This window comes from Ruditapes philippinarum, unplaced genomic scaffold, assembly GCF_026571515.1.
Source record: "Ruditapes philippinarum isolate M1 unplaced genomic scaffold, ASM2657151v2 ctg789_1_1_1_1, whole genome shotgun sequence".
NCBI lineage: Eukaryota > Metazoa > Mollusca > Bivalvia > Venerida > Veneridae > Ruditapes > Ruditapes philippinarum.
In genome coordinates, this window is record NW_026859418.1 from 14,470 (window position 1) to 75,417 (window position 60,948).

At 32.4% G+C, this 60,948-nt stretch overlaps 2 protein-coding genes across 2 annotated transcripts in view; both read left to right on the forward strand.

Moving 5' to 3' along the window:
• LOC132756424 (eukaryotic translation initiation factor 3 subunit J-B-like) overlaps positions 1 to 1,462 on the forward strand; it is a 15,784-nt gene extending 14,322 nt beyond the window's left edge. Inside the window, exon 9 of the mRNA XM_060747497.1 lies at positions 423 to 1,462. Coding sequence (XP_060603480.1) covers positions 423 to 554 — 132 coding nt within the window. The 3' untranslated portion in view covers positions 555 to 1,462. The remainder of the gene's footprint in view (positions 1 to 422) is intronic.
• A 36,112-nt stretch (positions 1,463 to 37,574) lies between these two features.
• Positions 37,575 to 60,463, forward strand: LOC132756426 (homeobox protein orthopedia-like). The gene is made up of 4 exons (XM_060747498.1): positions 37,575 to 38,314; positions 40,102 to 40,334; positions 52,401 to 52,620; positions 56,612 to 60,463. Exons 1-4 carry the CDS (start codon positions 38,245 to 38,247, stop codon positions 56,896 to 56,898), a joined length of 810 nt encoding a protein of 269 aa, XP_060603481.1. The 5' UTR covers positions 37,575 to 38,244; the 3' UTR covers positions 56,899 to 60,463.
• Positions 60,464 to 60,948: the final 485 nt, after the last annotated feature.

Sequence of the window (60,948 nt, forward strand, 5' to 3'; positions counted from 1 at the left end):
CTCAGAAGAAGTTTTATAAACTACAGACCTAGTCCCATAACTTTAGTTACCTTTTTACTTACTTGTCAAGCACTGATAATAGTCAAGGGCGTTGTCGTATGGACAGTACTTGTTGGCCTTGTACCATCTAAGCCTTTGTTCAGGATTTCCCGAGTCTTAACTAGCACTGTTTTATCTTAAGCTAGTTGAGATTGGCTTAATCAGTGTTTTTGGATAAAGTTTGCAATGTGTTGAAATTCTTCAGAGCTTCATTGGAAGTAACATCTCTAAACAGTCTTTCAACTGTAGTTTTTACAGTAATGACCGAGTTGAATTGATGGAAATGGTTACTTTTTTAGGGGGAAAAAAACAACAATATCCTAGGTAGTATACTGATACTAGTTTATTGTAAAATATATTTTCAATATTATGATTTATTTTAGGAACAAGAGAAAAAGAAAAAAAAGAAATCAAAAGGAATTGTTACGATGGAGCGTGATTCAGATTTCAATGATATAGCTGCTGCGGGTCGTGGAGATTTCGATGATTCTTATTACGATGAAGACTTTATATAGCAACCTTGTATATATAAACTGTTCCATAGTCAAGCTAACATTAATTTCATGTCCAACATCTTGAGCTTTTTTTACGCACCTATTTATGTTATACTACCGGGCATTGATTTGCATGCTATCAGGATTATGTCTGTAAGGATGTTGTTCACAAGAGATGTTGAATACGTGAAAAATATTGTCAGGGGAGAAGGAATTGAATTCAAATGAAATGAGAAGATAGTAAAAATCAATATGAGTTTACATGCTTGAATACATGTATACATTATTATTACCATATGCAAGGTATTTTTAAAAGTATTTTGAGTAATGATGATAAAAATTGCGGCTTTCTGTTCAACATTTGATAGGCTTTGTTTATATAATTTATTTGTCTATGAATTTGTTCCTGTATGTATGTAACACAACATTACTAAATTGAAATAATGATTTGTTTGGAAAATGTTTTTTTTTCTGTATGCAAAGATTTTTTTGGGAAGGTGGGGGTGTAAGGGGGAGGGGAATGTGCAGGGTGGTGTCCGGTCTCTCTTCATAAGCAACATCCATTCAGTTGAACATTTTAAATTTGAACACATTGACATTATAAATATATTTTTAAGTATAACATATACATATATTTACTTACCTTTTTGTTGATTTCACTTGTAGATCTTGATGTAAGTTGGGGATAATACTGATAAGTATAAGAGTTTATAAGTATTTAATTTCATTCTCTAACTTGGAAAGGATATTGTTGTAATAACTATGCCAGTTTCTAACATTTTTATCTATATAGGCTGATTGAAAAAGTTTTTTTTGATGAAAGTTTGTAATTCATATAGTAAGGAGATGCAATATCAATGTATATAATTAATAAACTTGTGAATATTTGACTTTCATGAGTAACCATTAAATAAAATCAATTACATGACTGTATTGCCAGTTGTTTTTCATTGGTTTATTTTGTTACCGGATTGATATATACGTCATATACTCGGATATGATGTATATGACCGTTAGCTAAATAGGTAGTCAGACTGTGAATCAGGTGAGCCGAGTTCAATTCCAGCAGGCTGCAGGTTAATTTTGTTATGATTTATTTACGGTTATTTGCACTGTACCTCTGCTCTGGCATGTACAGAAGTTATCTGTTCCTTGCCAAACTGAAGGCAATTAGTTCTGTAAAACTTACTGACAGCTTGCCCAGGAACGATGCGGTGGCTGTGTATTATGGTGATTCAATGTGGCTTACTGTCATGACCTGCAGTGAAAACTACCAACACCACACCATATGATGTACATGAACACATTTTAGCTTAGAAATGCACTGGTTCATGGTAGAATTTCGTGATTGCCTAATGTTTATCCTCTGTAACAGGTTAACCATTTTTTTTGTTGCAAATAGTTCAAAGCATTTTTAGTACATTTGATTTGATTCAAACTTGTGAATAACTTGACAGTTGTTTAATGGACAAATTTAAAGGGACTCCACTGAGGTTTTTGACATGACGGATCTAAGATTAAGTAATTTTTCAAGATTAATGTTCAATTTGATGTAGGTCTAGACCAATTTATTGAATAACATGTATGCACAATTTCAAATCATCTGCTCACTTGGTTTTTCCAGAATAATTATTCTAAATGTGAAAAATAACCCAAAATTGAAAAGTGTTGCAATGCTTTTTAATCGCATTGGTTGAAGAATAGCAAAAAATTTACGATTTTCAATTTATTTGTGTGAATTTCTTCTCTTTCTGTTAAAAGTGCTTTAGCTGATCTATGAAAGAAATTCCTATTTTATATTTTAGACATTTGAACGTCAGTGGAGTTTCTTTAAAGCTACAGAATTGTTATTTAAGATATTTTATTTCTGCTCGATTGTGAAGAAAGCGTTAAGCTTAGGTCCACAGCTATGACTGTCACCACAGTAAGGCTCAAACTCATGATCATTGGGTTGAGAGGGCAGACATCTTAACCTCTAACCCATCGCTTCTTTCTATACTAGTATATGTTTGCTCCTAGTGGATAGACAAATTCTTCACCGGTCTGATGTTTGATTAATACAGCGATGCTAACAAAAATTGTATTAAATCGTATCTGTAACAAACATTTAGTTACCTACATGTATAGGGACAAGGAAGGAAACGCGATATGGGCCAGTGAACCTGGCAATAGCTTCAGGACTCGTACAACAAAACACATAACGTATTAATATGCTTATAAAATCATGAAGTATCTTACAATATCACTCAATTCTTTCGGACAGAAGCCCTTGACCTCCCGAGTTTATGTGATGAATTTGCCCAGTTAATCAAAGCTAAAAGTGGTTTGGTCCACAATGGGCTCATTTTCCAAAAGTACTTCAAATATTGCTAAAACAACCGCAATGTATCATTTGGATATTTTCATAACAGTATTTCTAGAAAAAATGTTGATATTGTTTTGAAGTGTTCATATGAACATTTATATAATGCTTTCGTGGTTTGTTTTCACATATGATACTAAATACTATCAACATATTTTTTTCTGGTATAGCATTTTAGACTAATTCACTTTAAAGCTTTAATGTAGTATATACAAAAGCTGAGATATCAAGAGCACAGAGTCTGGTCAAATTATATGAATTTCAGGTTCTATACGGACAGGAAATGTGGATCACTTCCGGTTTTAGCATTGAAACAATGGTTATATATAAAATATTTTCTGAGGTATATAGTGAATTGTTTCAACATACATAATGATGGGGCTTCATTAGTGTCTAAAAGGTCCAAGAAGTTTGAACAGACAAAAAAAATTGACTCGTCCCGGTCAGCTCAACATTGAGAGAAATAAAGAATCCCTAAAGAAAGCCCAACAAGACAAAATTAAATTATTGCAGGCTCGGTTTGATTAAGCCTGTTCATGGACGGTAATGGAAAGTGCAAATTACCGTACACGCCCCCTATCACTGGCAGCTAGTACAATGTACATGTACAACACCCCCGACGTATGCATATACTATATCAACTGTTACATTATAAAACGGAAGAAATATGAAAAAAGCTAATAAATAAATATACTAAGAATGAAATAATGCGAATTTTAGATCGATTACAGTTAAAGACGTTTAATCGTTTTTTTTTTCATTTATAGGTCATTTTGCAAAATAAAAAGAGAGCTAGCGAATGATCTGAAAATTTGCATACACGCTTCTTGCATAGACCTACATTAAAAGGTACAAAAATCATTTCTACTTTTAAATCTGCTAATTACAATAGATAAATTATATACGATGATACGTGTCATGTTTAGCTAGTTAACCAGGTTTTCCGAAGGAAAAAACTGGTTATTAGATTGAGGTATGTCGGCGGGCGGGCGGACGGGCGGGCGGGCGTAAACAATTTCTTCTGTGCGCAACTCCTCCTACATTTCTCAACGGATTTTGACCAAACTTTCACAGAAGCTTTGTCATCAAGTGCCCTGGCGCATATTGTCGGGGTTTTGCGATTAGATAATATTTGACCTAATTATGGCCCTTTGTTTTTTTTCCTTATATAAAATATATAGTGAACAATTTCTTCTGTGCGCAACTCCTCCTACATTTCTCAACGGATTTTGACCAAACTTTCTCAGAAGCTTTGTCATCAAGTGCCCTGACACATATTGCCAGGGTTTTGGGCGGGCGGACGGGCGGGCGGGCGTAAACAATTTCTTCTGTGCGCAACTCCTCCTACATTTCTCAACGGATTTTGACCAAACTTTCACAGAAGCTTTGTCATCAAGTGCCCTGGCGCATATTGTCGGGGTTTTGCGATTAGATAATATTTGACCTAATTATGGCCCTTTGTTTTTTTTCCTTATATAAAATATATAGTGAACAATTTCTTCTGTGCGCAACTCCTCCTACATTTCTCAACGGATTTTGACCAAACTTTCTCAGAAGCTTTGTCATCAAGTGCCCTGACACATATTGCCAGGGTTTTGCAATTGGTATATATTTGACCTAATTATGGCCCTTTGTTTTTTTCCTTATATAGAATATATAGTGAACAATTTCTTCTGTGCGCAACTCCTACATTTCTCAACGGATTTTGACCAAACTTTCTTAGAAGCTTTGTTATCAAGTGCCTGGCACATATTGTCGGGGTTTTGTGATTGGATAATATTTGACCGCATTATGGCCCTTTGTATATTTTTTCCTTATATAGAATATATAGAGAACAATTTCTTCTGTGCTCAACTCCTCCTACATTTCTCAACGGATTTTGACCAAACTTTCTTAGAAGCTTTGTTATCAAGTGCCTGGCACATATTGTCGGGGTTTTGTGATTGGATAATATTTGACCGAATTATGGCCCTTTGTATATTTTTTCCTTATACAGAATATATAGTGAACAATTTCCACAGTGCGCAACTTCTCCTACATTTCTCAATGGATTTTGACCAAACTTTCACAGAAGCTTTGTCATCAAGTGCCCTGGCGCTCACTAAATTCCCATGTTTCTTCCAAGACATCATTCAAGTATTTTTTAAAATTGTGAACATACTTTTCTTGATATCGCACAAAACACCACACGCCAATATTGTTGACAAAAGAAAATGACAAGAGACGCAAAAATGCAAAAATTAAGCAAAAAATAAAGTACTGTTTACCTTTCTAAAACATTTGGGAAAAAAAGGCGAATAGACAACATAAAATTTCTCAATCATTTTTGTTTGAGGAATATTAAAAAAGCCATAATTCCTCCTAAAAGTTCAATTAAAAACAAATGCCCCTTCATGACAAAGCTTCTGTGAAATATTTTGCTGAAAACCTGGTTGCATCGCATTGCGATGTTCCTTGTTTTAATTTTGTTTTGATTGGGTTTTTACGTCGCACCAACACAGTATATTTCAGGCACAAACTGGCACCGCGAGTAGAACCATCGACGTTTCGTAATCTAGCTGAATAGCTTTCTCACATGAAATAATCTGAAGACACTTGCGAAGCTCGGACCTACAGCGGTGAGAGGTAAGTGGTTTGAAGTCAACGACCTTAACCACTCCAAGCACTTGCCTCTCACCGCTGTAGGTCCGAGCTTCGCAAGTGTCTTCAGATTAGTTCATGTGAGAAAGCTATTAAAACGTGAACTGTATACTCCCACAAAAGACTATGCACGGGTATCTAGAATGACATTATGATTTCCATAATTGAAATTAGATATTGTTGACATCATAGCTTAAAGTTACGACCAGATATATCCAAATTAGGCTCAATAAATAGGATTGAGGTCATGCAAGACAAGACGTAGCTATTTTGGGGATACCAAGCTGAAAGTTATTCAGCAGACAGTGCAGAACCTGGTTAGACTGCCCAGATGAACACGGCTGATCTTGCTCTAAACTGGTGCCAAAGGTTAAAACCTTGAACATGCTACAAGTTTTTCGTCACCGGAAAATATAGGTTTCCTCGATGGCTTTTATTTTGTTTATATTTTATACAAAGGGGAAACAAACAAATTAAAAAATTCAAATGTTTGGAAAGCTTGGCACTAGATTCTATAAAAATTAAAAGCCTGTCGCTTTGTTAAAAATAATTAATCAAGGTAGGTGAAAAAGATGTGTTGAGTTACTATCTGACTTTATTTACTGATAAAAAAAGTGACAAGTAAATAGATACTCTCATAAAAGCAGATGATGACTTTGGCTTTTCATGTCCCGGTGACCGATGAGATGTTGCTGTAGTTGATGATAACTGATGATGATAGTGATGATGACGAGTCCCGTCCATCAAAAATGAGAGACTAATTTGTCTTGTACGTCTATGAAGAACTATTAATCTTTAAACAACCCGGTTACGGAAAACATCAATTAAGCGTATTTGGAATCGTCTTCTTTTCCTTTTTCTTCAGTTATAAATCAGTGTTTTATTTGATAAATTAGCCCAGCTTATCTTCTCAAATTACTCTATCAATATCATGGGGAGTTTACACGCTGACCCTTATTGCTGGTTTACGCAACGTTTTTATTATTCTTGGCACAAATCATCTGCCAAATGCTCTCAAGGGAGGCAATCCGATGTTACACGCCATTTAAGTTTTCAAGCGTTTTCCGATACGGCGTTGCTGTCATTTCTATGATAGATGGAGAAGCGGGGAAGGACGATAAAAAATCACCAGTCTCTTAAAGATATGACAAATGCCTCCATCAGTTTGCTACTTGAACGTAGGAAAGAGGAACTCTGCACGCCATGGGACAAGCTATGCTTTGACTGGTAGCGTCATTTTGGAATATTTATGAAATAATTTCAGAGAGCCGCAGTCAATTTGGTGCCGCTAATGGCTTTCGTTTTGTCTCGGGACGAAAACACCGCTGTCGTTGGATCATTTTTGGAGAAAAACTGGAGACTAGTAATTAAACACCAGTTCCGTAAATATTGTAACTATCATGCTGCATGTATTTTCCTTTTTCATCGTCTTGTTTTTTATGTTTTATTAATGGACTGCATCCAGTACATCAAAATAAAGCAGGTTGCATCAATCACGTCAACTGCATCATACCCAAAACAGTTTATTGTTCAGAAGTTGATATAAACATAACAAGCGATATATTCTTTTCTTCTTTTTAAAAACATTTACAACGTAGTAGAATGTTAAAATCAAAACTTATTTTTACGGCTGGAAGAAAATGATATAATTATGTCTCGTTCCAAACAGTTTTTTTTGCTATTATTAAATTTTTACTTATTATTCTAAATAATAAATGATAACTTTACATTTGTAAAGTCTTTTTCCATGAATTGTATAGTCTTATAGTTTTACAATTTTGTTAAAACCCTTAAAGAAAATTTGAATTCCTACATAGATCTGATGGGGTGCTTAAAATAGAAAGATTAAGAAATATACCCAGATTTAATTGAAGCTATTCTGAACCTGATTTGAATGAAAAGCGTTGCAACGCTTTTCAATTTTGGGTCATTTTGCACAATAAGAATTATTTCCTGTAAAAACGGGGTGGGCGCGCACGATCTGAAATTTTCACACAAGTTATTGGTCTAGATCTGCATCAAATGGAGCATTAATCTGGAAAAATTATTTCCTGTCCTGTCATGTCACAAAACCTCAGTGTAGTCCCTTTCAACAGTTTACAATTCTTTAAATCGTGTATAAACGTTTCTTCGCTATGAAAAATACAACCGTTTATATTTCATAAGCAATGAGCATCTGAATCTCGTATACTATCAAACAAATTTATAAGATTGCAAATTGTTATTCTATTTATTTACTTTAAAAAAATGGAATTAAATGAATTAAACGAAGAGTAAATATTTACCACTTCTATTTAGATTCCCAAAGGGGTACCTCATTCAGACCAACATCTCAATAACTAATACAGTTAAACTTGTCAACAAAGGCCACCAAGTGTAGAAGTGGCTTTTGTTCACAGTGGCCTTTGTTGGGGGGGGGGGGGGACGGGGGTTTTAACATTCGACAATAGTTTTTATTTTTGGTTTTATTAATGGCGGAGGATATAGTTATTTGCTTTTGTTTTTGTTTTTTTTTAGTAAGGGAAAAAAAGATTTAAGGATTGTATCAAAGTTTGTTGCACGATGTCACTTTTAAAAGTTTCAACAGTTATACCCAATGGTAATTATAACAATTATATTATTGTTTATTGTAGGCCGCTTACATGTCCATTATATTTTGTTATTTTGTTGTTCCATTGATTTTTGCTCATATTAGAACAAACAGGCTTTATATCACGTTCTGATTGATGCACGTGTATGTAATAATTACGTGCAGCAATGCATGTTCTCCTCTGGTCATATTAAGGCCAGTTTTGCTTCAGAAATGCTTTATTTTTATTTCTCTAAAGCTTTTAACTTTGGGGGTACTTTTCTTGTTTCCAAAAAATTGTTTATTGGCCAATTTCCTGAACCATCATTTACTTCTGTGTGTGTTTGTTTGTTTTGTTTTTTGGAGGTGGGGGGGGGACTCAATTAGTGCAGTTATAGTGTTTTAGTATTTTGTAAAGTAATCATGAATACTTCTTTGTTAACATTTTTCTACTTTTATGACAGATCATTTCACATTTACCGCTACTTTCTTCGGGTAATAAACATCTAACATGCTCTTAAAGCATTATATAAACGATATAAAGTTCATGTTTGCCTTTTTTAAATAAATAAAACATATTTGTTTCTGAAGCATGAAGTGCCAAACAGTTAAGATGTTCACTTTCGCGCTCGTAATGCATGGTGGTTATCCTAAATGATCTTTTGCGTACATGTCTGCACAATCCCCCGGTAAAGGTGGCCGCGGGATCAATACATGGGAAGAGCTCTTGCGAGCGTCTTGAAACCCTTTCCTTCTGCGTATCCACATATCTGGTCCGTGGAAAATGCACCCAATCCAAGTGTTTCAAAAAATTATTGTTTAAAAAAAACCAAGCGGTCGGAATTCACTATTTCCTTTTTATACTTCTAAAACCTACCAATGGTTTAGAAAAATGTCCATCAAAATGTTTCCTGAATCGAGGGATTGTCTTGCTTTGTATCGTACACGTACAGTGACAATGGCCATTACGGTCGCTGACTGTGTATCTCTTCCAATCACTGCAGGGGTGGAAGTCAGAAGGTCTGTGATTTAACTCAGAGGTAATGTACGGAGGGGCATTGGTGTTCTTCCTCCTCCAGTAAACACCAAACTGTTCCGAATTTATTTTGTACATGAATAGCTAGTTGTATTTACAGAGGCTTTAATGTCTTCAAATAAACTTCATTTTTGCAGTTTGTGTAATTCACAAATGTAATTTGAAATACTAAATTTTGAAATATAATATATTGGGGTACATGTACTTTTTAAAATGCATGATAACCGCACATTATTCTGTCTCGGTACTAATAATGTATCCAATTAATGTAAATGAAAATGACGTCATCTTGTTGAACTCTTATATTTTTTTTCTTCAGTCAAAACGGTTTACTCGTGTGAATTATTCACGTGGACAACGGAAATATTGTAACAGAGTACTGTTCGGCCTTTCCCGCCAGACTTCGGTTAAGGATGCTTGTGTATAGTACTACAGCTTCGATTCGAATAAGTTTTTCGTAAATATATTTTATAATTCTTGATCAGAGTACATAAACCGCTCCAAAGAAAACAGTTTCATCGGCTGTTTCCGACTCTGTGTAAAGTTCCTCCTTTCAGATTACCGGAAATAAAGCTATTTTTAGATTCTTACGCCGTACACGCTTTGAATAAATATGGGCATTTGATATGTTTTCGTTTATCATGACTTTACTTCAACAATTAAATTTCCTAGGATTTTTATAATATATGTGCGACTTCAATAAACACTTTTTTCTTGGAAAAGACTTCACTTGACATTATTGCTTTCAGTCTCATCTTTTTTTTGTATTGATTGTATATGTTATGTAAATTTTGTTCTTTTATATAACACAAACAGTTTATTCAAACCAAATCTTTCATAATGCAAGTTTCGACATGTATGCACTGTTATATGCTCACGTGGCGTACGTTACACGTGCTTCACCTCCAGTATCAACTCCAAAACAACATTTCCATGTATTAGCAGACATTGACATTCTCGAAAAATGTGCGAAAATTACGTCAATACACTCCCATTATTAAATAAGATATTATAAGTTAAACAGTTAGTTACTTTATCCAAAGAAATGGTCAGGTTTTTTTTTTAACTTTGAGAACTTGTCTTTCTAGCTTATGCCACGACAGCGTTTCTTACCCCCACCCCCTTCGTTGTTTGAAACTAACAAGTTGGGCAGACTATGTGCCAGTCATTTGTAACTGCGGTGCCCAGTCCCTGGAAATAGCGTGGACTTTAACTCCGGTCCCCAAACCCTGGACCTAGCATGGACTTGACTCATATGATTTATTTTTTCCGGGCTGGCTTCGTGCATGCATTGTCGTTTGTTTAGTGCAAGTAACAAGAGTGTTCTTTGTATAAAGCTATGCTTCGTATTATGAGAATGCGTTATAATATGTCTCATCGCGAACAATTACAGACAGAACAGTCAATTTGTAGGGAGATTTGCAGAGATTAGATTTATTATACTCAATTACACACGTTCGTTTCCAATCAAATACTGTTTACGCGCAAGCGACTTACGACGACTTTAGAACAAAGTTGACATATCTGCTAGTCGCGAGATTTATTTCTTTATTCTGTCAGAGTTTCGCCTATTTGTCACCAGCATAGCTTTCCTGCAAAATCTTTTTTAATAAGACGGAAGCCTTTATTTTGACAAACTACGGAACTTTTTTATAGCGCATTTTTTTCTATAACCGATACTTTTCTCGCGGAAAACGATTTTTCATTGGTGGTATTCGGACATTTATCACAATATTCTGTCACAGCGCATTGGTTTTGGTCGCTTTATTAAGATCCTTTATGATTACGTATTTATTCATTTGATTTCATTCTTATTAAGAAACAGTTTGCTATTTAAACGAAACATATTCATTTTGCACCTTGGTACTATTTTTCATTTCCATACGGTGAGATCATGTAAAGAAAACCTGACAAACGAGTACAGTTTTTACTATCTTAACACAATAGTGCCTAATATTTTGTTTATAGCGACCACTTGTCAAAATAGACCTATCATGACTGCTCTGCATGGTTAATGGTTGGTTAATTGAGTGTAATAAAATATGAAAAAAATAAACAGAATATCTTGAAATTTTAAATATTTCCTCAGAAGAGAGGAATATTTCAATACCTCATAAAAACAATGCTTGTTTTTTTTTCAATGTTCATCACTTAGCTAAGCGGATAATAATATACATTTTAAAATCTCAAAGCATGTTAAATGTTATTGACTTCGGCAGTTATTCTTTATTCTCAGTAACTTGTCTATATTTGTAGAACTTGACAGAACTGTTCTGATATGTTTTGTTATCTATCTAAATGTATTTTTTTAATCATTTACTTATTAAATGTTTAGCATTCGCATGTTTTACTCGAAGAACATTTTAGATTTCAAATTAATTTTGAGGTAGAAAAGTAACCTGCCGCAGGGTTATTGACACTTTAAATAAATTGTTGTTATTATTATCTTTGATGTTGTCGTCCTTCTAATTTATTATTTGTTTTTTTTCGGCTTGCTGAACTTTTTTTAAGTGAATTGAAGCCAGCGACCCTAACCATTCAATATCATTTTAGAATACATTATTTATGGTGGCTGACCGGTGCGCGTGGTATTTTGATGCAGTACAAAACACTCCGAAAAACTAACGCATATCTTCTTTTCTTGATATTCTAGTGGTATTTTCAATTCCATAATAAAATACCATTTTCATTTCTGTTCTGTTCTGTTTCATCCTTGTTCAAGATTCTCTGGAACTTCACTAACGGTATTTTATGTGCTATTTGCGTGCTGCATTTTGCCGAAAGCCTAACTATATTTAAGGAGAAGACAAATTGCAAATTTACTCTGTAACTGACCTTTCACGCGATCAACACCCAAGAAAATCATTCAAAATTTGGTTCAATTAGACACATTTCTAGCTGCTCATCATATCAGTGTTCTTGTTTGATATATCATTAACACTTACACCCGCTCATATTTATGTAATTGGTTAATTCTAGGCTCTCTTTCGAAGGATTGTCATCATTTTCGGGACTACCACCAACACCGGTAAAATTGGGAAAACTGCGCCTCAGTTGGGAATTTTAGAATAATATAATGAGAAGGAATATAGATTCAGAGATTAAATATCAAAACACGAACAGGCATGTTTCATGTAAGAATGCATGACTGACAGGGTTCCTTCAGTGACCCTTAGGTTTTTAAAAAGTAAATCTGAATAAAGTATAACAAGTGTGATTTTACAAAAATCATACACAGTCGAATTCATGAATAGATTTTATTTTATAAGTTTTGGTACTTATCGGCTTGTTTTTTTAACCATTTTCCTCTTATAACTTTTTCTTGTGTTTATAGTGAGGTAATAATGTTTATAAGTTTTTCCATGGAAATATTTTTCATAAAATTTCTGGGGAAATAAGAAAAAGTTTGAAATTTAAATAAATTTTTTATCCGATTACACGGACATGTGCTGGATTAAATATAAATAAGTAGTTGTCTAATTCAATGTTGACATATATTTATATTCGGATTACATATATGTCCACATCAAACGAATATCTAAATGAATTTATTTGGAAACAAATTCAGAAAGCAGATAAGCCACGATGAAATTCATTACAGAAAACTCCTATCATCTGATTAGTCCATTTGTAGTGAAATTCGAATGATGAATGTCAATTACTTAAGCCATTAGCGTCGATTTCAAAGTCACCTAAGCAGTAAATAGACTCTGTCGCTCTATAGCTAATGAGAAATAACCGGTGCTAATGTTACAATATTATTCTGTAAATTGCCCTAAATGCTATCAATAAAACCTGATGAAGACTACATTTAACAGCTAATGAAAAATCCTCTCTGTCATCCGTCAGAAGCTTCTACGCGCTTCCTACAAGGTGCATTAGACCGCATTATCCTAATCTTCTAACCGGAAAACAACGGTTCAATAAAAATTTATTAATTGTTTCTCGTTCGTGAGACGTCATAACGAAACGGAAAACGAAGTTCGCGGCGTCGAATCTGCGTGTTTAATACGGCCCCGCTTTCAATTAACTCCTATATCGAAAAGGAGTTATACAGCATCCATCGGTTTTAATAAAGAACGCACGTGCGGTAGCCACCATATTTGAATGATACCTTGTTGTTGAATTACTGAATTTCTTCGCGGTGTTTTGTTTTTCAACTCCTGGATGTCTGCCTAACCCCATCAAATTGCAGGAATTATAGTTCAATGAAAGGAAATAGCTGTTTGCTATAAACGGAGATATTGAGTTGTTAAAATACCCAGTTAATTAAATGAATTGTAGCCAAAGCACATATTCTGCTCAAAGCAGCGGATAAAATACCGTATTAAATACCGTTGAATCTCGGTACATTTTCATTGTATTTTGTCAAGGAGAAAACGGATTATTTTTTCTCTCTCTTGCCACTGACTTATTCGCTTCGAAATGGTTCCACTTTGTTATAAGGAAATGTACAAACTCGAGAAGAAATTCATGTACAGAATAACAGTTAATAACGAATTCTTAAAGTTTGAATCAGGATAAAGGCTTCATATATATTTTTTTTTATATATTTTTGATTTTATTTTTAATTTGGGCTAACAATAATTTCATGACGTAATCGTCAAAGCATTGAAACAGCCAACTCCATTTGATTTTCATACATTTATGTATTTTTTTTCTTGTAGAATACATAATGTGTCATGACAAATATGTAAACTTCTATTTAGATATATCAAGTATAAATAAGTGGTCAACAATCATATTAAGCGTAAATTAGTGGTCAACAATCTTATTTAGCATAAATCAGTGTTCAACTATAATATAAAGCATAAATTAGAGTTCAGCTATCATATAAAGCATAAATCAGTGTTCAACTATCATATAAAGCATAAATTAGAGTTAAACTATCATATAAAGCATAAACCAGTGTTCAACTATCATATAAGGCATAAATTAGAGTTCAACTTCATGTATCATAATTATAAAACATAGATAGTGTTCAACTGTCATATTAGGCATAAATCGATTTTCAACTATCATAATTTTATAAAACCTAAATTCGTGTTAAACTACCATGTTAAGCATAAATCAGTGTTCAACTATCATATCAAGCATAAATCAGTGTTCAACTACCATATTAGCATAATTTTGTGTTTGACTATCTTATAAAGCATACATCAGTGTTCATGCAACTATCATATTTAGCATAAGTTTGTGTTCAACTATGATAAAATCATACATTAGTGTTCAACTATTAGCATACTTTCAACTAGAAGAAACGTGTGAAAGAAAAGTCAGTAATCTGTAACACTATTTTCACTATTCTGTCTTTATTGTTTTGACGGATCACTCACTCTTATATACTGAATTAAGAAGATATGATATTTAAACAATAGTATTCAAACAACGAACTTCATTCTCAATCTTATTTATTTATTTTACATTATTAGGCTACATACAATGGTCTATTTCGGCAATGAAAACATAGATGCCTGACATATTTGCGATAGCTTGTTTCGATTAAATCTTTAATGCTAAAACAGCTTTTCTATTAATTGTATTTTTTTTCATACATCCACCAACATTTTGAAATAATTATACGAATGCGGAAAAATGGCAAAGACATTCAAATAAAGTTCGACCCGTATTTGATAAATTACACCCAGTTTAGTACATAAATTTTCTCCAATTTCAATCCGCCTAAAATGTGTCAGCATTTCTTGCAAACTGAAAAAAAGTTAAATTAAATAAAGTTACATCTCCTTACGTACAGTAGACTATTAGTAGATGAAATAAATGAAATTTGTACGAAAACCAACAACACTGACTTCTCCTGTAAAACATCTTTGAGGAAAAAAGTCTTTCTCGATGAGACAATTTCATTTCAGGGACCCCACGCTGACTTCTAATATGTGGAATGAAAGCCTCTTCAATATTTAATTTTGCTCATTATTTCTATAGCAGGCATGGGGTAAAACCCCGGCGACCTTACTAATATCCGCTCCGGTCGCAAAATTCCCTTTGAAATGAGCGTTATAGATGCGTTATTGATATAAGCTAGGCAATGATCGGGAATTTATTTAGGAAATATCCGCTTCCGAGGCGCTCACACACCGAAGTCTTACTGCGATCTAAATCAGAAGTCGCTCTAATTTGCATCTATTATTTAAGGAATTATTTGAAATAGGCCCTTATGTTTCAGATGATTTATAGCTTTTTGTATGGGTAGAGAAAATATCAGAAAGCAATTTCTGAGGAATTTTCATAAATTTCTTGCTGACAAGAAAATGGTTATAAACAGATATCTCTATTTAGCTCATGCCATATTCGAGGTCTTTTATAACATTGTCTTCCTCAAGTAATTAAGAAAAAGCTGAAAACTATGAATAAAATTTTATGGAAAAAACAACAACAAGAAACAAACCTGATCATTTTTTCTATGATGTACTAGTGGACGCATTTTTCATTTCATTTCATTCATAGAAAGGGAATTAAGACATACACATTCGGTTTGATTTAAATTGTTGTTTGTTATCAACCCCTACCATCCATATCCCCCCTTTCACCCCTTCAAAAAAAAAAAAAAAAAAAAAAAAAAAAGAAAGAAAAAAGCGGCACGTCCCTAGACGAGAAAAAAAATCTTTAAATAATATACTGAGTTGCAAAACAGAGAAATTTTTGTATACTTATTAAAGTAAAATATTGGCATATTTGGTATTAAAATTATCAGAAATGTAATGACTACACGCTGGATTACATTTAACTGAAATTTGATAATTTTCAGAGCTTTGGTTATTTATAAACAACTGAGGGATGAAAACTGAAAGTTGCAGAATTGTGCCTTTTGTAAATACGTTTTTTTTCTCTGGATACTTAAATTTTTAAATTTAACATTATTAAAATCCAAGTCTATATGGCATTACGTCATGTCCATGTTCTCTCATACATTTTCTTTGAACGAGCCGCGTCACGACAAAACCAACATAATGGGTTTGCGACCAGCATGGATCCAGACCAGCCTGCGCATCCGCGAAGTCTGATCAGGATCCATGCTGTTCGCTTACAAACCCTATAACAAGTATAGAAACTGATAGCGAACAGCATGGATCCTGACCAGACTGCGCGGATGCGCAGGCTGGTCTGGATCCATGCTAGTCGTAAACGCATTATGTTGGTTTTGTCGTGACGCGGCTCATACTGTTTAATAGTCACATAACGAGACAAAAAAAGCGTTAAAACACTATTAATACGAAACAAATATTTTGATAATTATCACATTTCATTACAAATTAAAACATTGTGTGGTTAATACATATATACAAATTTTGATACCAAATTTGTCACTACTTTGCTCATATAATGTGTACAGAATTTCCAAGTGCACACTTACTGTAATTGGCAACTGAGTATATTCATATAATTATATAGTTTTAAGAAATGTATAAACATAATTCTATGCTCAATCAATTTATTATATAATTATAATTAAGATATTGCGAAATATCGATGAAATAAAATGCGTATTTTCAATTTCCGTATTTTCACTGTAAATTTATTTTTCTCTGCAGTAAAACATATTCTCCGTATTTTCACTGGTGTCTTTTCGGACTACTTATTTTTTCTAAATTCAGACAATAATAAAATTTAAGGCGAAATCTTTCGAACTGTAATGTCAAAAAAGATGAAAAATGTATACAACAAGTTTTTTTCTATAAATACCAGATTTATTTTCGTCTTGTGGTATGAAAATTATCATATTTCACTCGATCGTGGCTACCGCCACTCGATGAAAATAAATTCAGTGTTTATAAAAAAAACACTTTAATATCCTCTATGTATTAGTGATAACGGAGTAAGAAAAAAGTTTAAATATTTCGAGAAGTTATGGGAAATGTATAAGAGTATAAGTTAAAATCACATGTTCATTTCAATATTTCACATATTTTACGTTTTATATGTATATAATTATTACATATTATTGAAAGGGATTAGAATGAAAGAAAACTAAAAATAGTTCCCCTCCCTAAACTCACTTAATTTGTACACTCAACGTACACTCGACTAAACGTTTACACAACAGAACAATTTAAAGTGTTCAGAAAAATTAACATGCAGTTTAAAAAAGTCAAACTTTAACCAACATGAAATTCGTGTCATAAATATTAACAATCCAGACTAAACTTTTAAAGCAGCATGCTTCCAGATTCATGATTATTTTTATAAAAATTTTGAAAATATATCTTAAAGTAAAAATATTGAAAAGTAAACAAAGATAGCAATTTAAACATTAAAATGACACTAATAGACCATGTAAATCACCAAAAAGAAGTCCATTATTTTTTGTATATGTATATATTATTCCTCTAAAGACCGCAAAGAGAAATCTAAAAACGTATGAGTATACGTGTATCGAAACAAATTTTCATACAATATATACATAATGAAATCAGACAACTATTTCTATCTCTCCAGAGAAGGTATTATCTATGTTACTGAGGATTGATAAAATATAAACAAACAAACACAAGCAGAAAAAAAGAAAACTTATACCAAAGAAAAAAACAACAACATTAATTGATTTATTTAATTTGAGTAATTTGAAAAAATAACCAGTAAAATTCAACTGTCCTTCTTTCTAGGACCCTAGAAGAATAATAGAAATATGTCTTTACATATTCATTTATTTTAGCTCGATTGTGCTCGAATGCGACAGGTTCTTGCAATTTACATTACACCCTTTGCAACTCCCATTCCTTGAACTAAGCAGTACTGTAATATGAGGAGATATGATGGTCGTGACACAATATGGTTCGAGCCCTCGATCCCGGGGTTGTCAGGCAGACATATGAGCAACTTATGCCCACTCTGATCATCATTGATGCTTATCAATAGTTTATTTACAACATTCCTTTGTATTTTGATAAAATATAAAAAAATGTATAAACTGACTAAAGTATAACACCTCTCAAGATATTAGGACTAGCTGTTGCTGTTCCATCCTAAGTATGAATTTTTATTAAGCAGTCCCATGGGGTCCCATAGTGTTAATTTCTTTAAGAACATATTTGCCTCCACTGGACAACAAATCATGCATGTTTACCAACTTCTCTATCAACGTTTGCTCTGTTAAACTGTCGAACGACGACTTACACCGGCGTTTTTATTCAAACGCCGAAATATTTGCTAAGATACAAGACGATTGAAATCTCAAAGTATTAACAAAGCTCTCGTATTAACTGTCCAGTTTGAACTGTCGTTGTTGGAATGAGAGGTTTGTCCTGTTATGCCAAGAAATAAGAACTATTGTCATAGTGTTAAGTGCTCTGGAAACTAGCTAAATTGAATTAGGAACAAGAAAAAAACCCGCTAAAATCTCAGCTAACAAATCTACTAAATTACTATCAATACACTTGCATAATAAAGCATAATACTTGAAAGACATAATATTTTATTGCCAGTGGAATCTCTCTATTACAACCAAATAAAAACAAATACTAATTAAATTTCAATAGTCAACATACTTTCTGTAGTTATGCATAACGCTCTGAGCACCTTCTCTTTATGTTCTAGAAGCTGGATAAAGATGGAGAATAGCCAGTCAATTGACCGGAACAAACAGCTACGGCCGAAAATAACAATGAACACAACGTGCAGCATATAGAGAACTTTTTAATTCTTCTTAAACTGGGTGAATCCAGCTTTACGATAGGCAGGCATGTTTACAGGTGGGACGTGAAACTTAACGAGATATAACGGTATTCTTTCCAACATTTAAGCCAGGAAGTCGAGATATTGACCTTTCCATGGACAGAATAAATTGCATGTTGACTGGCGGACACTCGGCTGAGGACGTATTTAATGATCACTTACCACTATAATGTACTCACCATGTTTATTTTGCAATCCCATTGACTTGTAGGAAAGGTTGGATGACAACCATTTAAGACTAATACAGGTGTAGGGCCAATTACCCAATTTGCAGTTTTCACAATAAAGAAAAATAATAAATATACACCAGGATCTCCCGGAACGGGGCAAGATTAGAGGTCTATCAACGGATACAATAGAATTGAGCCGAAACAACAATGACTTGTAGTGTTATACAGAGACCTGCGCACGTGGGAAGGTCTGCAAGAATCTTCTTGGAAAGTAACTGTCATTAACATGAAAAACTTAAGTAACGCGAAGGGTAAACATAATCTAAGTAAAGCAAGGGGTTTAACTTTGCACAACTTAACTTAAAGATTATCTGCCTTTTAGATATTGCATCTCTGACCTTGACCTTTTGACCTCAAAATCAGTTTGACAAGTAGAACTCGTCAAGGTGTATTCACATATAAAGTGTCAATGTTATAGTTTTATTAGTATTGAAGTTAATGACCACAATCGAAAACTTAACCAAAAAGGTTAACCAACACCGACGCTGACACCGGCGAGTGAGTCATAACAATTCCTCCACTTTTTTCTTCAAAAAGCGGAGCTTAAAAAGAAAGCCCCAAATATCGAATAGCGTCAGCAGGTATTATGGCCAAAGATCAATAATAGGAAATTAGGAAGATCAATTGCCCATATTCCATATTTACTCGGACTCGAGAGATTTGGCAGTTGAAAACAGAAGAGACAATCCTGGCAACCCCTGGTTCCAAACATGCGGGAAAGAGAAACAATAAAGAACAGTAGAGAACTCCATTAGACAGAAAAATGAGGCAGAAAGAAGGGGACTAGCACAGGTAAGGAAGAGGTCAGAAAGAAATTAATGACATTGAGCGGCGGTGTGGGTGGGTGGTTAACGCATTGGACTAGCATATAAGGATTGCTGGTCGGGTGGGTTCAATCCCGTCAGAGAAAAGTCGTTGTTTCCGTCAGCAAGTAACTTTACACTCATTGCTTGGTACTGGTTGGCTTCAGGAAATGATTCGAATGTGTTTCAATAAGTTTAAACGTCCAACACAATCGAACTAAAATAAATTAGTATAGCCTACTCTAATGACGTTGACAATAGCAGATCAGTTCAGAAACGGCCTTCCTGATTATATTAAGTCTGCTACATCTGTGAACCATTTTAAAACCTTATACTTGAGATATTATGACACACTGATGTATACAAATATATAATCTCCTGTATGTATTTACATTTATGTATTTTAATAGTTTGAATATGATAAATTTATATTGTTCCTTGTTGAGGGCCTTATGGAAGATTGATATGTTTGTTCAAATGAGTTCTCTCGTTAAATAAAGTCTTTATTATTATTATTATATTATTATTATTATTATTGTTATTATTATAGAAAGAAGAGAAAGAAAAGACAAAGGTATGATAGGTCAGTTTTATCGGTAAATTCTGTGCCATGTTTGGTTAATATATTAGTAGTGGTTTTAGCCTCATTCTTAATTGTACTATTAAAATTCTTGTTTTTCATTGGTCATGGTACCGTTCCGCCTGATTGTGTTCATTTTAATTTTTTTAGGGGTGATGTGTTTTGCATCTTGTGGATATATATTTTCATTCTATGTGTTCATCGACTTAATATTCTTTAAGATGGATTAATTATATCAAGTTTTACTGACAGTCACAGTGCGAAGAGGCCTAAAGAGAATTGTTGGAGGTGCTTTGTTGTTATTGTGAACAGTGCCATACACTGGTCATGTTGTAACTTGCATGTTTGACAACATATGGAACACCTTAGAGGGAGTTGAGAATTGTTAACAAGTGGACAGGACATTTACATGATATTTGCGAAATATATTTGATATATCAGGTGTTTTAATGAAACGAATATTGAATATAAATTATAACTCCTACATGGTGTTTCTGTTATGTTTTGGAACCATCATTTAAGTACCAGAACCTGATAAGACAACAAAGGCAGTATTCGTCACCTACCTATCCAGATTTACCAGGACCCTGCTTGGTTAAGAGAGGGGAGGCAGCATGTAGAGTAATAAGGAGGTTGTCCAGTACCTGATATAGGTTCAGTCTGCCACTTCCTGAGACTAGCCTCTAACCTGAACAATCTCTATTTCCTCTAGGCATGTCTACAATCCAAGACGTGAGATATGAAGTGACGAAAAAAAGGCGTGCTCAACACCTGGTCTCAGCGGTATACCGTTAAATGCTTACAAACATACCAGAACTTGATCAGAAGACTTTGTCTTCTATTATAAAATTATAGAAGAATAGGCATAATTCCGAAATCCTGGCTGGCAGTCAGCAGAGGGATGTTTATTTTCCAGAAAGAGAAAGACTCAATGACAATAGCTGAGTGTACAAGGTAAAACATTTTGGTCTGGCGTCTGACAACAAACATTACTGCTATTGACTGTATCAACAAATCAGCAGATAAGGGCGCGACTCACTGTACTATGGCAGACCCTCTTGATCGTGGACATGAACATCATCCAGAAAGCCACAGAAAAACAACATAACCGTCTTTCAGTAAACAGCCATGGAAAAAAAGATGACCATGGATACATAGATGATCTCACAATCACCACCATGGATACATAGATGATCTCACAATCACCACCATGGATACATAGATGATCTCACAATCACCACCATTGATACATAGATGATCTTACAATCACCACCATGGATACATAGATGATCTTACAATCACCACCATGGATACATAGATGATCTTACAATCACCACCATGGATAAATAGATGATCTCACAATCACCACCATGAATACATAGATGATCTCACAATCACCACCATTGATACATAGATGATCTTACAATCACCACCATGGATACATAGATGATCTTACAATCACCACCATGGATACATAAGATGATCTTACAATCACCACCATGGATAAATAGATGATCTCACAATCCCCACCATGTTTACATAGATGATCTCACAATCACCACCATGGATACATAGATGATCTCACAATCCCCACCATGGATACAAAGATGATCTCACAATCACCACCATGGATAAAAAGATGATCTCACAATCACCACCATGGATACATAGATGATCTTACAATCACCACCATGGATAAATAGATGATCTCACAATCACCACCATTGATACATAGATGATCTTACAATCACCACCATGGATAAAAAGATGATCTCACAATCACCACCATGGATACATAGATGATCTCACAATCACCACCATGGATAAATAGATGATCTCACAATCACCACCATGGATACAAAGATGATCTCACAATCACCACCATGGATAAATAGATGATCTCACAATCACCACCATGGATACATAGATGATCTCACAATCACCACCATGGATACATAGATGGTCTCATAATCACCACCATGGATACATAGATGATCTCACAATCACCACGGAAACTCATTACCAAGCAAGATGGATTATACAGCTCCTAGATGTCAAGAATGATATTCAGACCAATTGTGTGAAGATGTTTGGTAGATAGTCAGTTCATATTGTTTATCCAAGACGAGATCGGTGTATGACCTTCTGTATACCAACCTTAAAAGATAGAGGCTAAATGAAGATCCCAACTGTCCACTCTGTGGCAACAAGGAAATACTTTCACACACACACACAGAAAGCATACCTAGCAGCTTTCTCCAAAGGGCGCTACAGATGGCGACACGACTAAGTATTGACTGTGTTTGCCGACATCCTGGAGAAAGAGAGAAGAAATAGCACCAAACCAAGTCAGACTCGAAGGGCAAAAAGCAAATGATATCCAGAACATAGACATACTGGGGAATGAATGTCAATCTTAGATAGAAGTTAGTTATTTCCGGATGTGATCCAGAAAATTTTCCGCCCAGATGCTGACATCTTGTCAGCTTTTCTAAAGACGATGATACTCCTAGAATCCAAAGTTCCTGTGGGTAGGTCGCACAGAAGAAGTATACGAGAGATAAAAGACATAATAGCAAGGTCTGGCATATCTATAATGTTATTTCCGATTGTCAAATTGTCGCCCATTAATCTGCGCTTACGATATTGTAATATTTATTTTATACTTATTGGCTGTTATTTAATATTGCCAATGAAATCACCAGTTACAAACAGTATTCATTTTACATATATGTCAATGAAAAGGAAGATTTAGAAACAAGTAATTTATTTGTTAGTTATGTGCATTACATCAGTCCATATATTAAACAATACTAATTGTGGGTAATATATTTTTTGCCGTTTGAATTACAAAGTTTTAATTCAAATTATTTTCCAGCATATGATAGTTGAAAGCATTGTTTTTGGATTAGAATTTTTACTGAGGCGACGTTTATTCTCACCTATCATCAACAATCTTCATAACAAATTTATTACCTTGTCACTTATTTTGTGGGTATGATAGTATTGACACTGCTTGAATGCCAGATGAGCGATCGATGATGTATAGGTTATTTTGTCGCCATATTTTGGCATATGGTTTTTGAACTGTCTGTTCGCTTTTCGACTGGTCCTTCAACGATGAATTTTTACATAATTTTGCAAAAATGTATAGCACAATTGCAACAGGACTTCTAAAAGGACAACGTTTCACTTGTATGAACTTATGATAAAATGCATTAATAATAATAATAATAATAATAATAATAATAATAATAATAATAATAATATCTATATTTAAAGAAGGTTACACATTAAGAACATACAATAACAATCATATATATCTTATTTCCAAAGTGGCCTTCTGAAAAAGAAAACAACAACAACAACAACAACAACAGGACATGCATAGGTAGAAAAATGAATGTATAATATGTAATTTTTAGAATAGTACAACTCATATACTTTCGACAGGCACTCAACAATTTTTGTTTAAACATATACGTATATTGCATCATTTGTTCGTTCGTTCATTCGTTCGTTCATATATTTTATTCATTCATTCATTCACTCACTCATTCATTCATATGAACATCAAGATATGCTTTGTTTTTTCTTTAAAACATTTAAGGTCATTAACATTACGAATATTTAAAGGTATATTGTTCCATATGTTCATGCCATAATAAGAAAATGTGTCTTTAATATAATTTGTTTTAGGTCTTTGTCCATAATACAATATCTTTCCGTGACCTAGATCTTAAGTTATATATTTTGTTGTCGGATAAAGTCATCAGTTCTGTCATATACGTCGGTGCCATGTTATTTAAAGTTTTAAAAAACAAGCACCGCCGTGTGGTATTTACATCTGTCAAGGAACGGTAACCAATTAAGAGTTTCGAATAGATTTGTTGACGGAGTTCTTTGAGGTTGCTGTAAAATGATTTTAGCAATTCGTTTTTTGTAACTTACAAACATTATTTATGTAGTTTGTGTTTCCTTTACCCCATATAATACAACAATAGTCCATAATGGGCAATATATATTGCATTGTAAAACAATAATTTCATATCAAAGTGCAAAAAATACGATATTTTTTTCAAAATAAGGCAATTTTTCCGTTAAGTTTTTTTACAAACATTGTCAATTTGCAAGTGCCATTTTAAGTTGTTATCTATGCAAATACCCAAGACTTTTTGATCAGTTACATTTTCAAGAGCTATTTCATTTATCTTAAGAATTAATTTTCTCATAATATTTACTTTTTGTCTTGTTCCTATTACCATACATTTTGATTTATCTGGATTTAAAAGGCCATATTATTTTATTTTTTGCACCATTTGTCAATGTTATTTAAATGATCTTGAAGTTTTATTTCTACTTTTGATATTATATTATCTCCGGACTCATAAAGATGTAGAATCGTCTGCGTATAAATCAATTTTCATATCATTACCAATGAAAGCTATGTCATTTATGTATATTAGAAATAATAAAGGTCCTAATATTGAGCCTTGTGGAACACCGGAAATTATTTTCATTGTCTGAGATTGTAGATCACCTATCTTAACCAGTTGTATTCTGTTAGAAAGATATGACATAAAAAACTTAACGGCATTTTCAGAAAAATGATAAAGTTTAAGTTTATGCAAAAGTATTTCATGGTCAACCAAATCAAAGGCTTTCTTTAAGTCTAAAAATACAGTCCCTATAATTTTTCCACTGTCAATTAATACATGTAGTCATGTCCTGTCAATAATTCTTGAATGTACATGTTTTAAATAACTTGGCATAAATGTGTAAGACATGTTACCTCCAGCTCAAGGTCAATGTCACAATTTTACGTCCAAGTCGTTATAAGATATAGATGGTCGTGACCAGTCAATAACTTTGTCTTTCATGGGTGGACTTTGAAAAAAAAAGCTAAAAGGTATAGTACACTTTTAGACTTTCGAGGGGTCATCTTTATTCCAGATTTTCATACATAATAACTTAAAAGCACATGAATGGCGGTATCTGGACGATGATTCAGTGATTTACGAATGGATTTTGAAATAACTTATATGCGGCTTATAACACTGGGAAATTATTAACAGTATATAACTTATACAATATTATTCTTACTTATTTTGACATTTCCTTCTTCTTAACATTTATGTCTACTATATTGTCTTTTTTTTAGTAAAAGGAATTTATATACAGAGGATGTCAGCGGGCAATTTTCAATTTCATTTAATGATCAACATTATTTTTTGTCCAATCACATTGCAGTATTTTTCAAATTTCTGCTTAGTCTAACTTTGGTTAATGTGTACTAAGTAAATAAAATTCACTTAATCTGTCGTCTAACCACAGTCTAACAAATTTCAATAATGCATTATATTAGGGAGGAGTTAGAGGTAGGGTTTACACTCTGATTTGTAAAATATCTAGGTTTTCAAAGCATTGCTAACATTACTTTTTAAAGGTCAGGTGTTTCTGAATGTGAGGATACAATCAAATTTATTACACAGATAATACATGTGGGGCACGCAGAGACAATGATTAAATAGTAACTTTTTTATATCCTTTTAACTCTAAGAAAAGTGTCTGTTATAAATTGCTGACTGTTTTAAACTCTAAATATTTTCCAAATTCAGTTGATAGGAATGAACTGCATTAACAATCCTTGACACTAAGAATACAATGTTTACATTTTTGGCTGGAAAACTCACTGTAAATGGACCTGTAAACCTAAATTGACACTCAGAAAAATGAAAAAGTGAACTGTTTTTTTCAAATGAGCAAATCAATAGGGATTTTAAATGTTAGTGAATAACTTGAAGCCAATAACGAATTTGTATCAATTCAAAATCTCTTATGTATTTTTCATTTACTTTAAAAGGATGTACACATTTTATTAACATCTAATTGCATCATTTTCCTGGCTGCAATTGATAGTCGGTACAAGAAAAGCATTGATGCAAAGCATCAAAGGGCGTCCAAGCAAGAAATGCAGAAAGTGAAGATGAACTAGTAGACATATGATGACAAGATATTCTTATAAACTTTTCAATGGTTAATTGGTTTTTACCAGAATGAACAGACGATAGACATTGTTCATTATGAACTTTGATTGGCATGCTAGAGATTAGAATATTACTTGTTATTTCTTTATGATCGTGATTATTAATAACAACGGATATACATGTATACAATCATTTATAATCCATATGTGTAACTCATGATCAACACGACACTTGTGGAATTGTCCCTTATTATGTTATCGTTATTAGCGAAGACCCCCTCTTAAGGTATCTGTTGACATTTAGTAAAAATATGATACTGGTTATATTACCATGTTGATCATGTTGAGCATAATTGTTTATTATACAATAATTGTAATATCTATTTTAATATAAAAATACAGATTTTATGATTATTGCTTTTCCCTCTCTTTTTGTGTTTTATGTGCTATTTTTAATACTGAGTTTTTTATGTTTACTTCTCTTTTTATTTAAAATTGTAAAATAAATTTAAGAATTCAATTGTCATATTGACCGACGATTATAAGTCAAAACTTAAACTGGAAAAAGTCAGTAAATTATGGTTAATGTTTCAAAATATAATATTGTTTTATTCTTAAACCATGTACAGGCAACATTGGCATTTTTCTTTATCGTTTTTTAAAATTAATCAATCGATTGAATTAATTTCATAAAATCTAATTTGTAAACTTTTGAATTAATTCCTCGGCATCTTTACTAAACACGAGTTAGCAAATTAAATAAAATGTTTCAAAAGTTGATAGTGTCATATTAATACCATAAAAATGTAACATTTTTTCTCAATTATTGTACATATTTATTTGTTTTTATCACATATAAGATCACATATAGATAAAACAAAACATGCTATTGTTGTTGTTGTTTTTTTTTTCGAAATTTGTATGTTTATGTATAATCAAAAAATTTTAAATCATCAACTCATTATTGTATTTTTACCATACCATAATAACCCACTGTGTACTAAAAAATGATAAATAAAAAAAACCGGAAAGAGACGGAAAAAGGTTATTTCATTTGAAAATGTTTGCATTGCGAAATTCTCCAGTTCGCTTTTCATTGTACATATCGCAACTTTATAATAATCAAGCACCCTCATACCGATCGGAATGATCGGCTTTTATTATGACCGAATAAAAGGCTCGAGAAGTTGCTGTCGCCCTTTCACAATTCATTCCATAAGGCGCCGCGCTTCGGCGCGGACGCTAGAGCGCCAATAAATTCTATGACATTTCAGTAAAAAATGTGCCTGATTATATGTTGAAAGGGCCATTTAGCTTATCTAAATGTGACATGTTAGAAACTTGACAAGGTGTAGACATATTGTAGAGTGAAAGGGCGGAGCTGTCAGTGATTTAGAGCAATGCCTTGTTTTTGGTTGAAAAAAATAATGTTGATCATTAAATAGGTTAATGTTTAATAATACGCATTAACAAAAAATAATTGGTCGCCTGCCTGCGGCAGGCTTGACCAATTATTTTTGTTAATACATATTATTAAACACTAACCTATACATGATGCTAATGTGCGTTAAAACTAGGTCAAATCAAGGTTGACGGTTTGATTTTCGGACGATTTCGATCTTTTTTATCAAATATTTTCCAAAATAACAACCGTAGTTCTGCCTTGCTAATATTATATTGCAAGTAGTTCTTTCCTGGTCATTAAATGATAATTTGAGAGTGCAAAGGTCTACGTCCCGTTTCGTTGGACTCGGTGTACATCTTGGTATAAATGTTTCATGTTATACCCCGGTCACATATTCACGGAATACGCCCAAGGAAGAGCCACGGATTAATTCCGGCATCGTCCGTAGCAACCCGTACTGGTCAGTAGCTCTCCGTATTGTAACCGTAATCAATCGTAGTAGTCCTTGTATATCCGTAGCGATCCTTGACAATTTTTGAACATGCACAAAAATTTGCTACGGAAAAATCAACCGTAGCGTATCCCTACTAGTCCGTATTAATCCGTGCTGGTCCGTACGAAAACCGTAATAGTCCGTACTGATTCGTAGTCCACCAACTTGTCAAGGATTTCCACGGTTTGGTACGGAGAACTACGTATTTGTACGGTTATCCTACGTATAAGCTACGGTTTTAATACGGAAAGCCACGATCGTAATACATTGTACTACGGAGAGGCAAGGATTAGCACGGTCTTATACGGTTTATTGCGTTGCAACACGAAACGGTACGGAATGGTACGGCCCACCACTGTTTAGTAAGGATGAATTAAGTATCATGTACTTTTTCAAGGGTATAAATGCAACCTTCTTGTTAAAAACAGAAATATATATTTGCAGGAACATTTAATAAATGATAATTGCCATTTACTGGCTGCAACTCTGATTGCGGAGGCAGGGGTCGAGCTGCTTGATGACATGCATAGAAGTTAATTTATATTAATATCGTACTACAATTCATAAGAAATAGAATAACATTTAATGTTACATATTTTACAAATATTGGATCGTGAAAATGTAAATATGTACATAAAACGAAGTGTCTCATAAGCCTTAGACACTGGCCCTTGAGTTATAATAAGATTAATTAACAAGCTTTTTACATATTTTTAAAACATAAACATCACGATAATTAATGTAATTGTAAGATCGTAATTGTAAGATGAACAGCAGATCTTAAAATTAAAAGAGAAGCAGTATTGATCAACATTTTTCATGACTGATTACTAGTCCATATCTAATCAGGTAAGAGAAGACAGACGAGATGGTGGACTAGAGATGGGCTTTTACGAAGACCGCTTCATGTTTAGTATGAGGCTTTCATGGCCGAACTTGTTGAGGATACGGCGTCCTTCAAAAAAGTCACTTTTAATTGGATCTGATGTGTCTCGGCGTTCGGACGTGATTAGGCTGAATCCTCTCCGCCAAAATCATTGAACGCTGCAACTCGTTTTCTAGGTGTTCTTTTCTATTGAGGCATTTTGAAAATGAGCAAGCATGAGGTTGTGGACGGATGTATTAGGTCCGTATAGATCCGTAGCAATTCGTTCTTCTCCGTATCAATACGTCCTTCTCCGTATCAGACCGTACTTATTCGTACTAACCCGTGCTTATACCGTAGCAGACCGTAGTGTATCCGTAGTGCATCCGTCCTGATTCGTGTCGCTCCGTATCAAACCGTGTCGGTCCGTAACAACCCGTGTCTCTCTGGGGGCTTTTGGTGGTAAATCCGTCGGACTCCGTACTCATACCGTTGTGTGTCCGTACTGGAACCGTAGCGGACTACGAAATTTCACATTTCCGTAGTAATCCGTGAACGATTAGACCGTAGCTCTTCCGTGGCATTATCCGTGAATATGTGACCGGGGCATTACGTATTAAAGCATCACATTATAGCAGATTAAATTAACTACTAAAGTTTTGTTAAAGTTTAAGTGTCACAAAATATATACAACATTTAATCATTCATTTTTAATTTATGATATTTCAGATCCGTTTGAAGCACATTTGTACCCACTGTATAAAGCAACAACAAATATTTTAACACAGAAGGGTAAACATGAACGGTCACTGTAACTTGACTACCACTCAGTCTGACGTTTCTGGCTTATCATGCCATTTACCGGCCAAAGTTCATGCACCTCCGCTCCATTATGACCTTTGCTTTTCTACGGATAACTTGTGATAATGTTGATTTAAATAACGAGTCAGTATTCATCTTATTTTCATCTATTATTAATTAAGGGATGGAGCGGGTGTTTTGAATTTGAATGTGTTTCGAAAATTAGGAGTTTGGAATATATATATTATACTTTCCTTATGGCCGCCTTTGGCTGTATCTATGACGTCATTGATTAACATACTTCATTGCATATGTTACTATAATTAGTAATAAAAATGCTTTTCTGTTTCCTGAATATGACATGCCAAAATCCCGTATCTGAGCAAGTGTGCCAATAAGCCATCTTGGCGCACTTGCCAAGTGTGCCAAAATCCCATAGTCAGGCTATTTCCGGTCATCACGCACCTCTTGTCCGGTAACGGCAGAACGTCCGCGCATATACACGTTACGTAATTGACAACTGCATCGCAAAAAAATGGCCGTCGAGAGGACGTTAATCGCTTGATGGATTTAGATAATCTAATCGAATAACAAGGACAGCCAGCTGACACTTATGCTTTAGTGGAAACATATGCAATAAACAGGTCATTACATGGGGCAAGTGTGCCTTTAGTCGATATTGGCACACTTTGTTCTAATTTGTTCAAATAAGTCACCAAGTGTGCCAATATGGACTAAAGGCACACTTGCCCAATGTAATAACCTCTACTTAATACTATATTTGTATTCTTACACTGAATTGACAATTATGATGATGCCCTATTTTCTTTACATTCGTTTTCCTGTTATAGATATTATATTATTTCTGTAAAATATAAGTTAGAAGTAATGTCATGTGCATGGTAACCTTTCACAAAGAAATATAGAAGGAATCTGCATTTTGACTTGTTGACGTTTAAAATACATTGACGTCTTTGTATTTACGCCAACCGTTCGGATAGAACTATTTATTGAATAAAGTATACCAAACTGATAGATGGGATTTATCTTTTCTGTTATACATGTACAATAAAGGTTATGTGGACTTCTGACCGTTTAAATAGGCCATGCATATTTTTATTTAAAGATATATAATGCTCTAATTTGATATTATAAGAAAATATTGATAATTGCTTCACTTTCTCTTTACAAATATGAAATAAACATGTTTTGACTACACACAAAGTAGGTATATTATGTTTTAAACTCTACACACTATAGGTGGTCACAATATGAATATATAGTGTCATTAAAAAAATTAGCCAGTAATAGGGAACGTGGCTTCCATATTAGTTTATTCGTTCTTTAATTCAAATTAGACATATTCAGTAAGAATTACATGTACAAAAATTTCAATAAATTTCTGTGATAAAAATATTTTACTTAAGGATGAGCATAGTATATCTGCACAGCGGAAAATGCTAAACGTCGAGTCAGATCGGTTGTCGTGAGTAACTTTTATAATACCAAATTGATATTTTTTAATAAAGTGCATTTTGTAAACACCTTTTATTATTAGAAATCACTTACTTCGGCTGGTAGCTTCCGATTTGTGAAATTCTTCCCATCTTTATCATCAGTCGATGAAATGTTTTAATTAGCGACTAAATAATCTAGAAAAAGATTTTAGAAAATTAGAAATTACACTTAGTCGGTAACAGTCGTAGAATTCTTTTAATGTAGGGCTAGCGACAACACGACAAAGCGCAAAACGGCGCGTTGTCGCGCTGTCGTCTTGTCGTCCTGTCTCTAGCGACGCACGCCAAACGGTACGTTGTCGTGCGGCGCGTTGTCGCGATGTCGCCCTGTCCATTGGCTTATAAGCAAATCCTTCGATTTGAACCAAGCGAAAATGTGACATCGCGACAACACGCCGCACGATAACTTGTCGTTTGGCGTACATCGTTAGCGACAGGACGACAAGACGAAAGTCCGACAACGCGCCGTTTGGCGCCTTGTCCTGTTGTGTCTAGCGCCAACACGAAGCACACAAGCGTTCCAAATCAATAATAATAGCATCGTGCATATGTAGAGATTTATTTGCATGTTAATTGAATACACTAGATTTGAAGGTAGTGACTAACAAAGATTAAGTAGGAGAGTACAGAATGCCTCATAAGATATATTTTTTATTTAGGCACTCTTCTGTGTTATTTCACAAGTCTGTTTACAGCACAGAAATATAAACATTTTACCATTACGAACGCGCAATTTCGTGTTAAATGTTTTATATTATTATAACACAAGAGTCGTTTTAGAATGTAGAATGATGTTTTTATCAAATTCCTCTTACATTTATTAATTAATTTACATTGAAACCGCTGTCGTGCTTATATAGTGGCGGAAATTTCCATTTGAAGTTTAGGGGTTATCAAATTCAAAAGACATTTATTGATCGGGCAAACAACAATGAAGACTCTGGACAAACTCAAATGGTGTATAGCCCTTATTCGGCATAGTAGTCTTATACGGACGTGTCTATATTTCAATCCATCACTTGTAGGGGACAATTCAAAATAGAAACTCAGTACAGATCATGATCAGACGTCACGGATGTAACAGCTGATCTTGGTCTGCACTGGTCGTATTAGTAGACCCAGCTGCAGCTAGCTGGCTTTGAGTTAATCTATAGCTCTTGAAAAAAAACTAAGTTTAGGCGCTATACGATATAAAGTATTTATCATTCGTAGGGGCAATATATGTTTTGACTTCTTAGACAGAAACACGAATTCGGATATGAAACACATGAAAACATGTAAGTAATCAAGTTCGTGCGCTTTGACTCGAATGACTTCATACACTCGTGCCTTGCGTAATTGTATTAGCAAAGAAGAAAAAGAAAAAAAGAAAACAACGAAAAAAAAACAACAAAAAACAACAACAACAACAAACATATAACAGACCAAACAAGAAATATATTTAAATCAAAGGCCTGCAAGCTCTGTGGTATTTTCTGATCTTTGCAATCTAAATCGTACTGTATATCTGTATGTATTTTTCTGTATAAGTTTATTTTATATACTATAATTCACCTTGCAGGGCACCGAGATGCAGCGACTGCGTTTGGATTTTTTACTATAACAGTTTGAGTTTGATACATATTAAATTTTACATGACTAGAGTTGCATCAAAAATCATTTATGTTCATTTTTTATGACAGCCACACTTTATCCTTGCATATCGTGGCTACTTCCTTAAAAAATACACTTAAAAAAATTACTGGGATTTGAACCCCAGACCTTTCACACGTTATGCGAGCGCGTTACCCCTGAAACACGGAGAAGTTTAACGTAACGTGCTGAATAAAATCAAATAATTCTAATTTTAGAATATCCATGCAGGGTTTGTAATCCTTATTAATTTCGAGGTATTTAGTTCACGATATACCTGTTGTTTAACATTAATGTAAATAATTTAGCGAAAATCTTCTCGCCAAAACAGTCCGACATGTATATATTCCACTACTGGACAGTCAGATTTATTTGTGTAATACGCTCTGAGGTATTCGGTAATCGACATCGCTAAAAATAGCATTTTCATTGATTAAAATCATATTCATCCGCGTTCATTTATTGACAATTCTACTTTTAAACTTTGAATGCGTTGTAATTTGTTTGATACTTGTAAACAAAATAAAAATATTTCTTTCTTTTACATCGCTAGTTTTAAGCTGTTTTGAGAACTACTTGTTGTTAGGTTTGTCGTGAAATTCTGTGCCAGCATTGTATTTACTGATCTGCGATCAGAAAATGCAAAAAGATACTCGGTCGAAGTATAACTGGTTAACATGCAAAATAATGTAATTTCTAATTTTTCAATACAAAAAGAAATTTTAGCAATGCTTGCATAATAAAGACATAATGATTATTTCTTGTAACTAAGAAAATACACATTTTGTAACATTGAAATTAAATAATAGCATATTGATGATTTTTCAAAGTAAGACAACTTCTATTTTGGGTGCCCTTTTTACTTGTTTAACGTTTGGCTATATAAATTTTGTAATCATTTACAAATTAACCTAAAGGTTATAGAACTATCCTCATTCATGTACATTTTAATTAGGACCATACTTTACATTTCATTTATTAGTGGCAAAACTATCACTTACATTTTATTTTTAGAGCTATCCTTTTATTTTAGAATGGTAAGATTTTATTTTATAATGTCCAATGAGATTCACGATTTCAAATGACCAATGAATATTCTTCTTATATTCAGTCCTTTTCTGTTAATTTTACAGGAAGTCAAACTGATAACAGACGGACATCGTCCGAAAAAGGGAAAAATAAAGTGCATACTGTATAATAAAGGATATTTTCTTCGTTGTTTAAATGCACGTTTTTATAAATGTTTTCACATAAAACTCGTGATATGTTTCATGGTTTCAAGTTCATTCGTGGTTGGAAAGTGAAGGTGCGCATTTCTAAAAATAACAAAGTAAAAGAAAACTTATAATCACGGACAAATGTATCCCGGGACAACCAATATTCAATCAGTTAAGCTGTTTTTAGCCAATAATAAATGGAAGGGGAAATTATACTTTACATTTATTTTAGCTATTAATGCATCTATTTACACTTTTTCACTTTTTCATTTTCAGGTTGGTACATTTTCAACAAGTCTTGATCTTTCTTAGAAATTCAATAAAAACAATATGCCCCACTCGGGTTACTCCCAGGAATATTTTAACCTAAATTCAAACAGCAGGGTAATCACCATGGAAAATTTGTTAAAGATAAATCTGGGCCACTAAAAATTGTAGAAAACTTCACAATAGTCTATTCAACGATTTTCAACAGATTTTTCAAGATTTTATAAAACTTACACTAAATGTTATAACATATGTACAGCACAATGCATTGGTATGACTATTGTTAATGTGTATAAAAAGGCAGTTAAAGGTGTCACTTCTTTGTACGCTATTTGGGTGCAAAATGATAAATGCATCCAATCTTTACAGCCATTTTACCTTCCCCACTTTATAATATTAGCAAATATGTCTAGATCTGCCAGCTGGTATCGCTTACAAAACAATTATTTTACAATCATCACATGAAAGAATTTGATAACAATATAAGATTTTATTAATAAGGACCCCCGTGTACAGTCTGATGAATATTTAGTGGTACATCATATAAATAAATGTTTTAAATACACCTAGGACTGAGGTAAATGGTAAAACTCTTTAGCCAATACTTTATAAAAAAATAACTTGCTTAGAAAAAATTTTACTACTATATTAAACAAGTGACTATTTTGATATAGTGAAAGTTGGACAATTTATATTGTGTCACTTAAAACAAACAGTTTCTTATTGTTTTTCTGAAAACATCTGATAATTAATCAAGTGTGGCATTTCTGCAAGTCTTGACGTTAATACAACATGTGACTTTATGCAATTTAGTCAGGCATGACATCAGTGCCACAGAATTAAGAATGTGTTTGAATTTAGGTTGTGATTGAAAATTGGTTGTTTCGGGATACATGTATAAGATTGTTATTCATATTTGCGCACGTATGCTTTTTCTTCCTCACGTGACAATCCCGTGCAATTGACGTCATACAAGCCTACGTGACAATCGGCATGAATATACAGCTTCATAAACAATAACTGCTAATATAAGTAAATATATGTACATGATGAAACTAAACAAACTTATATTTTTTTATATATTCAAACATTTATCCTCCAAAAACTTAGATTTGATATCCAAGTTACAAAAGCTTATGTAATCGTCCCGTCGTTTTGGCCTTCATTTTCATTTTTTACCGTTGCAGAACTCTAAAAGATATAGTAATAGGCCTGTATGCATAAAGACATTTTGGACGGTTGGACATATCCAGTTTGTAGACATATGATTGGACATACCCAGTCAGTAGACGTTAAGACATTTTGGATTGTTAGACATATCCAGTCTGTAAACATTGGATGGTTGAACATATCCAGTCTGTAGACATATGATTGGACATATCCAGTCTGTAGATGTTAAGACATTTTGGACGGTTGGACATATCCAGTTTGTAAACATATGATTGGACATATCCAGTCTGTAAACATTGGATGGTTGGACATATCCAGTTTGTAGACATATGATTGGACATATCCAGTCAGTAGACGTTAAGACATTTTGGATTGTTAGACATATCCAGTCTGTAAACATTGGATGGTTGAACATATCCAGTCTGTAGACATATGATTGGACATATCCTGTCAGTAGACGTAAAGACATTTTGGATGGTTAGACATATCCAGTCTGTAAACATTGGATGGTTGAACATGTCTGTAGACATATGATTGGACATATCCTGTCAGTAGACGTAAAGACATTTTGGATGGTTGGTCATATCCAGTTTGTAGACATATGATTGGACATATCCAGTCAGTAGACGTTAAGACATTTTGGATTGTTAGACATATCCAGTCTGTAAACATTGGATGGTTGAACATATCCAGTCTGTAGACATATGATTGGACATATCCAGTCTGTAAACGTTAAGACATTTTGGCCGGTTGGTCATATCTCGTTTCTAGACATTCATACATTTTTGATGGTTGGACATACACAGGGCATAACCAGGTTTAAGATAATTTGCTTTGGTTGCATGGTTGGTCATATCCAGTATTTAGCTTTAGGCATTTTATTATAGTGCTTAAGATCCACGAACTTTAGCTGGTTCCTAGAAGAAGCTTAAAGGCACATTATGCCTCAGAAATACATATTTATCAAACACTTCAGAAATGTTAACCATGTGTTAAATAATGTTTTAATAATTGATTTAGAGCAAATTAGATGACTAACAGCTAAAGAAAGTAACGTTAAATGTGCAGTAATTGTCGTTAAGGTAGCAAAATGTAAACAAAGTAGTATTTTGACTTCCATACAATATACTCAGTTCATACAAATATACCAATTGCCAACAGAGCAAAGGAAGCAAAGATAGTTCATTTATAAATATGGCAAATGAATATTTTTTGGAAATTGTAACAAGATAAAAAAAAAGGGATTTGGATCGATTGTTTGTAGTTTTAATGTTTAAGTGTGCTACCTTAACAAAATGAAGTCATTCATCATCATCATCAACATCATCATCATCATCATCATTAGATCATGGAATCTTATACTGTCTTGTGCGTTTATGCTAGTTCAAATTAAAAAAAAACAACGAAAACAATGCCTGGGAGTTAATTACATAGAAAAAAGAACTAAAAAAACTTAATTCACTTTATCGATATCTGTAAAATTTAAAAAGTTAGAATGGAATTACTCATTTCTTATCATTCAAATCTTCAATATAGTTCAAATGTGAATACAAATAAATAATTGGTCATTCCGACAATTTCATACATATAACAAAATTGTACAAAAAATGTATTATGAAATTTTAGAGAAAAATAACATCCTGTCTTGTATTTGAAGTACATTTTTAAAATATTAAAACATTACATTTTAAATGTTTGCGTTTTTTATATCAATATATTTAATTCTAATTTCCTTAATGTAATGTTCTATTATCAGTCAATTAGTCGGCGTTGCAATTTTTACACAAATATTTGATCTATTTTATAAACTGATCTGTATTAAGAATACAAATCCAATGTACTGTTTAACATTTTCACCAAACCTGCAAATAAACTAAATTAATATCGATTCAACAACAATGAATCGTGATCAAATAAACTAATATTTTAATTCACGATCTTTTGAAAATACGTTACATGTCCATCATGAGAAATGCTAATAAACGGCTAAATAAAATAGTCTACTGTTCCATCGGCATTCAATTGATTTGTTTCCTTTATTTGAACAAGGTAGCCCTAGGTTTTCGAAAAAAGAGTGAAAATGTTTATTGAGGTAACAGATCTAAAGGTCCAAAGTTGTGAAAGTTATATGGAAGCAATGGCGAACGCAACAAAGGATCAATTACCATGGACAAACAGACGTGTCAATAATGCATCTCCCTGTCGATAGCCGCTACAAACACGAACCACCAGAACGCTGCGCTGAGGAAAGTCAATACATATTCATGACATCAAATATCGATAAGCCAATCGCGTTACAGTATTGCACGCGCCCTGCCTCCAGTAACGCAGCATCAATGATTCCCTGAATCTTCCCTTTTAAGGAATATTTCTGTTAATATAAATTGAACAAGAGTGGAAGTATTTCTAAAGAGACAAATTTCATCTAGTTAAAATAGACAGCTTGTTATGGATACACCACATGTCACAAACACATTGGATATGCCGGACCAACTAAGCCATGGACCTTCTTCTGCAGGTAAGAATTTCATTTACGATAAATATGACAAATCATTTGATAAGTAATCACATTTGTTAGTTTGTAAATGAGCTGCTAGAAAAACACATTACTCCTTTTTATTGCTATCCGCCGAGACTTAGAGCGTCAATTTATGTAAAAGTCATATATGTATACGAGACTGTTGGTTCGTCTTGTAGGTTTATAATGTCAAATAAAGAATGATATTATCATTTGTAATAGACATTTGATTTTTTTAAAATAAATTTAACGGAATTAGTGAAATTCGGGAACCGTATATAGATTGAAATAATCGTTCAATGCATTGATGAATTTAGATTTTACCTACATTCTTTAAAGCGCTAAGACCTGGAGATTTTATTAACAACTAACTATATACATGATTATACCAAAGTCAAACAATTAAAGAACGGCAGTGCGAATACAAATTGAAAGTAAAGGACTGAATGCTTCTTATTAATAAAAATATATATGCTTAAAAAATAGAAAAAAAATAATTAAAAAAAAAAACTTTACCACATTTGAGTAAATTATGAAAAATAATCTCTACTTTTAATGTTATGCAACTATGTTTTTAAGCTTTTTGTAATTAAATAATGATTTCATCACAAGTATATATACACGTATATGAAGTTTGTATACAATAGCCTTGAACATTTCAAAATCAAAATATTTGTTTTTAGATATATGAAATATTCTGAGGTAATAAATATTGTTATATGTTAACACCTTCATGACAATGGCATCAAAGCAAAGCAAGGTCTTCCTTTAATGTCGACATTTATGGAAATTTCAAATATGACTATATTTCATATGTTCAGTTTCTGTTTTTTGTTGCTGTTTTTTATGGAATGCATAGAGCAAAAAAAGTGTGTTGGATTTTTTTTTCAGCAAAGTGTCCAACTACTAGTATGATTTTTTTCATTTCTTCAAATAAATGAAATCAGTCAAACATAACAATATAAGTTTAATACGTGCTTTTTTACCTGAATTAATATGAAGCAGCTTCACATGTATATTTATTTTTTCTAATATTGATGACATCTGAGATTCACATTACCTGTGTATCTGGAGAAGAGTAAAACAGAATAGAACATAACATTTTTTTTATAAAACGTGGTACTAAAATTTTGAGTCAATCTAATTTGCGCATCAATGAAGAATATATTAGTGTTTTCATAAACAAAACAAACAAACAAAATATATTGTTAAAAGAAATAACAATACTTACTTTTAAGCATAAACAGTGATTTTTTGCAATTATAACTTCAATTTTTTTAAATAAATTGTGTCGAGGAGTATTTGTAATATTTTTCTGAAAGTTTCGAAATATCAAAAGTGGGGTTGATATTAAGAGAATATAATTTTATCATTGGCATTCCCGGAACCGGAAGTGGGCAATACATAGATACAATAAACAAAGTGTTCCGATTCTTAATTCATGTTGCGACTTTTTCTCATTAATTTTTCATCTATTGTACGTGAATTGTTTCCCCCTTTTTCTTTCTTTTTTTTTTTTTTGCTTGGTAAGCTTAAGTTCGTTGAATTTTGTCAAAATAAAATAATCGATGAAAGAAAATAATTAAAGAAAAAAATATTGTGCTCTTTTATCTAATGGAATCAAATGATTATATATGTATATGTGCATCAGTACGATTACTGTTTCTATTGTAATGTTTAAAATAATCACTCGTGAGTGACAGAAACTTATCAGACAGTAATTTTGTGTTAATTTCAACTTCCGGAGATTGTCGAACAATTTGGAATAAAGTCTGCGGTTATTTCAGGAGGGCATCTAAGCCCCGACACAAACGACGACGGCGACATGTATCATCACGATCACGTGTCTTCAGACCCCGGCGGAGATGACAAGCCGTCAAAACAGAAACGGCACCGGACAAGATTTACACCGGCTCAGTTGAACGAATTGGAGAGAAGTTTTGCTAAAACGCACTATCCGGATATCTTTATGCGTGAAGAACTAGCACTTAGAATTGGACTTACAGAATCCCGTGTTCAGGTATGTCGCCCTATTTTCAAAATTGTGAAACAAATTTATGACACCGCATTTCTACATTTACATTGGCATTTGTGAATGATCCTCACTTTATTTATTCCAATTTTCACTATTACTTTGATTTAGGAATCTGTGCAAAGTCTCTCGCTATCCATATTGTTTTTCCAATTTAATTAAACAACGAATGTTAAGACAATGGTACCATGTATTCAGTTATATGTTGTGTTTTGTATTTGATTTTAGTTGTTTATTTACTTTCAAACACGTAATCTGGCCGTTAGGAAGTGTTCAGAATAATTTCTATTTGAATCTATGTAATTTTTTGTATTGTTTGATTTAATTAATCTTCCTTTTTTGTGGGGGAAATGGGGGGGGGGGCGACGGGGGTGATTGTCGTCGGGGTGGAGGCAGAAATGGTTCTTAAAGTACCCAGACGGGCAGTAACGAATCAAGATTAATAATTAAGTATACATATTTGAGAGTTTGCGCATATTTGCGGACACTTTTTTATGCTAGTTTTATTGTTCTAAGCGCTAAATATATTTAACAAGAATAAATTTTATTGTTAACGTAATTTTCTGGTAGATCTGAGAAGAAACCACGTGTATATTTCTTACATTATTTTAGCATATTTGTAACGATCTTTCCCTGAAACGTTCAAACAGAACTTAATTAACATTACGGAGTCATAGCACAAAATAAGGATAGAAATTTAATTTCAAAATGAAACGTTCTGTGAAACATTTAACTTCTCTTACTTATTTCATTACAAATGTATTTTACTACACATAGATATCCATACAATGACATTCCTTGCAGATACAAAATATATAAATACAAAAGTTGTTCATTTTTCAGTGATTATACAAATAAATGCGATAGATATAAAATATATTCAGGATTTCATATAAAAGAGAACTAAGTATTTTTTTGGATGTTGTTCAAAATTATAAAAGATTTTTATTTCAAGTTTTCATACTATTCCTTATTATACATGGCACCGATCAATATTTTTCCACAGTAACTTAATTAAACAAAAAACAGTCGGCACTGCCTTTGATGTCTTATATTTATTACTCATTTGAAAACACGCAATGATTTAATGCATATATAGAATTTCATATACATGTAATTGCTAATCATAAAAGAAGATAAATATATTAAATAAGATATCTCTGAAAGTTGTAAAACATTTGTTTTAAATAAAGTTGCCATTTTTTTTTATTTCATTATTAATTTCGGATGATTTCACTCTCGATATTAATGCGCGCAATTGACAAAAAAAAAATCATGATTTCACAATAGCTTTATAATTTACTTTAATCGTACATGCGCAATTTTCCCTATAAAATAACATTAAAATAAATTAAGGACGTTTTGAACTGAGAGACAATGACCTTTCGTCCCCTTAATACTCGATCATCTTCAATTATTAAAATATGAAATTTCCGAACAAACGCATCTGAAATGAAAGTACCCAACATCAGCATTACTACATGCATATAATTAATGTCTTGATGCCTTATTATAGTGAAATATGAACTTAAAAATATGTATATATTAATTTAATTTTACCAGTGAACTATGGATAGGAAATATAAAAAAACACCCGGTCTATTATACTTTAAAAAAACACTTTAAGAATAAGTTAATGAATTTAACGAAGAACATTTTCATATACAACACTTTTCCAATTTTTAAGTAACAAAAAGTAAATATTTCAATGCAACCAATCATTATTTATTAACGCATAATGTTTGTTTTAATTATTTTATATCGCATTACATATGTTTGTATTTGAAAACTATTTCAGATATCTGTTGGCAATAATACCATGTAATTCATTGTATATTTTCTCCATTTGCTTATTTTTAATAATAATAATAATAATAATAATAATAATAATAATAATAAAAATAATAATAATAATAATAATTATTATTATTATTATTATTATTATTATTATTATTATTATTATTATTATTATTATTATTATTATTATATGCTTTACACAGTCTTGCCATGTATCATTTGCTTATCCTCATGGAATCGTGGATCATTTGGTCCAATGGAATATTGAAAATTGAAAATAAAACTTGTCAAATTTATATCATGAATTTAATTAACTTCTTACCACAGTCAAGATCTATAAATTACACAAGTTTATACAACAGACTTGATAGATTTATTTTCGCGAAGGCTTATAAAAACTATAATTTTCACTGTCTGTCTAGCTATTAATGAAACGTTAGAAATAACCATTCCAATTTTGACACTTATTGTGCCATTGTAAATAACATAACATAACATAACATAACATAACATAACATAACATAACATAACATAACATAACATAACATAACATAACATAACATAACATAACATAACATAACATAACATAACATAACATAACATAACATAACATATAGTTTATTAGCATAATATGTAAACAGGGCGCGCAAGAAAATACAAAATATAGTGAGTTTCCTCTTCGATAGAATCAGTTTTACATAACATACAATTTTTGATGTGGTGTTTCCCCCCTATACCTTCCCCCTTCGAATATCGCATCTTAACTTAGCGTATATTGATCGTTGAGTCAACTGTAACTGTAAACAATTCTCATTGGTAAATGTTGTCTTAAACGTTAAGCGAGATCTGAAATTTTATTGCGTTTTTTTTTATCTTTATAGTTGTTATCTCTTGCATAAACGAGACTATGATATTGTTTAGCAAGTCGGTGATAACTATTATAACATTTCTTGGACGAGTTTTAGGCAATTATATATGGAATGGCAGCGACTTATATCCCATTAATAGCGTTATGTGAAAGTTAGAAAATGCAGAATAAAAGTCGAAAAATCAAAATATTTACTATTAACTGGGGCATTCTTTTCCTTTAATAAAACAGCCAATGAATCAATTACATTGAAAACATACGACTTCGAATTATGAATATTTTTTCACTGATGCATGCATGGTATCAATGGTAGTACAATTCAAAGATTTAAAAAATTAATCATTATAGAAGAATATCATGATAAAAATATAATTCTATTTATATAAATATAAAGCCGCGCGTGTGTGCCTCGCTCAAAACTGCACCGTCATTAAGATTGTCGGTATGAATGTATGAAAATATATATATAATATGTGTTTCTTTAAGATATAACATAAAAAGATCAATCCTTCCAACATTTACCCGTGGAAATATATATAAAAATGAATATACATGCATATACATGTATATAGTGACGCATTGGAAATGCTTACATTTGCAATCTTATGCAGTACTAAATATATGATTTTCCGATAATGTTAACGACTAGGAAAACACTTTGATATATAAAGAGAATGTTGTTTGGTGTATTTTTTCGCATTAAGTAAATAAATATCTGGTGAAAATATATATGTTGGTTTTCTTTACTTTCCTTTAAACGAAAACCAACAACAGAAACAAAACAAACACAATTATTAATCTACCATTTTTATTTGCCAAAAATCTCATTTTTTTTCAGTATACTGTATATTTTTATGAATATGTTTTATACTTCATGTTCTTCTGGCGTCAGTTTATGCTCTTTTTTGTTCTTTCTTTGTTCTTTTCGATTGAATTTCACCTTTCTCCCCATTTTTATTAGGTCCAAATTACTGAATAGTTTTTTTTATAACAGCGTTTTGCATTTTTGACATTTGCAGCTGTAACATTGTGCATAATTTTCTTCTGTGATTTTTTCTGTAGTAAATAATGTTTGTGTGTACGTGTGTGTGTGTGCTTACTTGTCATAATTTATTCATCACCTAAAACTGTGATATAAAGCACAAACTGGCGAAGACAATTTCTATAAATTGCAATCGGTATTCTGATTGCCTCACGTAGTATCGAAGAAAGGTCAATATTTCACAAGATTGCTAGTAAGTTGACAACGCGTTCGCGGTTGTTTTTTCTTAAAAGAACCGTTGTTGACGAATTTATTGACAGTTTGATTAACTCTATTTGAGCAGACAGACTTCGTTGTCGTCTTTTGTTTCCAAAGAAACAGGCATCAATAAATAGACAGTTGTGTAATGGCATTCGTCAGCAGGGTCACAGTGGTCAATAATGTCAAGTTAAAAAACTCAGATGACAAGACTATGCAAGAGTGCTTGTATGTTTAACATCTCTTTTATGCTTCTAATTTGAATAGATATTTACACATAATCATCGCCTCCTTGGTGCTATTCTAATGCAGCGGTTTGTACCGAGTAGAAAAACCTTCATTGAATACTTGAATTAGATGATTTTAATTGGACATTTCTATTTATTAAAAGACCATTATGTCCCAAAAATGTATTTATTTTCATTTTTCAAAATCTTTTTAAGTTTGGTCTAACTTAACAGTGACCAAAAAATTACTCATCGGCCAATTACCTAAACCATAGTTTTCTTCTGTTGCTTCTTGGCAGTTACTATAGTTATAATGACTCAGGATTCTACCCATGTGACCGTACCGTCTAAACATGGTCTGCACTTCTCGCTATTTAGTCGATACATATTTATAAATTTTCCCTAAAATGATGAATGGTTTTGCCCAGTTTAATAAAACAGAAAAGTCTATTTAAAACTTTGAGCGTGGTAAAGACTTAATGAAGTAAAGGAAATGCTCTGATAAAAAAGTTACTAGGACAGTGGGACATATAAAAATGGGTTATTTTCATGAGTCATTCGCGACTGCAGACCTAATGCTTTTTAACTATGGCCTCATATTGAAATAAAGGAGGTCTAAAATGCGCTAGAATTTGTAAAAATATGATTACTTCTGTTTTGACGGCTCTTACTAAAGCGTTTGATCTAGGTTCCGGCAATGACTTCCATTTAAAGGTATTGGTCAACAAAGTTAAACAAGACGTCTAGGTCAGGTTTATTTACTCATATTAGTTACACCGTTTTCTTTTGTAATTCGACCTCTTTTCATCTCGCCGCTTTCAATACTTTATGAAGGAAATAGAATCTAGCCTTTCAAATAATCGTTTAAATATGAAATATTCAGCTCAGTTATTTAAACTCAAGTACAGTAAATATCTCATAATTATATAAACATTTCAAATAAAAAAACTCGACGAGGTAATTGCAGAAGGTGCGTATATTCTATATAATATATATTCTACATAATGTATATGTTACATAACGTATACATGCTACATAATGTATATACTACATAACGTATACATGCTACATAATGTATATGCTACATAACGTATACATGCTACATAATGTATATGCTATATAATGTATACATGCTACATAATGTATATGCTACATAACGTATACGTGCAATATAATGTATATGCTATATAATGTAAATGCTTTATAAGCTATATGCTATATGATGTATATGCTATATAATGTGTATGCTATATAATGTGTATGCTATATAATATATATATGCTATATAATGTATATATGCTATATAATGTATATGCTATATAATATATATGCTATATAATGTATATATGCTGTATAAGCTTTATGCTATATAATGTATACATGCTTATAATATATATGCTATATAATGTATATATGCTATATAATGTATATATGCTATATAATGTATATATGCTGTATAAGCTATATGCTATATATATGCTATATAATGTATATATGCTATATAATGTATATATGCTCTATAATGTATATATGCTGTATAAGCTTTATGCTATATAATGTATATATGCTATATAATGTATATATGCTATATAATGTATATATGCTCTATAATGTATATATGCTGTATAAGCTTTATGCTATATAATGTATATATGCTATATAATGTATATGCTCTATAATGTATATATGCTATATTATGTACATTAACTGAAAATTCACTAGCTTACAGACATATTCTAGTCGTAAGAATATTGTATGTCTATCAATTATAAACATTTCACGAATATTGTTGTTCTGAAAATCCAGCTACAAGGGAAAGTAGAATTTATTGTATTGAATTAATTGTATTTAACAGTCTGTCTGGGTAAGTGAATAAGTCAGGTCTCTAGTTCACAAAGATTTCAGGATCAAAATTTATATTCTAATTTTCTCTATTGTTTCTTCTCGTAGATTTTAAAAGATCTTAAAACTGATTCTTTGATCAGTTTATTCGTGTAATCAATATTATAAACATCATCACATAATATGTTTGTTTGATATGGCATCAAAATGTACCACATCATTTCAGCTTAATATACATAAAGTCATTGTGAATATAATAAAGTAATGGGAAAACACTCAGGATCATTCTGTTCTAAGGTCTATGCCAGCCACAGTGACGCAGTAGAGCTTGTTTGCGCTATCCGTGTTATCTTTTGAATACAAATTAATTTTGAGAAGTTGGCATTTGATATACATGTATTCTTCATCAAGTTCAAAGCATTAAAAGTTCGCCGATTTAAATCTAATGGTTAAAATTTACTAGTAACTCGCATCTCCATACACTGAACGTTGCATCTGAAAGTTCATTCAATATACAAGTAAACGATAAGGCGTACACATCTTAAAAAAGCAAAATATACAACTCACAAAATGTTCAAAGAAAATGAAAATAACATTAAAGGCACCAGACATTGCTACAGTTATAGGAACAAGGTGGGATTTTAATAACCCCTGGAGATAATATTAATTAACATACAGATTATTCCTATACAACTACGAAGCGCGGTCGATTTGGTTTTCATGCCTTCATAATGAAAATATTAACTTTTGCCACCGTTTTTCCATTATCGTAGCGTTCCGGGAATCTAGGCTCGCGTTTTCACTGTACACGGCTACATTTGTTTGTAGTAAATGCTGAACACCGTTGCGTGTTTCCTGGCGAAGTTTCGGATTTCATACGATGCGGGTCGTGAGCGAATCCCATGGGTTCGTTCACGTGCCAGAGCGAATCCGGATAAGTGGTGTAAAAGAAAATTAATTTCAGTACAAACACAGCTAATTTTCCACATTATTGACAGTTAGGTTAATTTGAAAAATTGAAAGAGCAAATAATCGTGTTATAATAAAAAACAGGAAATAATATCTTGTTTCTACGGATATTAGCGCTTCTCGGTGAAATAAATCTTGTTTTATTTTTGTATCGTTATATATTTATATACATGTCAATTATAGTAATATCAGGTATTAATCTTTCCTGTAAAATAATAAATAATAATTTGTTTGTGAGAATGTAACATATGGATAAATATTCGTGACATAAAAGTACGTAAGCAATCGTTGATCACACGGTATTTGCTCTCGGAATTTTATTTAAAAAATCACCGTATTTGATAATAATAATTATAACGCTTTATAGTAATTTGGTAACATCTTCTTTCTTTCTTTCTTTCTTCTTTCTTTCTTTCTTTTTTTCTTTCTTTTTTCTTTCTTCTCTCTTTCTTTCTTCCTTACCGCTTTATTGAAGGCGACTTTACTTTCATAAACATATACATGCTCACTGATGAACTTTCTTTGGATTTTAAACATTTATATCAGATCAAAAATGGTCTTCACAAAGTAGTTCGTTTTTTCTATTTTTATAGATCCCCCGGATACTTGTAAATTTCATACATATAAAATGGAACGAAAAAACAAACTGGCAGTTCTTTATAATAGACCAAATTAATTTGACAAGTAATAGGTTATGTACATAGTTTTCACATTCACTTATTCAAATAAGACATAAATTCAGGAAGAATTAGCTAGATTTTAATAAATTTATACAATAAAAGTATTTTTCCCAAAGATGAGCATACATGTAGTATATTTCTAAGCGAAAAAGGACAACTTACAACAACAACAAACAACATCAACATACAGATGATGATGGTGATTATAACAATGATAACAAAAACAACAGCAAAATGGTGAGGTTGATGATGAGTCGTAATAATAACAACATGCATAATTATAACAATTATACTAATAAAACAAAATATATGTAACAGAAGACAGCAATATAAATATTTTGCCTTTATCTATATGACACGGGTCCGTACTTTATTCCTATTTTTATTTTCGGTTTTATTCGTGGTTTGGGTCACATGATGTCTATATAACGATAATAATGTATCATCATCTGTCTTTGACGTCAATCTATACAATATACATGTACATGTATTCACATTTTTTAACAAAGTGATTAGTAATATTTTGATGTCAACAATAGAAATGACGTGAACTTGAGGGGGATATTAAATATATTTTTTATTTATATTTTTGTTTAGAAGATGAAATTAGTTGAGTGTTTGAACCAATATAAAAACGTGAGCATATAACGGTGCACAAAGCAAAATGGTACCACATTAAAATAATTAAAACACAAGTTCGTTAAAAAATATTGAAAAGCTAGTTATTTGCAAAAGCAAACCGTGTTTCACCGACAAAAAGCAAAAAAGTTCACTTTACATACAATGAAAAGTAATTTATATTATTATTTTTTTAATCTTTCAATTTTTATTGTTAGTACCGATCGCACGTGCATGTCGGTCTTCTCGTCTTGACTCGAGTGTTTGAAATCGTCGTGCGTTTCTAGAAAAGAAAATAATCGGCGGAAATTTAACAATAATATTCTCTCGGGGGTTGTTCTACGAAGTCTTCAAATATTGGTTAATAAAGATCAAATATTTAGGAAGCGCCTGACATATAGATGAAGCCTGCAGTTTATTGAGTACATTGCAACTTGCATAGGGGAACTTTGTTTACTTTACACGCATGGGTACACATAATAGATTAAATAAATGCCCATTAAACTGTTTACACCCGTTTTTAAAGTCAATTGTTGCAAATATGTATAATGTTTACTTTGTAAACGATAGTTTTTAGACACATTCTCTTCATTGACCCAGGCGTCATCATATTAGTTTATAATCGGAGGGGAGTGTCATTCACGTATCGAATCTATTGATCATTTTACCTTTAACCCCGCTTGACTTTACCTTATTTATAATTTGTGGGTTTCAAAATTATTTTTTTTTTGCAAAATAAATTATCAGTATTCAGATTACTGCTGTGCAGGCTACCCCAAATATATGCTGTTGACATAAGAGAGACAATCATTAACACTGGCGACAGTCACGTGCCAGTGAAAGTCACGTGCAGATGATTAAAATCTTGAAAGACATCTGTAAAGTTATAACATCGTCACACACTATTTCATTCGGATTTAGCACTGTTTTAAAATGTGTTAAGGGGTCTTACACTCAACCCAGAACACATGAGTTTGTGCCATAATTCTCATCATTTCTGCTTTGGTTCAGAACCCGAACTTGGCCTTATTAGTGTTTGATTCTTGGAAAGTTAAACTGAACGGTCGACTGATATGCGGAAAGAAATAAACAACATACTTGTAAACATCAGCAAAAAATTCAGTCCCTTTGAGTCATACACTTCGCATACACAGACAGTCGACAGTTACAACGTTATATTGATATAACTTTATAATTTAAAAATCAAACTAGCTGCACATTAAATAAACATACATACAGTATACATAACACTGTAGTAAACACGAATTTTAAAATAAAAATCATATCAAAATACGAATTTTGAAATATGTGAAAATTGGTCAACATGACAAATGAATATGACAACAAATCAACCATTAAATCCCTGGAACCGGAAGTTATCACCATTTTCCACCGACCGTTATAGACTGTAGATCCAGGCCAGCCTGCACATCAATGCATTATTTGATTATCGACAGTTCTATAAATAAATGAATAAATAAATAAATAAATGAATAAAAAATAAATAAATAAATAAATAAAAAATAAATGAATGAATGAATGAATGAATGAATGAATGAATGAATGAATGAATGAATGAAATAATAGAAATGAATAAAAATTGGTCCAGCACACCTAAAAATTCAGCAGGAAAATGCTTAAACATTTAGTGACAATTAGTGTTTGTTAGTAAGCATTTATAGACCTTAATTCGTCAAGAACGGCACAGCCGTTTGACCCATTTAATTTGGTAAAATAATGCTTACTATACTGTATAATGAACACTAACCAATTTAGTGTTTGAAATTATTTCTTTATATTATATTATATATTATTTCTTTTATTTCTAAGTGTTTTAAATTATTTTTATTAACAGTCGATTTACTAGACTGATTAACAGTTTGCCGAGTTACCAAAGTAAATGTGTTACGATTCATTTGAATTATTGCAATCCTATTGGATCAACATGAGTTCAAACACTAATATCGCATAAAAAGATTTCTTTTTCATTTTTATTAACATATTAAAGGTAGTGGTGTTGTTTTTTGTTGTTGTTGTTTTTTTGTTCACAGTATATAATATTAAAATAGATCATGAATCATTAAGAGTGAGTCATAATTTGAATTTAAGATGTCTAGAAAAATTGTGATCGATTTCTACAGAAATGCACTATGTAGCAATATTTTTGAAAATGATAATGAAAATAAACATTATTGTTGTTGTAGCTGCTGATGTTTATTTATATGTAATTTGCATACAGACCCTAAATATATCATTGTTAATTTTTAGATATACATGTATAACATTAATTAAAATTCTGTAAAAACACTGACTGACAACAAAAGAAAATTTTCTCCAAAAAGCAAAAAAAAAAAAATGATTTGCTTGTAAGCTAGGTAAATGTTAATAATCTTACATATGTTGTTGCTGGGTTTCTTTCTCTGTCTCTCAAAGAGACTCAGAGACTGAACATTATTGTATATTGTATGTTACTTTAAAGTAATATTCAGATCGAGGCTTGTAGTAAATCAATCCACGTCTATTGAATGAAGTCCCACAGCCTCCGTATCTTTCAGTTTACCCCGGATAATGGCCCATGTCACGAATGCACCACTAACTACTTAAAGCCCGTCGGGAAACAACTTTCGTCTTTAAGAAATTAGCTGTCAATTTCTGCCAATATTTGAGATCAACGGGTCGGTTCTCTAGAGAGTTTCTTCTAACTAGAGTCACGAAATACTTAGTAGTGAAAAGCAGCTTCACCGTCTGCCTCAACATTAAACATTTCTCCCCTAATTTTCAAAAGCATTATCTAGAGGAAAAATGGAGAAAAAAATACCTGTCAGTGATAGACTTTCATAATACATCATACTAATTAAAAATCAAGAAACATGCAGGAGTCAGGACTGAAGTTGCAACAAACTTGCATTTATATACATGTATATATTTCTATTTGTAGACTTAACTTCAACACTTCCGGCATATTATTTGTAGAAGATTTTATTATAAGAATTACTGTACTGTAGTGACAAAATTCATCTATATATACGTGCATGTAATTAAAATCTAATAGAATGTCGAAATTCTGGGACCTAACAATACGCGAGTGATTTCAATTAACGGGTTTGTCGACTTGTGTTTGATCCTTTCCCACATGACTTATTTCATTGGACACAACTTACACTTTAGAGATCTTATGAGATTTTTTACTTCGCATCATCACAGTAAATTGCGACTTTCCAGCTTTATAGGTAGAGAAAGATCCCAGGTACCCCTCCATGCATTATTTCAATCACGAACGGGCACCTGAGTAGAACCATCGATGTTCTGTAAGCTAGCTGGATAGCTTCCTCACATGAAAGAATCCAAAGTCGCAGGCGAGATTCAAACCCTTTCGAAACCCTCATACTGAAAAGGGACGAAAAGTTACCTCCTGTTAAGATATGAGTGCAAAGGCCATATAGATGTACTAAATTCTAGGCATTCCCAATTGATAGATGTTTTAAATAACATTTTTGAAATATTCATATGCACTGAATTTTTGCGTGCGTAACAGAATCTCATAAATTATCGTGACAGTCGTTGCCCTTATTTTCAGGAATATTTTTTTCTAGGAAAATTCACTGCAGTTTCTGCTCATATTGTCCTTCTTTAAACTCTTTAAACGTTTTTGCTTAACCAACAAATAGGTAAATTGTTTGTTATATTCTGAGAGTAAGATACAACCATTATCACATGCCCATACATACACACCATAGTGTGAGATAAAGTGAAGTTCACCAACAAAATAATTTTGAATTTAATATATTTTATATTTTCTATGATTTATTTTAGGTCTGGTTTCAAAACCGACGTGCCAAATGGAAGAAAAGGAAGAAGACAACAAATGTTTTCCGAACACCAGGGGCGCTGATGCCAACAGCGGGGCTTTCACCTTTTGGTGCTATGAACGACCCTTTGTGCTCCTTGTATCCAAGTGACACGAGATGGTCGTCCCAGATGGCGCCGCCTCTCAATGCAAATCACCTCGCCTTTTCGACTTTACCTAGACAAGGTGAGTTCGAGACATGCAGTTTATTTCTTTCAGCATGTTAATATTAGTTATATATTTTTTTCTTTTATCAATTCAGTAGGGAATACGCCTTATTTTTAGTTGTTTTTGGTCTTTTATTTACCAAAAAATATACAATCCCATTTTATACAATCCAATTCCGCTGTATAATTGTTTTGGTGTGTTAATAACCGAGAGTGATGAATCGTTAGTTCTTATTTGTTTCACCCAAACCTTATAAAAAACTTTTATTCATGCGTCTTTCCCCCTTTTTTTTGTTCAAACATTTATCATCATAGCCTTTGTGACTCAAGGCAAAAACCCTCAGAGAGAAACAGTGTAAAACACTAAAGAGATATTAATATAAAACATGTATATATTTGAAATCGCCGATTTAAATTTAAGACACTGCGATCAAAGGAATTATTTTGATTTAGTCTGGAAGTTGCTGCGATTTCCATAACAGGATAATGTTTATTCTGTTTGATGTATATATTTGAGAATTTCGATACAATAATAATAACCCTCTCTAAAAATTCCAATGAGTAGATTAGTATATAGAAAAATAATTATTTCATGTAAAACGGCATAACCAAGTAGTAGAATGCTGAGTGCGTAAATCAACTTCATATTGGTGAAAAAAATCAAAATATTAAATACATGTAATTCATTTTCCCAGCAACATTTGTGTTTGAGCACATTTTCCCCAGCAATAATTGTTTTTAAGTACTTACTGGTAACTTTTTATATAATTAACAAATAGTCAGAAATATGTCCATTTCTAAATGCGGAAGCTTTTAGCAAGGACTGTACCAACTGACAGTCTCAGCAAGGCGGAGCCTTTACCAGACTTTGGAAATCTAGACGGAGTTTTTGGTTATAATTGACTAATGCCTTATTTATAGACATACATGTACATGTATGTTTTTTTCATTTATATCTTACTAGATTCTCGCTGGCTGTTATCACAGTCGATTGGGCTGTGGAACTCCAAAACACCTTAAAATCAAAATAATCCTAATTAATCTCAGCACATACACTTACCATGTGTATCAATATAACTGACTATATATACGCTGTTTTGAAAAACAACAACAGCAACAAAAACAATTAAATTAGTGTCTTTGATACGAAATATGTATATTGTCCGTCGAAATATGCTGGGTTTTTGTTGTGGTTGTTGTTTTCAATACAGCATATATTAAATTTTATTGATTTATATGATAAGTACATGTGATGAGATTTTAAATGCTTGTTAAGGCGTTTAGAGCTTCACACCCCAAATGTCTGTGGTCTGTAGTTAATGTAGATCCTCTATATATCCTGTAATTAACAAGTGTGCGTTTGATTCATTTGTTTGGTCAATAATGATAATAAATATCGTCAAATATCCCCTTTCTATGGTGGCATATTTCTGCCACCAGATAACCTGATAACTAACTAGTTAATTAAGAGCTCAACTAGTTACGTAACTAGTTGACCTGATACCTAACTAGTTAATTAAGAGGTTAACTAGTAACGTAACTAGTTAACCTGATACCTTACTAGTTAATTAAGAGGTTAACTAGTTACGTAACTAGTTAACCTGATACCTAACTAGTTAATTAAGAGGTTAACTAGTTATGTAACTAGTTAACCTGATAACTAACTAGTTAATTAAGAGGTTAACTAGTTACATAACTAGTTAACCTGATACCTAACAAGTTAATTAAGAGGTTAACTAGTTATGTAACTAGTTAACCTGATAACTAACTAGTTAATTAAGAGGTTAACTAGTTACGTAACTAGTTAACCTGATAACTAACTAGTTAGTTATATGGTTATCTGGTGGCAGAAATATGCCACCATACCTTTCATAACAAAAAATAAAATACTATACTGCTGTACAGGTTATTACATTACGTGCAACCATCGGTTACAGCTTCTGTACAAACCAGGGGAAGTAACCGCTGCAAGGAGTTTGAGGAGTAGGGTGTTTTTGCCCGCTTGTATCATTATTGGCAAGACAAAATGAGTCAAATGCCCGTGTAATAAAATTAAATGGATGCTGGACTTTTTTTTTTTTAAACTGCCATTTTGAGGATATACATGTACATTTAGTTGTTAGTTTCAGATACACAAAAATTGCTTGTTTAAAATAGCGCTGCTTGTCTTGCTTTAATTTTACTGATTTTATTTAATGTTCCCGATTAATTTTTATAGTTTGATGTTGTACTTTTGTTTCATTTTCATTTCTCCATTTTCCTCTTTAACATTTCACGATATTATACTAACTTGTTTTGTTGTATTTTCCTGTTTCAGTCAACTTTCATGCTTCTGAATATCCGCATCAGATATTTTCAAGGCAAATATTGTTCCGATAATTGAAACATGAAGTTTGTATTGGCCTTGAATCTTAACTACATAATTTTCCTTGATAATAGTGAAAATGTTGAATAATTTTATCAGGAAATGACCTAAAAATATCAAGAACATAGGCTGTTCAGTTTTCAAACAAATGTTGTTTTTCTGCAACAGTATGATCATGATGGCCGTATATCACATGTATATATCTCACATGAGAATTACTGCTAGACAATGCACTAATTTTGACAATACCGAAGTACGGAGTATTGGTCATATTCAAGGTCACCCATGGTCAAATTTTGAATTCACACTAAAAAGTGAACCATTGAACCAAATTCAAAAACTGTAAGCCAGAAATTACAAATTCTTTATGCTGATCATTACTTAGGTCACCCGATGTCGACTTTTATTGCCACATCTGTCCAGATTTGCAGGATATAGCTTTATACTTCAAAAGTAAGTCACTGGATGGTGTTCAAGGTCAAATACCCATGCAGTTTTTTTTTCACAAACACGTAAGAAATATGTGACCCGATGGATGGGGCCCAATTTCGTCATTTGTAGGGGAACACTAGATAATGCTGTCAAAACTCAAGCCTATAAACAATTAAGTTTTCCACAAGAGGACTTTCTTGGAATTTCACTGAATAAGTCGTCAGTAGATTAATTATTTTTAAACTATCCGATGCATAAAGAAATCAGTCCTTTCATTGATTGAAACCTCGTGGTTGCAATAATTAATTTGATTCAAATTAATTCAGAAATGAAACCGCTATCGTGCAGACCATGTTACCGTGTAGACCTGGCATATCATGCCTAACAGCATCATGTTTTTGCCCTTTGGGCGACATATCTCTGAAAATTTTAAATCATTCAGAGGATCATGTTTTCATTACAACTGAAAGGAGGTTGAGAGAAGCTGACTTATTTTTTTTTCCGTTACCATTTGTATATTTTATCAATTAACCATTATGATCACTGACCATTAACTTGTGTCTGATATTTTTGTATCATTCCCTGATCGATGATCAATGTTTTCACTAATCTCGTAGGAAGTTGTGTGTTTTTTCTAGATTCATAGTAAAGGTTCAAACGTTAACGTCTGTGGTAACCACGACAATATCGCTTTGGTGAGCGCACAGTCAACCATGGCAGGTAGCCACCGTCATCTGTTGGCTGTGAGACTAGAATTTCAAAATCATGAGGGGAAGTGGTATCAACTTAAAATCCTTATTCAGCATTAGTATCACGAGAGCATTAATTAGCTCATTATTTACAGTCAAGTTTAGATATGCTAGTGAGATCTTGTGTTTAACATAAGCGTAAAATAATTTAGGAGCCAATTTAAATCAGGATTGCTTTATTTGATCGTAATTTAAAGTAAAACCACGTTTCCCTCCGATTAAAAATAAAAATAAAACCTTAAGACTTGAAATAGAACCGTCAGCTATCATAAAGTTTTCATTGAATTATTTTTATCAGTGACTATTCTTGAAAGATTTTATTGCAGAACATAACAACAACAACAAATACTTTAAATTTCTCCATATAATTTAATCAGAATCTTTCTTCTTTATTTGCCTTTTTTCAATCTGACACCTTCCAAAACTATTATACTAACCGTCTTGTATTTTTTCCTCTTCTTCAGGGATATCCCAAGCTTTTCCGGGCCAGATGTCCGGCTTTGATCCAATGAATGCTGCCGCTTCTTTAGCCAACAATATTTCAATGAGCAATGGTACGTCAGTGTACAATACAAATTATGGACTTTCATCTCAGACTTCTGCTACCCCTTCGCCGCCTACCTCGATCCCGAATTCACAAATGACGTCATGTGGAATTCCGGATATAGGTGATGCATGGCGCGGGACAAGCATAGCATCTTTACGGCGAAAAGCGCTTGAGCATTCAGTGTCCTTGACTGGGTTTCGCTAGAACAGTTCTTATTCATTGTAAATATCAGATTCATATCGTAAAATTTGCATAGTTAATATTGTTGACAATATTATTTAAAAATAGCGGCAAAAGAACTTTTCCTTCAAAATAGATTATTTAAGAAGAATTTAGTTATTTTAAGCAATCAGTCACGACTGCTTTACCATAAAGAGTTGTGCACCAGTCAGTTGTAACCATGACAACCCATACTCGGGAAATGGCGGGAATATTAGCGGAATTAACAATTCTCTTTCATCCGTCGGGGTCAATGCAATTGTTTTGATTTGGCACTAAAATGGCCAGGGATACGTCTAAATCATACAGCGGGGATTCTGCATTTACCAGGGATTTGAAGATCCAAGTCTAAGTTCCCGCTTATGCTCAGACAGGAGATACCCTGGTTACAAATGGCTAGTACACACAATTGTTTTGCTTTAGAACGGGGACATATTATAATGGGACAAGCAACTAGAGATTGGCGCAACATTATCTTTTCGTTATGTAAGGCGCACACGTGCCGCCTTTTTGTAATGTTGATCGTTGCGAAAGGGTGCCTTTTTGTCGTAGCAAGCGGTGTAATTAAGAGGAATATAAGCCAGTTGGCATAAGAATTTAATAACCCTTTTGTATCTCAGTGGTTTTATCATGATGCCATGAAGTGGTTTTAACATGATGCCTTTAATTATTAAAGTTTTTTTTTTCAATGTATGTTTTATCTGGGACAAACGATAATATTCTATGTCCCAGGTTTTATAAAATTATGCCTCAGGATTTATAAAAAAAAACGACTTAAATGAGCGAATTACTGTCAATTTGAACACCAGCATAAAAATCGACAGTTGCTTGTTATAATGTGCCCCAGTTCAGAATAAAGCTAGAATGTTGTAATATAATAATTTATATGGATGACTTTGTTGTTGAGGATAAATATATTGTATGGTGTAATAATCAGTTTTCTGGTATGTTCAAATCAGTCTGGTCTTGTCTGTACACCTCATCATAATGATAAAGAAAACGAAAAGATATATAACTTAGCTATTACTTGACACGATCATCGAACGTTGTGAATTTAAAAAATAATACAAGAAATATTGAGACCAGTCAAAAAAACTAGCATTTTGATTGGCCCGATTTCAAATCTTTTCTTTGAACCAACCAATCATAATCCGACGTTTTGACTGGTTTCTGTATTAAGACTGTATCTATACTGTTGTGGACGATTGCATATCAAATATAGAATTTATCAATTGGTTTTATTTGTCATTTATCACTTTGTGGCACTATGGCACTTTTTGTTCATGTCAAGTCTTTGTAAATATTTATGTTATTTATTGAAATGAAAGACTAATTTTGTATATAAGGGAGATCTGGCCACGGTCATCTTCAATTTCTATGTAAAATCATTCATAATCTTAATTTTTCTTCCATAAAGTTATGAATTTTTCAAATTTAATCAGTCTTCAAAAATGGCTTCTAATTGGTCGATTTTGGTAAAAGATTAAAAAAAAAACACAACCAAACAAAATAAAAACAATTACAAAATTCCTCCCTGTTTTCAGATTGATTTCAAAGTATATGTTTTGATTTACTACTTGTGTTTTTATTTTTTATCATTAATTTAGTCTATATTAGACCACTAAGCCAACTTCCTGAATGCTTTGAATATTTTACGAATATTAAGCTAGTTTCCTTTTTTTAGGTTGTTTTTTTTAATTGATAATAAATATATAATATCTATGCTATTATTGGTGAAATAAACTTTGTATAAATCACTGCATATCACTTACAATAATTAGTTATTGCATTTTGTTATGTTATATTTTTCAATTCAAATATTATAACATCACTAATTTTTTTATATGTTATCCTGCAATTATTATAATAAATTTTAATTATTTTTTTCGTGTAACCATATTAAAGTCTAAAGTCATCTTCTTAACTTGCATCGTTTTCCACGCTTAAATAAAAACACTAGAAAACTACTTAAAAACAGTAGAAACTGGCTTTGTTTCCAGATTTTTTTTCAGCTTATAAAATTAAAAGAAAATTTGATAGTTTGATGTTTATATGAAATATATCTCACAACATAATAAAAATATTCCACTTTTACAGTGAAAATATTGCAATTTTTTCACTTCAAGGTGAAATATAGAAAATATGCTCTCAAAATAAACAAATATCTTTATCATATCATATTAAAGTACCTTTATTGAAATAAGTAATGTTTTTAAATATTGAATCAAACAGGTGACATGTATCAGGGGCATTATCATTGTGTTACAAACTAGAAGTGGAATAATATTATATGTTAGAGAAGATTTCATTCTGATTTATTGAATAATATATATGCATAGACTGTTGGTTTTAACAGAATCTACCTATACAACCAGTACAGACGAAGATCAGCCTGTTTCTTCATGGGTCTGATCATGGTCTGCACTGTTAGCTGCTCATTCAATACACATTTTGAATTTTTCCCTAAAAAGTATGGTTTTGTCCAGAAAAATGGACAAGTCCATTTAAGATATTAATTGTGCTAATAGTTAAAAACTCTTGTTAAAACTTAACAAGGGGTAACATTGTACAGTTTTAAAGGAGCATGCCTCCAGATTTGTGGAAATTTATAATTGTTCTTATAGGTAAAGATGCTGTCAATTGAACAATTTATCTAAACAATTGTCACTTACTTTTCTACAGAAATTACTTGACCTTTTCAAAACACGCAGACATTCTTCAAATTGTGTTATACATAGGGGAGAATTTCATTGATAAAAATAGCAAAGTCTGTCATTTTTCATATTTTGCATAACACATCAAAAGTTTCACCTTGATTTCTAAAGCTTTGCATATATTTTCCTTTAGATTTTTAAGATTTATTTTACTCATCTGTAGGCATGCTGATTTAAAATCTATATTGTATATTTTACAACTTTTAAGTCAATATAATTTATTTATCTCTTTGTGTTTGCTTGATGTTTGTAAAAAGACGAAATGTTACATTAAAGAATACTTTTTCTTGAAGGTTAAAAAAATGAATATTTGGTTTCAAAATGTTAAGAAAATAAAATATCATTAAAAACATTGTAAAGGATTTTGAACAGAACTTTGTGTAAATATCCAACAATAAGTTTTATGATGAATATCAGACGAGAATGTTGTGCCCTGCATGAACTTATTTTTTTTATTTACTGAGAAATGATGATTATTTGAAAATGTATTAATTGACGTATTATTTGATATTTTCATTTATCAATCATTCACAGTTTCAATCTTCTATTTGACAATGATAAACATTTGTTTGCTATCAGAACATTCCGAAGGTTGGTTACGACAACAGGACGGGTCCACGCCAAGTGCCTCGGTCACAAATGACCATATACCCACAAGGTGTTGGCCAACATTGTTACAAATGGATGATCACTTATCATTATCATATTCATTGTTTATTACTATGATGTCACATTTTTTTTTCATTTTTGTGTGCAAGTTTAGATATACAATTAATAATGTAAGCTTTTATTCATGTAAAGGTACATTGTATGTCTATTGGAAGCAATATTCATGTAAAAGTGCTCAATAGTGTTTTGGCATATACCTTTATATATATTCCCATCTTTACACAATATGCCTGTGCTTGTGTACAAAGTTAAATATATATTATTGTACTTTATTGTAAAGTTATTGCAATAAAATTGTTAGTTATTGTACCTGTTTGTTTTGAATTTTCAATGGGTATAGTGTTGTCTATCTCATAAGTGATAAACTTCTTGGAGCAGTCATTATTTTCTTCGAGAAAATTTCAAAATTTATACTGACTGAATAGTGAGCAGTGCAGACCATGATCAAATTCTGTGCTGGCTGATCTGTGCCCTTTGAAGATTGTCTGCACTGTTCATGATTCAGTCAGTAGTTATTTTGAAATTTTCCCCAAAAATGTCTTCTTCCAAGACATGTCTGCGAAAAAGTTAAGAAGTTACCTGCCCTTTAGAAATGCATTCCAATTTAAAAACTGAAAAAGTATTCCAACTTTGAAGTGATTAACTTGGACAG

Coding starts and splice junctions, on each gene's coding strand:
- LOC132756426 (XM_060747498.1), top strand. CDS start 38,245: ATGGATACACCACATGTCACAAACACATTGGATATGCCGGACCAACTA. Junction 38,315..40,101: donor CCATGGACCTTCTTCTGCAG/GTAAGAATTTCA, acceptor CGGTTATTTCAG/GAGGGCATCTAAGCCCCGAC. Junction 52,621..56,611: donor TTCGACTTTACCTAGACAAG/GTGAGTTCGAGA, acceptor CCTCTTCTTCAG/GGATATCCCAAGCTTTTCCG.